This window comes from Melanostigma gelatinosum (genome assembly GCF_949748355.1).
Source record: "Melanostigma gelatinosum genome assembly, chromosome: 10".
NCBI lineage: Eukaryota > Metazoa > Chordata > Actinopteri > Perciformes > Zoarcidae > Melanostigma > Melanostigma gelatinosum.
The window spans coordinates 24,791,525-24,863,613 of NC_136643.1; the positions used below are offsets into that span (position 1 = coordinate 24,791,525).

General features: G+C 41.4%; 2 protein-coding genes across 3 annotated transcripts; both read left to right on the plus strand.

Moving 5' to 3' along the window:
• The first annotated feature begins 13,259 nt into the window (after positions 1-13,259).
• Positions 13,260-33,852, plus strand: parp4 (poly (ADP-ribose) polymerase family, member 4). 2 transcript variants are annotated; one of them, XM_079276892.1, is made up of 37 exons: positions 13,260-13,355; positions 13,918-14,045; positions 14,328-14,556; positions 15,607-15,760; positions 16,122-16,200; positions 16,294-16,398; positions 16,627-16,785; positions 16,982-17,119; positions 17,278-17,448; positions 17,994-18,145; positions 18,852-18,983; positions 19,369-19,467; positions 19,578-19,761; positions 20,226-20,367; positions 21,177-21,325; positions 21,473-21,604; positions 22,386-22,472; positions 22,714-22,878; positions 23,162-23,199; positions 23,294-23,375; positions 23,720-23,857; positions 24,023-24,212; positions 24,598-24,668; positions 25,015-25,202; positions 25,347-25,446; positions 25,592-25,762; positions 26,294-26,374; positions 26,449-26,529; positions 26,888-26,983; positions 27,104-27,304; positions 27,408-27,461; positions 27,979-27,994; positions 28,091-29,036; positions 29,241-29,307; positions 32,241-32,343; positions 32,563-32,695; positions 32,939-33,852. In XM_079276892.1, exons 2-37 carry the CDS (start codon positions 13,920-13,922, stop codon positions 33,144-33,146), a joined length of 5,367 nt encoding a protein of 1,788 aa, XP_079133018.1. In that variant the 5' UTR covers positions 13,260-13,355; positions 13,918-13,919; the 3' UTR covers positions 33,147-33,852. The 2 variants fall into 2 exon arrangements, with proteins under 2 accessions (XP_079133018.1, XP_079133017.1); XM_079276891.1 differs by having other exon boundaries at positions 27,979-29,036.
• A 7,570-nt stretch (positions 33,853-41,422) lies between these two features.
• On the plus strand, positions 41,423-46,187 carry LOC306783865 (C-type lectin domain family 4 member E-like). The gene is made up of 6 exons (XM_079277685.1): positions 41,423-41,513; positions 41,587-41,688; positions 43,582-43,695; positions 44,352-44,494; positions 45,053-45,156; positions 45,396-46,187. The coding sequence occupies exons 1-6, from the start codon at positions 41,441-41,443 to the stop codon at positions 45,556-45,558; spliced, it is 699 nt and encodes a 232-aa protein (XP_079133811.1). The 5' UTR covers positions 41,423-41,440; the 3' UTR covers positions 45,559-46,187.
• The last annotated feature ends 25,902 nt before the right edge of the window (positions 46,188-72,089 follow it).

Below are 72,089 nucleotides of genomic sequence, written 5' to 3' on the forward strand. Positions count from 1 at the left end.
TGAGTGCTGAACGCCGCTCTCCAACGAGTTGGATTCATCTCTCGAGCATCACATCAGCCTGCAGCGAGCTGAAAATAACATATTTTAATGTCGGCTACATTTAATTCCCATTTGCTGATTATACACGTTGGTATAGTGTGGTTCTTATCACCTTCGCTCTCATTGCTCTCATAATATATGCTGAGGTTTTAAATCAGTAAGGGATTGCCGATCCGTTTGGCCAATATTGACCTTGGAATTTGATATGAACACCACATCAGTGCTGTCTAAATGGGCCTAATGGGACCCAGTCTGATGATGAATGAGCACTTGCTGTTCCCTGGGCTGACCTATAAGGAATGGACACACAGGAACTAACCTTTCAGCTCATTTACTGTAGCTTCAGGGTGCTTTCACACCTCACCTCTTTGGTAAGCTCCAGCTGAACTCCGGGGCGGAGCCAAACGTTGGGAGCATTCGGGGCTCAGCCCAAACGTCTCTCGGCGGCGATACATATTTTTTTTTCCATTTACAGCATATGCATTGTGTAAAATAGTCCCTAAAATCTGTCCCGTATTTGGGAAAAACATCATAGTCGCCAAGGAAAAGAGCCCACATCCTATTTTGTTCTCCAACATCTTCATGCTTCTGAAATCAGAACACAACAAATGTGTCACCTAAGAAGAGGCAAACATTGTCTGATGTTACTATTTTCACGTTACATAACATAGGGAGGGTAGGAATTTAGCATAAACAGCATTAATAACATTGAAACCTATTTTTTTGTTCAACTAATACTGGATTGAAGTTAACAGAATGAGAGTCAGAGAGACTGAGAGGTTCTGACACAACGTTGAAGGTATTTATTCAGACTGGTCTCATTAATAGATACCCACAAAATCATGTCGTATGTTATTGACATAATGCAGGAGGGGTGGATGGATCTTCAGCCAGGAGATCGCTGTTCGTGCCGCGTGTAAAACGAGAAGTCAGTTGCTTTATTTGTCACGTAACGTTTGTACTTCAGTAGCAGCACTTTCGTAGTTATTTCAACCAAACAACTATCTTTTCCTAAACAAGTATTCCAAGATATTCTCTGAACTACGTGGTTTTGTTGCATGTTCCTTACTAAATAGTTCTCTGTGAAGACGTCCTTTTTTTCATAAAGATGGCAGCCAGTCCGATCACATGTCGGTCCATAATATTTACTGATGTTAAACTTAACAATAATCGTCATTGAATACATTGTACATATGAACTTTAACCTCTGCAGTCAACCCATCCCTAGCATCTTTGTTCGTGCATTCAAAATTGATCACTCCGAATTAAGTGGATCATGTTGTTGTGTTCTTGTATATTTACTTTTATTTGCCCGCTGATAATTTAAGCAAACAGAGGTTACTCTCTGATCACAAGCAGTAATAAACGATGTGTTACCTTTTAAACATTCCCCCAAAGTTAACTTTCAATCTGTGACATTTTGGGGCGCCACAAGGCTGACCCAACCTGTCTTAAATTGACTCTGAGTGAGAATGCTGTTTTTATGAAAGAAGGACGGACCTGCGAGTGTCTGCAGAGACTTTGGTTTGACAGAGAGAGAGGAAGAAAATAAATCAAAGTGCTGTAATGTGTTTTACAGAGAAATCCATGGAGAATCGATTGTTCTACACTAAAACGCCGGGCGGTTTTCACACCAAAGCTCTGGGTTGTTCTTGAGGGTCTGTTTGTACAGTTTGAGCTGTGAAAGAACAAAAAACAACCCTGGTCCAGAGTGCTGCTGTTATTTCAGCCCGAGTTAAGAGGATAGATGAGCTAAATATCTGAGTGGCAATCACTGGGTATCGATCAATCCCCTGAAATGCTTTCATTTCAAGCATAGTATGGACCGAATTGAAAAGTAGTTTGTCGTTAATGGAGAGAAAAGGGTACAGGGACTGGGAAACCGGGAACAGGACGAGCAAACCGGGCAGGCGGGTAGGAACCAAACAATGATCTGGCAGAGGGTGCGTGTGAGGCAGGGGTTTAAATAGTGAAGGCGGCAGAGTGAGCAGGTGAGCGTAATGAGCTGATGAGGTGCGTGTGACTGGCAGGTGCACTGAATGAACTGATCAGGTGAGTGAGGAGCGACAGAAAGAAACATAAAGACAGAGAACACACGGGGAAAAGCCTGATTGTGACAATTATGTTTGATACAAAATAGATTTATTTTCTGTCTCGTAACCGGGTTTAACCCTAAAGCTGTGTTCAGACTGCAGCTGTCTCTCAAAATAGCGCTCCAATACATTTAAACTACACTCCTAGTCATGTTACAAGGGAAACGCATGTTCATCCGGATTACCGTCGCATTTGGAGAGTTTGAAACACACGTTAATGTTGTCAATTGAAACAAAACATGAAAACACTGCAGACACCCAGTAAAGATAGCACATGGGTGACATATAGTAAAACCGTTTGTAACATTAATTATTCAATAATTGTTCAAAATGTCCATGAAAAAAAGACAAATCAGTTTCCGTTGATGTGTTCTATCTGAGGTTTATTTATATTTGTTTTTTAAATGAACATTTGGGGTAAATCTTTAAACTGTGTGCTGGATTGTAGTGTGTGCAGTACGGTGGTACAATATGTAATCAAGCCCAACCGGTCTACAACATTAGTGTAAAAAGCATGCAAGTTCGGTTTGTTACATGAACAGAGAAGCATTACGGAAAGAAGCTGAAGCAATTGTAAATCAATCTAACGGCTGAGATATTAGATCAGCAGCGTAACCAGTGGACGGTGCGCGGTGAGAGCAGCATGAAATTAGATTTCAGGGAGGCAGAAACCAGTCAAAGTGACTGGCTTCAGTCAGAATATCTGGCAGCAGAGAAATATGAGGAACATTCACCTTAGAGGACATCTTTGTGAGGCTTTTGCTTCATGGTCTGTCACAACGGGGGAAAGATGGAAAAACCTCCTTGGATAGGAAAAGGCCTGATGTCATTGACGTGAAAACATCTTTTTTTCAGTTGCATTCAAATTTGTGACTTTAATTATTATTTGTAAGCATCCCTTTAAATGTTGCTGCAAGGACCTGCTGGGACTCATTGATACGTTTCCTTCAGATTTTTGTAACTGAGCTTCTGACTTTTGCACTCAGGAACGTATCCTCGTCATGTGGCTCCTACTGTTGGAAGTATCATCCCTTTTGAAGCTTCCTCCTCCGCCTTAAAGGATGAACCCGCTCAACTCTACAGGAGCTGTGACCTCTGCTTTTAACACCACAAAAATCCCAAAGAAGGAAGTCAAGACGGCTAGAACTGGTCTGGAAAAAAGATCTGGAATTATGGATTGGTATGATGTTTGAGTGAAAAGTTGTATCAGGTAACTTTTCACTCCTGATTCCCTTTTTCTGGTCATTTTGTGTGTCTCTGTAGTCACTTTGTGTCTCTTTCTAGTCACTTTGTGTCTCTTTGTAGTCACTTTGTGTCTCTTTGTAGTCACTTTGTGTCTCTTTCTAGTCACGTTGTGTCTCTTTGTAGTCACTTTGTGTCTCTTTGTAGTCACTTTGTGTCTCTTTCTAGTCACTTTGTGTCTCTTTGTAGTCACTCTGTCTCTTTGTAGTCACTTTGTGTCTCTTTCTAGTCACGTTGTGTCTCTTTGTAGTCACTTTGTGTCTCTTTGTAGTCACTTTGTGTCTCTTTGTAGTCACTTTGTGTCTCTTTGTAGTCACTTTGTGTCTCTTTCTAGTCACGTTGTGTCTCTTTGTAGTCACTTTGTGTCTCTTTGTAGTCACTTTGTGTCTCTTTCTAGTCACTTTGTGTCTCTTTGTAGTCACTTTGTGTCTCTTTGTAGTCACTATGTGTCTCTTTGTAGTCACTTTGTGTCTCTTTGTAGTCACTATGTGTCTCTTTGTAGTCACTATGTGTCTCTTTTAGGTATTTTTGAGTCTCTTTAGTCATTTGGTTCGTCTGCCTATTTTCAGTCTCGCTGTATCCCTTTGCAGCTGTTTGCATCTATTTTTGGTAATTTTGTGTCACTTTGAAAACGTTTTTTTTGCAGTTATTTGTTCTCTGTGGGAGTCTCTTTGTAGTCCTATTGCGAGTCTTTGTTGTCGTTTTGTGTTTCTTTGTGGTCATGTTGACTCTCATCCCGGTAGGTTGGTGTCTCTTTGAGTGACGTATTGTCGATGAAGGCCGGGGGAGGCCCTGACACTTCGGGCCCATTCAGTAATCCATCCGTGGGTCCAGGACTCAGGTCTAACTCCAGCCGAGATCAATGGCGTGAAGTAAACAAACAATATACTTTTCCTCGAAATGATCTTATATTTTGCCAAACAGAAATGTGTAAACACTCATTACAGTTGGGTCGTATAACCTCTTTCCGGTTGTTCCTTGTTAACTACAGATATCGACCGTCTATTGCCAACATTTATGAAATTAACTGCTTTCACACCTGCAGGCGACGCAAACGCTATCGAGTTTTGTTTATTATGTCAGGAGCCATTAATTTGCTGCCAGCTTTATATTGAATATGTTATCAGAAACCTGGCAAGCGAGTGAGAGCGGAGACAAAATGAGCCAATTTAATAGTGTTTGGCAGGAGGAGTCAGATTTCACCGCTCGCTGGGCTTTTGTCTGACTGGGAATCTCCGAAATGAATTTGAGCGAACTCGTTCCCCAGGGGTGTTTGCACCTGTACCTTAATTTGATCTACAGGGCTTTCATTAGTGCTCCGTGATGCAGAACTGCAATGGCCGTTGGATAGTTTTCTGTCTTTCTGACAAGGAAGCTCATTATCTGTTAACATGCTTTGTATCCGAGTCAAATAGCGTTCAGCAATGAATAACATCCTTTATTTCAGAAGTCACCTGAAAACATTCTATTTATTTCATTCAGAGGCAAAGGTGGATGATGCTCAGCATTTTAAGAAATAGACGATAAAGCAATCTGCAACATGCTGCTCTTTGTTAAGTTATTTATGCTATTATTCCACACAAAAGACCTCCATCAAAAGCTTTAAATAGAACTGTACATGCTGTTTGATGTTGTTAACCACATGCAAAATCCTCGTTCAAACATGAATACTGCAGTGTTCCACTAAAGAATCCTAAGTGAGGCCTTTAACACCAAAGGCAAATGTTCTTAGCCGCACTTTTGAAAGGAAATGCTATTTAAAAATGTAGCTGAAATACAAAAAAAATGACTCACTGGAGGAAAATGATCAGACTGAGAAAGCGTCAAACAAAGTGCGGTACAAGATAATTCACGGCAGCTCTACCGAAAAGATGTGTTTCCTCTACAGATGATGAAGACCCACAACAAAAATAACCGAGAATGATGCATGCTATTGACGGTGAAGCCGTTTCCTTTTGTAATTCCCAGTGATCTACAATTCATGAGATTTTCATTCAGCGAGGTCACAGCTTCTGCAAAGTTGGAACTTGTGAAACATCCCGAGTGCTCCGTGGGATAGGACTCGCTTGAAGTCGAGAACAAGGAGAAATGGATGTGACAAAGAGCAGATCTCTGACTGGACTCACAACGTCGATAACAAACATGGAACGCGGTTGCAGATGTCACTTTGACGGATTAAGATGGCACTCTTTATACGCAAAAGCAGACACTGAATATGTGTGGCTTCAGATTGTGCTTTAGCCAAACAATAAGAGAGATATCGAAATATGAGAGAATCTGTAGGCATCGGTTGACGGCGTCTGTCTTGACTGGACACTGCTGTCTGTTCCAATTCAGCACTTGTGTTTGGAAATGGAAATGGATGTCAACAAGGATTTAAAACTGAACCTGCAGCACTTGTTCCCAGCTTCCACAACGACTCCCCCCCCCCCCCCCCCACACTTCATATCAAAGCTTTCCCTTTTAGTCTCTTCTGTCTCTAGCAGAGCTAGCACACAAATATTAACGCTGACTGTTATGATCATTGTACTGTGCAAAGCAATCTGCTGCAAGCACGGAGGCAGCAGAAACAAACACGGGGACTGTTTGTCTTTCTGTATCTGTCTGAACAGATCATGGCAGGATAAAACAGGGGGGGGGGGGCATGCTGCAGGAGGTGGAGGGCTGTGACCTTCTGCACCATGTGAGTGCACCAGAGAAGGAACAGTCCTCTGGAACGACCGTTTGTTATTCTGTAAACATGACTTATTGCATTACTTATGCATCATCTGAGCTCTGTATCATCTGACGTAATCAAAGTCATAATGACGCTCTGAGAATCACGGGTGCATTGTGGGACATACCACCACCTCTGCTTCATGGGGGCACGACACAGAGACTCTGTCCAGTTTGTGTCTCTTTGTAAATGATTTGGTATTCTTTGTGCTTTTATTTGTTTTGTCTGCAGTCGTTTTCCTGTTGCTTCTCTTTGTGGTGGTTTTATATTCACTGTAAATTATTTACAGAGTTTCATGAGATTTAACTGTAATATTTCACAATGAACTACGCGAGTTTCACTGCACAGGCTTTAACTGTGATATTACACAATACTGTGCTCTTGTATTGTGAAATCAATTACGGGCTGTTTGAACATACTAATTCAACAACAGCATGCTTCTATAATAACCTGCAGTAATATTACAGCCACATACTGCTAAATCACAGCAGTGTGATGCTGTAACTGACTGTGAAGTCAAAGTATATAGCTGTAATTTTACTGTAATTCACTCTAAAAATGTCACAGCAAACTGTAAAAGTAGTGCCACTAGTAGCCAGTAATCATCTGAAAACGTACAGGCAAATATTTTCCAGTGGTTTGTATTCTTCTTTGTAGTTGTTTGTTTCTCTTTCCAGTTGTTTTGCATCGATTTGAAAATGTTTCGGTCTCTTTGTGGCCATTTTGTGTCTGTTTGCAGTCATGTTGTGTCTCTTTGTGGTTGATTTGCCTCTATTTTAGTCTTTGTGAGTCTTTTTGTGTCTCTTTGTCATCGTTTTGTTTCGTTGTTGTAAATTTGAGTCTCTTCCTGGTTGGTACGTGTCTCCCTGAGTCTCATTTTGCAGGTGCAGGTTCCAACATTAGCTCATGGCCCTTCACACCAGAAACTGGCACAGCAACATGAGTGGCTCTGGTACATTGTCTATGGTCCACTACTGTAGCTGAAGAGCTGACATGCAAGCCAGGCGGGAAAATGCTAGCGCTGGTCAGCCACAGTAGCTCCAAAGGAATAAATGCAAATGATTAAAGCTCTCTGAGCTTCTTTACCGGGCTTGAACGAAGATTAAAGCTCAGCTCATGAACTCAGCCAGTAATGGAAAAGAAGTTCACACAATTGATTCAAAAGATGAATCTGTATCATCACCTCCTCTCCAATAAGTGCCTGAGAACATTCCACTTTGTGGAGCAGTTTATAGTCCAACAGAAGAGGTGAGATAAAGATGGATGGTGCAACGCAGCTAATACGCCACAGTAATAGCCTCCTCCATTTTGCACTACAACATCAGTGGAGGAGAGAAAGGGAGCAGACAGGTGGCATTGAACACAGGGTGCAGTAAAACAGGAGGCAGAGAACGGGGGAGGAAGAAAGGACAGATGAGGGAGGAGGAGCTCGAATGTGCTCTGCTTTCTCTGCATGAAGGGAATCAGTCGGGAGGACAAATGTCTGGTGTGTGAGGTGGTGACGAGTATTCAGGGAAATTATGACCATATGTGGCTCCCGAAAGAGGGAATGTGAGAGGGATGAAATCCTCTCACGAACCACCACCTCCTGTGTCTGTGGTCAGAGTGCTTTGGTGTCGACCACAGCAGCCAGAGCTCCTCCTAGTGGCCGCTGTGGGCACTGCAGGGCTAGATGCGTGGAAGGAAATATTGGGTTCTTGGCCAGATAAACACCAAGAGTGCAGTATTTGGTTGAGGGGGGGTTGGAAAAAATTCTGAGCAATAATTTTAATCAAACATTTTAAATGGAGCCCCTGCTCTCTGTCGATGTCTCTGAAAATATGAACTTTATTGTCATTAAATTACGACTTTATTATCATAATATTACAACTTCTTTCTTGAAACTGTCCACATTATATGACAAAATCAATCAAGTTTGCAATGAATTCTTGAGGAGCTGTGATTGATTTGTAATTGTGTCTGTTAAAACAATGACAATACTGTTTCTCTTCCGTACTCAGTTGAATAAGATGAGCTGTTTGGATGGTTGTGTTTATGTGGCTATACTGTATATAAGTGTGTGTGTGTGTGTGTGTGTGTGTGTGGACCCCAGGGAGAACGCTAGTGCTCATGGAGATCCTAATAAAGAAAGAGATATGAGCTATTTAAGTCCGGAGGTTTATAAACTAATTAAAATGAATTATTGCATCATTGGAGTAAATCTACGTGCACATTTAAAGAGGTTACGAACCCCCAAAAGAAACCAAAAGAGGAGGGAAGAGTGAATGATGACTGTGTGTGTGTGTGTGTGTGTGTGTGTGTGTGTGTGTGTGTGTGTGTGTGTGTGTGTGTGTGTGTGTGTGTGTGTGTGTGTTGACTCAGCAGAGATAACATTAAATGAGAAACGTTGATCTGCAGGAGAATTCATATTTGAAAGCAACACAGAATGCTGGAGAGTCTTACTGCAATGTGTTCCATTACATTCATCTCTATTTTGTGTTTTCCTTTACGTAAATAAAGACATTTCCACCATAAATCCGGTGCATACAAATTCACCAGAATGCTGGAAGAGTTTGCTGCTCGACTGTAGAAAGCATGCAGCGCATGTACACATGTAGCAGTGTGTAAACTCTATTCAAACTGTAAAAGCCGTATGAGGACCCAAATATACTAGAAATGTAGATGCAAATTTGAATAATGGAAAATCAAATGATCAAAACAATAAAATGCAGTAGTTAAAAGACAATAAAACATTTAAAAATCCTCCGCACTTATTCTGTAAATACTTACTATTAGTGATGGGATTCTACATCAACACACCAAATTACAACAGACATAGTCAATAGTATACGATTTCTATGGATTTTATTTGTATATAACTTTAGTGTTAAATCTTCAATAAATGAAACAAAGATTTATGGTTTATGATTCATAAAAAAAAAAATGTTTTATTGTTTATTTAGTCCAAATTGCTGATTCAATGTCACAGACTCGTGTGGTGTGAAGCATTCTGGGGCTTTAAAAAACTAAATAATAAAAGATTAAAAAGTCCTTTTGAAAAAGGTAAAAGCAAGACTAGAGGTAGCTTTTTTTTATTAACAAAAACATCACTTAAGTCACCAAAAAACAAACATAACAACACACAGTATTATACTAAAACAGACCAAAATCCAACCGATGCTTCATGGACTTCAGAGGCAGAAACAAGAAAGATCATTTTAAAAAGACAAAAAAGGAAAAGTTTGTTCGTATAAACATTGTCTCCGTGATTACAGAGAGCATTTACTTTAACTCGACACTTTCTACATTAAAAACAAACTTCTCACCGGCCTCCAACTTCAATTAACTTCTTCCACCTTTCCAAATGTGTTCAGTGTCATTTCTATTTGCAATACATCTTTCCAAATTAGAGTTCTGTTTCATAAAAAGTCTAAACAGTAGCTGATTGGGAGCTTTAAAGTGTATCTGTAGAGATATCAGCGCGTTCAGCTGCTCATAGACCCTACGCAACCTACGCTTTGCAACATGAGAGGATTTCCTCCCATCATACCGGTCAAAACTAATTCCATATTCAGGGTGATTATGCAGCAGTTCTGAAGTGCTTGCAAAAATAAAGAATGTCCACAGTTTGCAAGTGGCAATCGTTTGGGAAATGCAACTGAAATGTAAATTCATGGTTCATACTTTGCAAGCATGTCAGACCGGTTCAACTTATTTAAGAAGCAATGCAACAAAAAGACTTATAAAGACCTTTCTGAATAAAGTGGTCTGTGTCTCCGTCTCCCCCTCAGGCAGCAGAGTAGTGACTCAGTTGTTTCTGATTTATGACTCCGCAGCTCTACACGGTGCAGCCGGACAGTGAATGCAGCTTGTGTGTCCTTTGGTGAAATCCGTCCCGATAAGTGCTGTGCAGACTCAAAAGGAAGCGTACAGTAAGGAGAGAGCTGACTCACGGCTCCTGTTTGTGTCACAAGGATGCTCAGAGACCAGTGTGGATGGAGAAGGGGGTGCAGGGGCATCGAAGCAGATCTGCAATCAGCTTCCTCTGAAGTAACACTCCACGATAAACACACAGCATCTCAGACCGAGATTGCTGTCTGCGACTGCCGGAGTGGGAGAGGAAGTCTTGCTGCTATGATGGAGCGCTGAGGGCCGATTGGTACATGAAGAGATTGGATGTGTGGAGGCAAAACAGCCCCGGGTCGTACACGGGAAACGATTTAGGGTTGGGAGGATTCATAGAAAAGACACAAAGTGAAGGACAGAGCACGAGGATAGTTTCACCCTGAGTGGTCCAGAACATACTCTTGTTCTTCTGTCAGTGCTCCTCTCATCGCTCTGCAGCGTTTTAAAGAAAGATTTGGAGGTTTCAGGCACCTGATGATGCAAGAATGGAAGCTGTGAAAGTCCCCATTGGGATTTCGTTCTGTTCTTTCGAGAGTTTAGCAATCACAGGGCGGAAGGAGGCTCTGACTGCGATGAGCCGGCTTCCTGCTGCTCGCTCTGTCAATCCAAATCGTTGCGTCTTCTCTCCCGCGTGATCAACGCGGTCCGATTTGTCATCCAGAATATTTTGTTGTCATGTTTTTTTTCTTGGCCACAAATACACCATCAACATTTTGTTTGCCAAGCTGGTGGCGTCAAAATTTCTTTTGCCAAAATTCTGCAGTCCTGCAAGTGTTAGCGATGGCAGTGCTGCACGCGCCGGCATACATTAACACTCGTCACAGCTTCTGTGTTGTGCTTCACAGCTCAGGCCAAATGCAATTAGCTGACTCAACCGCGAGACGAGGGATTGTGTTGAGAAAAGGGACCACTGGGCTTTCTCCAGGCATCCAGCATGACTCTCCAGTGTTCACACGGGAGCGCTGTGGACATCAGTGAACATCACACTGTCCTCCGCAGAGCACTGCAGCGCTGGTACAACAACCCGGCAGGTCGTTTCTGTGCAGTCTGAAATCAGCGGTGAGTAATTCAATGTGGGGGAGGGGAATGTGTGGCGGTCTCCAAAACATCCCAAATCCCAAAACAGTAAAAAAGCCGATAGATGAACAGCAGCGACACACAGACATTCTTTCACTGTGTTTTCCTGGATGTGTCTTCTATCCAACAGGTATTGTTGGAATGCTGTTAAGCATTCCAACTATTGTCATCCTGTTTCTTTATTGTTGGAATGCTTAAACTTCTTCAACTTTCAAATCCTTCAACTTCCTCATACTTTCAGCTACAGACACCATTTCAACTTTCAAATGTTGAGAAAACTCTCAACTATTGCCAACATGATTCAGCTTTTTGATATCTTTTAAACTTTTTGAACTGCAGCAATTTAACTTTTATGATTTTTCAGCCCTTTTCTGACTTTATAATGGGTGTGTATTGCGCAGCTTAGAGTGCGTGATGTCACCGCTAGAGTGAAGAGCAGCTTGAGATTCTTGTGAAAAAAACATTTGTGTTTTGCCACTGTGTCCACAATCTTCACTCTTCATGCATAATTTATGGATGTAGAAGTAGCTAATATTGTCCTCGTCGTAGAAAAATGACTGTGGAATCCCACAGATTTCCACATTTGACACAGAAGCCGTTAATTGAGAGGAAAACCAACTTTCTGCTCCATAGAGACCAATGTTAAATTTTGCTTCAAAAACATCTTCCACAGAACACGGTACCCCATTTCTAGATCGCCAGTTAAGCCACATTTTTTACACGACAGACACCATTTTTACAGGATCTGTTTCTCAAGTCAAGCCTGTGAAGAGGAGGTCGTCTGATCATCACATCCTGGTTCTCACCTTTATATTTACAGAGAGGATGCTGTGGGAGAAAATGTAAGAATTCAAAGTTTTAGAAAATATACTGTGATGTATGTTTTTCAAATGTACAGCATGGAAACATCTTTTGTTCTGCAGTACGGAGCCATTTGAAGATTTTGGGATTCATAATAGCAGCTTCTTCTCCAAACAATGTTTTACATCTTCAGTCGTTTAAACAAACAAAGCCTAACAAACCAAATAACAACAGTGACTATATTTAGGTTAAAAATGTTAATACATCGATTAATAAGTATTCATCCGCTCCAAATATCACATATTTATGTGGAATGTTCAGATATATAAGCCCCAGTGTTAAAACCTGTGGTTGTTGGGTTCAAATAGTAAGAAACAACATCCTGAATTCCACACCAGACCACACACATGCACCTGCCACAGCAGCTCGGTGTCCTCCAGGAATCCTTCTGGGAAAACGTCTCACATTCAGCGTTTTTGTGTCATCTGTGTTTGCAGCACAGCTCTTCGTCCAGAGGAGGGCAGCACGGCCTTCTCTCTGTGCTGTAAATAGAGCAGCCCATGTGGATAACTGGAATTCATGTTTGAACCAGGAAGTCAGCAGCTGATTAACTCTGTCAAGTCACAGCACCGTCACCGTGAGACCACTTCCTTTTCTTTTCAACATAAAAGCCGAGACAGCAAAGGGTCCTCCTCCCTGCAAGGATGCAACCAAGACTATTCCCCAAAACATCAAACAATTGCTTTTAAAGTTATTTTGGGACATTCTCCTTCAATTGAATGCAAGTTATTTCTTGCTGAAACCTCCACGAGGACGTTATTTTCCACTCAGAAGTACAACTCGGTGTGTTATCAGAGGGAGATAAACACTGTTTCATTTGACAACAGAGAATTACGACACATGATGAAATCAACATGTCCTCACATTTAATTTAAGCTGGTTTTGTTATACAAACAGCTGCAGGATTTAAATGTTTAATTGTACAAGTGGTGGAATATACATTTACGAAGGTAGTTTAGTTCAGTACTATTTCCATTCTATGCTATTTTATTACGAACTAACTACAACATCAAAATACATGTATTTATTAGTGATATAAAACAGAATAATATTCACTGTATTATAAAATGCTAAAGCACTGAACGGAGCCATAATGATTTCTGTCACTTTTCATACTTTATAGGCGACATTTTTCTGTTGTTACTTTACACTTTTCTAATTCAGGCCTTTTATTTACAATTGATTGTATTCATATAATATGATTTCTACTTTTACTTAAGTAGAGATTTAATCTGTGTACTTCACTATTGCGTCACACGCCTTTATTTTGAAAACCCGAACACCGGAAGATAACACGGCTGTGCTGCCAGCTTTACGCTAAACTCATCGACGCAGCAGCAGTGACAGAGCTTTTATTCTTCAACACTTCCTCTGATACGAGGACGAAAAGTCAACCTGTACTCTCTGAAAACAGCCTCCGCAGTATTCTCTGGCTTTATACAGTTAAGTCAACCTCAATGTATTCATTGCTTACTTTGTTAATTGCTTTGTTTTGTGAAATGTATATCAAAAAATACATTTAAAAGATATTTAAAGTCATGTCAACACTGTTTCAGTGCATCCAGATGTGATTGTTACCTTTTAAATCAATGTGTTGCACCTTTTTTCACACCGTAGTTCTTTAGGATTTGCTTCCGCGTTTATTTCCCAGCAATCCACCTTTAGGTGTGTGTGTGTGTGTGTGTGTGTGTGTGTGTGTGTGTGTGTGTGTGTGTGTGTGTGTGTGTGTGTGTGTGTGTGAGTGTGTGCTTGTGTAGGTATGTGTAGTTATGTGTAGGTGTGTGTGTGTGTGTGCGCGCCATTGTAAATACTGTAAAAATGTGCTAAACGGTTGACAAGGTATACAAATGGTGACATTTAAACTATTCACACAGAGAGAGAGAGAGAGAGAGAGAGGGAGAGAAGGAGAGAGAGAGAGAGAGAGAGAGACAGCAAACAAAGCTGAAAACATTGTATGATATAAACATTTCCTGACATGGTCTTCTTGTGCGTCCTCTCCATCAGACATGTCTGTGTTTGAACACTGCTCCATTCTTCTGGAGCTGAAAACGTTGCCCTTCAAGGAGAAGAAGAAGCTGAAATCAGCAGTAACGGAGAACGGAGGCAACATCTGCTATGTGGTCAATAAACAGGTCCGAGGATCGGGATCATTACCCTCGTCTATTATTAAAAACTAAATATATATCCTCCTCCAGAATGCTTCCTGTAGATGCAGCTTACAGTATATATATATATATATATATATATATATATATATATACATATATACAGTACTGTATATCATCCCAGTGGTCGAGTGTTCATGCACAGTCACAAAAATCACATCTTGCACTCTGTTTTTCTTTTTTCCCCACAGTGCACTCTGATTTTCTTTTTTTCCCACAGTGCACTCTGATTTTCTTTTTTTCCCACAGTGCACTCTGATAGTGACCAGCGATGTGGCCGACCTGAGCTCCAACCGGCTGCGTGGCGTCCAGAGACACCGGACGCCCGTGGTCGGGGTGGACTACGTGTACGGCTGTCTGGAGAGAGGCGTTCTGCTGCCTGTGGACGGCTACAAGCTGGATGCATCCTCTCCTTCTGCCTCCTCTTCACCTCCTCTTCCTCCCTCCTCACCCACACCAGCGCCGATCACACGTCAAGGTTATTATCCTTGTACACAGTAATCGTCTCCTTAAAGCTCTTAGATATCGATGAATACTGAGCAGATGTTATAAGCAACAAATACAGAATCTACGCTTATAACAGGATAGAACGCTGCACACTGTTGCTCTTCTTTTATTATGTTTTCATGACATCAATAAACTCATCAGCCCACTTTCATCAGGTCCACGTGAAGTAAACAATCTAATCGTGTGCTCTGCTGTCTGTATTCAAAGCTGCGTGATGTTCTGTGTTCAATATCAAGTCTTCTAAACATGGTTTAAGAATAATCGGTATAATATGAATAATAACTTTATTTATAAAGCAGCAAATGTGAGGCAATGAAACAGGAAGCTAAACAAAGCGAGACTACGGTAAGAGTTAAACCGATAACACAGCACAATAGATGAAACATAATAACAATCAATACGATTAAAATAATAAAATAAACGAAATAGATCAAATAAATAAAATAAATACAATAAATAAATCAAATAAACCGCCCAATAAATGCCTTGCATCAGAGAAAAAAAAAGCAGATTTTGTGGATTCTTGCTTTGAAAGGAGACGCACTGCATATGTATTGATCCCTGTTGGACAATAACGTGTTATAACTGCTGCAGCGAAATGGAATGATGATGAGGGACTCCTAACTCTCTTCAGTGCAGACGTAACTCAATCAGAAGCAGGACTCCACCCAGTTCCAACACACAGTGACTCAGGACTCCTCTCAGTCTTTGATTGACACAGACAAGTCAGTTTATTGCTGTTTCGTCTTCCACGTCTGTTGACATGTGGACGTTCTGATACAGCGTAGACTCAGTCAGCAGGTTTGACGACATTGAGGTCAGATAAAGGGTGTGTTTGTGTCTTTGTTGCACATTCAGACTTTCTTCAGAGACAAATAAAAGCTGCAGCAGTGTTGTGTAACGAGCACCTCCACGTGTCACCTTGCTTCCATAGTGTGTGTACTCGGGTTTAAATGCATACCGGAGCTAATGCAGAACCAGTGGTGCGAGGTGTGTCTTTTTAATCTGTTCTGTCTTGTAGCGTTCAAAGTACCAGCTGCCGAGCCGACCAAAGGCCCGACCAAAGACCCGACCAAAGGCCCGACCAAAGACCCGGCCAAAGACCCGGCCAAGCCCGTGGACTCTGTCGGCCTGAGTCAGAGGGCAGAGAGTGGAAACGTCCTGGAGAAGTGCAGGTGTGAACAACGAAGGATCATTCTCATGTTAGCCTGGGGGGTTATTGACGAGGGGGACGATGGCATACAGTAGAATATGATCCGGCTGATTGGTAGCCCCGATATTATTTCGAAGTATCTGCTGCTTCAGTCAAACACTCATAAAGGATTACAGTCACAGTCAGGGACCGCTTTGTCCGCTGAGGGTGCAGCACATAAAGAATCACTTTGCTTCCTTTAAATCTCAATGTTGTACATTTGAAGCTGAGGTTGCCACTGATCACATACCTTTGTTGTAGAAACAGCAGAAGAAAACACCAGAAGAGTTTAAAAACGAAGCGAACATTTTATATAAAGTTACATTCATCTTTGCATTTCACAGAATCTACACAGAAACTGATTCTGATCTTCCAACGTATCCGGATCACTTCCAAGTGGCGAAGTATTCAATCTTTGAAAAGGTAACGCTGCTATTTATTTTGAGCATTGCTACCACTGCTACTCCAGTCGTGCTACAATTATTATTATTATTAATAATATGCATTTCTCTGAAGATAAACAGCAACACTTGGTGTGTGCTGGAGCTGCAGAGCCACAAAGGAGAGAAAGGATGGAAGTACCGAGTGGTGAAGGACTGGAAGGACGATATATCAACCACGGTATGAAGTCTTCTGTCTGATACTGCATGTCAGCGCTCTACAATAGAGGAACTACAAGTGTTCAGAAGTTCCTCATCATACATTTGAAAAAGCTTCTGCGTCTGCTAAATAGCATTTAGACCATACGACACCAAAGAGTTCTGTGTTGTAGCTCTTTGTTCTCCAGTTTAAGTAGAATAATAACTTCATGAAACCTTTAAGATGCCACGCCTGTGTTTGTGCCAACAGAAGGCGGCGGTGAGGGACACGCTGGTGTTTCTGTCCACCTCAGAAGAAGCTCTGGAGGTGTACAAGTCCCTGAGAGAGACCCTGCAGGCCACCGGTCTGCAGCTGAGGACCAGCACCCCTCCGCAAGCCCCCCACCTGGGCTCCACCCCCCTCCAGCAGGTCCGACACACTCGATGCACTGTTACTTAAAACAGCGTGACACATTTTCTAAATGACTCCTACAGGTGTTTCCCACACACACAGCATCTTATTTTGAGGCAGACTTTGTGTTGTGATGTCTGACGTCAGTAGGTCCGTTCAGCTGAGTCTGATCAGCTGATCGCTTGATTTCCATGTGCCGTGTTTTAACCGGCAGCTGCTGCTGGAGGAGAAGCTGAACACGGGAAGCTTATCACAAGAAGTGGGCGTGTTGGTGGAGCTGCTGTGGACCGAGGCTCTGGGTCTCCTCGGCAACGTCCTCCGAGTTCCGATCGACAAGCTCAGCCTCAACGACGTAATGTTTTCTCTTTTGATCCTTCCGCTAAATCTCAGTCTGCTGTCAATTTACTGAAAGCAACGTCTGCTGTTCCGTCAGCCTGTTTGAAAGACGGTGTAATCGTGTGTGTGTGTGTGTGTGTGTGTGTGTGTGTGTGTGTGTGTGTGTGTGTGTAGGTGAGCAGGGTGGAGGGCTTGTTGCTCCTGGCTCAGAGGAGGTTCAGGGAGAACGATCATGCTGCGGCTGGGTTTCTCCTTGACGAGGTTTACACGCTGCTGTTGCACGTCGTGCCCTTCCAGTCTCCTCCCACCGCCAAGCTCATCTCTCAGAAACTGGACCTCTGTCAGGTAACGCTGAACTTACACACGTGTGCCAACATGAACACACGCACACGCAGACATGAAGAACCAAACAGTCACGCTTTGAAAGGTCCTTTCACGTGCACACAACTCAGACATTATGACATCACCATATTGTTTGTGATATTCATCATGTTTTCTTCCATGTTCTATTCTTGGCCTTCTAAAGACATTTAGTTCGTCAACATTTGAAGTTTTTATTTAACAAAGACGTGAACATTTAAAAACTTAAAATATTCATTCATTGCATTTAATGTGCGGCAATTAAAACCTCTGTTATTATCAAATAATGAGACTTAATTTGTCTTTTCTTTTTGGTTTTAAACAGTTCTAGTATTTAGCACGCTTCCACATTTTTACAGTTTGATCACAAAATATCGATAAGACAACACAGTCAATGCAAGCAATTGATCCTTTGATCCTGCACATCCACTCTGGGAGACATGAGCTCACATCCATGAAGCCAACTCACCACCGGCCCCTGTGTATGTCCAGGCTAACACCAACACGATCAATCTCTCCTTTTTGTCCAGTTAATCCGAGATGTTCTGAACGTGAGCGAGACGACCCTGAGAAGCCCCGCCCCTTCCTCTCTAGGGAAGTACCGCGCTCTGAGGTGCAGCATCGAGACCGTTCCCCCCGATACCTCCGAGTTTCAGGCGGTGACCGCTCTGCTTCAGAGCAGGTAGCGTAGCGCCTCAGACGCTGCCTTGTGTCTAATGTCCTCACTGCAGTCATGCAGTGTTTCCACACCTCAAACGCATACAAAACCTGTTGTTTGTGTTCTTATTTAAGGCCAGTTATTGTCACAGATCAGACCAGAAAATATGAGCTTCATCACACAATCTAACAGTGAGTCTCATCCTCCTGGTTCTTCCATTTATTTGTATTAAACGTCCACTGCAGAGAGGAGTAACACAACAGAAAAGGGAGATGCTGGCATGCCACTTAAAATGTATTTATTTCAGTCAAAAGACAGACAGAACGTGCTATAATTGAACCATATCTCAGTTTACATTGTCTAACAGATAAATCGTTGTATAAGACACAAACAATCGTGCCAAAAACAAAATTAAACTCACCAAGCTGTCTGTATCAGCTTGGTACTTAGCAGCATGTGTACTGGTGGTTTTCCTTTATCTGTTGGCCAAACAAACCAGTCCAAAAGACTCCAGAGCAGTGGCTGGAGGTCGACGATGCACTCTGCTGTGTCATCACTATCGGCCCCGAGGTCAACAGCTTTCAAGTGTGTTTTTGTGCGTTTTTAAATTCCATCGAAGGCCGAGGTGTCCGTCCATAAACGCCTATAAATATTTTAAAAAGTATGAATGTGTTTTCAGGTGAGTGTGGCATCTCATTTCACACGTTCACGTCCTGTGCTTCCCGTGCAGGAGGGTGCAGGTCCGACAGGTTGTGCGTGTCAGCAGAGGGGTGGAGCTTCAGACGTTCAAGAGCGAGGTCGGGAACATTAAGCCCCTCCTCCATTGCTCCAGCCCCAGCAACTTTGTGGGAGTCCTGTCTCGGTGAGAACACACACACACACACACACACACACACACAAAATACTTTCATGATAAAAATAAGTTCTCATTTATACGTCAAATGCATCTTATTTTAACGAATTGAGCGTCCTCAGATTCTTGTTGTTGTAGACTTCTGGGGTCATGAGGTTCCCAACATCCTCCTTCAGCGTTTCTGGATAAATAAAGTTCAAGAGAAAAGTGCAAAGATACAAATCTGTTTATGAACTGTTGATATATGTATGCATATATTACTTAGTGATGTGATATATGATAATGCTTATAGGTACAGTATACTTCAGGTCTACTGTACATCTTCAACTGAACAATTAAGAAATCTGACTTGTCTTTTATTTTGAAACTCGTTATTTTTCACGCTCTCTTTTAGTGGTCTGCTGCTGCCCCGTGTTGCAGTGGAGCGTCATGGGATCGAGAGGACAGACGTCGGTAATCTGGGCAGTGGAATCTACTTTAGTGATGCCGTTAGGTTAGTAGAAAATCTGAAACTGACGAGGTTTATTCCGTTTGTTTTGACTTATAAACACGTTTAAGAAAGGTGCCCGTGTTCCTCGTCTCTCTTTTGTTCTCCGTCCACAGCACCTGTCTGAAATACTCCAAGCCCAGTGAGACGGACGGCTCCCGGCTGCTGTTGGTGTGCGATGTGGCGTTGGGACGCTGCAGTGACGTGCACAAGAGAGACGTCACGCTTACCCAGGCTCCCGAGGGACACCACAGCGCGCACGGGGTCCGCCGCACCCGCAACACTCCCTCTGAGTTTGAGGTAGGAGAGTTCGTGAATGTGGACAGAAAGACAAATAGATTGATGGACACATCTCCACATTAGGTCTCCCTCATCTGATTTTCATTGCTAATATATTCAGACACATATCAGTTATTTATTATGACGTCGAATGTTTTTAATTCAGATTTGGTTCACTTTGGATGCTCTCATGTGCACACAAAGTGAAGTAACAGCACGTCTGTACAGCTGAAATATATATATTTCTTGCTCCTAAAGGCTGTGTTCCTCAAAGTAGATTCTAGAAGCTCTTTCAAATGATCAATGAATGTCTTCATATGTTGATTGCTTGTGAAAACTATCTCGTGTGTAAGTTCCCTTACTTAATTCCTTAATACCGTCACTTTTGGGACTTTTCTGTCAAACTTATTGTGATAATATTTAACATTCCTGAGCCCTCACACATCTGTCCGTCCGTGCTCTTAACATGTCTAACTGCACTCCAGGACGATGAGTACGTGGTGTACAGTCCCGACCAGGTGAAGCTGAAGTACGTGGTCCGGTTCAGCATCGAGGGAGACCGGCTGAAGGAGTTCAGTCCTGCCGTCGACACCTCAGCTCAGCCGGCTCCGCCCCCTTCTGACCAAGGTGAGCACTGGATTACTGCACAATATGAAAAATGTACAAAACTATTCAGGGCTCATTAAAACACACTTCATCGTTTTGTGACGATTGTTGTGTTTTGTCACAAAAAATGTCTTCTTTGGGCTCCTGAAGCCATTTTAACCCACTTTGATAAAATCAATAAATTGTGTTGTTATGAAAAGAATATCAAACAATCTCCACAGTATTGGTTGGCATTGAAAGGATCTTCTGTTTCGATAATATTAGATATATATTGTATTATTTGCCTTTAAAACCAGGATGCGTAACAGTGTATTTAATATCTGTCATTTCAAACTGACATTTGTGAATAGTTGTAAACAAACTGCAGAGATTTTGCCGACAGATTTGAACGTCGTTGTCATGCAGTGTTAATTAATAACCATCATTTGGACTGTCATCACCAGAGATGGTGTTTCTACTTCATCACATTTCCATCCAGAAATAACTTGAGTGACAGTGTTCCTGTTAGTCTGCAGGTCTTTGTGTTCAGATCATGTAGATGTGAAGTCTTAGAGGATGTGGAGAAACATAAGGTTCACTTTATTGATTCCATAAAGCATCTATTATGTATCCAGTATTCATTGAGCGTAATAACATTGTGTCTGGTGGTCTATAAATCATTGTTATGTGTTTTATGAGGGAGAATTACTGCAGTTATAAAGAAATTGTTTTATTTAGTTGTAATTTGTTGAACTTCACTTTGGTGTGTGTGTGTGTGTGTGTGTGTGTGTGTGTGTGTGTGTGTGTGTGTGTGTGTGTGTGCGTGTGTGTGTGTGTGTGTGTGTGTGTAGGTCGGGGCTTGATGTTGGAGGATGACGAGGTTGAAAGCATTAGAAACCCGCTGGCGGACGTGAAGGCCGGCCTGTTGGACAGCTCGGGTCAGCAGCTCCCTCTGCAGGCCGTCCACGTGAAGTGCAAACTGATGGATCTGCTTTCACAGGTGACAACTCAGCTTTTCTTCAATGAGTTATCTGTCAGCTCGATGGCTGATTCGGGTCTTTAACTGACTGCTGAGTTCACTGGCTCATGTCTCAAACAAAGCACCGCCGTCTGCCCTTAAAGCCTGTTGTCCATTCTGTCCTTTTAGGTCATCGTCTTCCAAAAATACACCAACCTGAGCTCTGTGCCCATCGAGGCAAAGTATGTCTTCCCGTTGGACGATTCCGCAGCAGTCTGTGGATTTGAAGCTTTCATCAATGGGAAACATGTGGTGGGACAGGTAACCCATCTAAACTTATCACAGACTCTACTGTATGTCTTTAGTTATCGAACATGTAGTTTCATCAGAGTCTTATTTATATTATTGATCTTTATTTACAGCAGTTTGCTGAGGTTATAATGTAGATGCTGCTTCTGATGTAAAGTACAACACACAGTGATACTCCGGAGTTAACCCTCCATGCAATGTGATTTACGCCTGTAAAGGGTTAAAGTAACAGGGGTTAACCGGCAGGTCCTCAAGTCCCACGCACACGATTTAAGAGCCGAGGTGACCGAGCCTTTGAGGCAGTGGCCCCGAGGCTCTGGAATGCTCTGCCTGCAACTCTACGCCTCGCAGATACTGTGGATACTTTTAAGAACCAGCTCAAAACCCACCTGTTTAGGCTGGCGTTTGAGTAAAAACCCATGTCCTAGACCTGCTCTACCTGCTCTATTTTATTTTACTTTATTTTATTTTATTTTATTTTATTTTATTTTATTTTATTTTACTTTACTTTACTTTACTTTACTTTACTTTACTTTACTTTACTTTACTTTATTTTATTTTATTTTATTCTATTCTATTCTATTCTATTCTATTTTATTTTATTTTACTTTATTTTATTTTATTCTGTGTTTGTAATTTATTGACCCTAGGGTCACATTGTGGTTTTTTATGCTTTTAAATTTCTGCTGTTAAGCACTTTGTGATGTCATGTCTGTGAAAAGCGCTCTGTAAATACATTTCATTCATTCATTCATTCATGGATTCATTGCTTCTGTGTCTGTTTGGATCTCAGGTGAAGGAGAAAGAGGCGGCTCGCAGGGAGTACAAGCAGGCTGTTGAGAAAGGCCACGGCGCCTACCTCATGGACCAGGACGCCCCCGTATGTTTGCCCTCAAACCAAACACTCGTCTTCAGGCTGATCAAAGCTCTAACGCCAGCACTCAAACTCTGAAATATCACAACCAGCAGGCCTGAGAGGCCTTTTGTATCAAAGAACTAGATATGTTCTAATGCAGGACTTTTAATTCTGGAACCAGAAGGAGCCCAAAACTGCTCCTCCTCCCTCCTGTCGCGACTCTATTCCTCCGCTGGTTGTGATGTCATGTCTGTGCTCCCTGCAGGACGTGTTCACCATCAGCGTGGGCAACCTGCCGCCCGGTGCGACGGTCCTCATCAAGGTGACCTTTGTGTGCGAGCTGGTGGTGAGGGACGGGAGCGTTCTCTTCTCTCTGCCCGGGAGCGTGGCCCCGTGGCAGGAGAGCGCGGCGCTCAACCAGACCACGCAGGTGAGGAGAACCCGACAGAAAGCGCTGCTTCTGTCTGTAGCTTCTCGCCCTTTTTCCTTTTCCTTATTGTCCTTTTGGTGTTAAATATACAATATGAAATATATAGTATACTGCTCGTTTTATTCTTCAGTTTGCCTTCATCAAGATACCTGACTTGTGGGCCAAGTGTTGCTGTTTTTGTTGATTACCGTATTGATTCAGCTTCATTGGGTTTGTGTCGTTGTGTCGTTGTGTTCGGTTGTGTGAATATTCTCCTTCTTGTGTGTCTTCCATTGCTCAACAGGTCACTGTGGAGAAGGTGTGTGTGACCGATGAGGCGAGGTGAGCTGCGTTGTGTGTTTTGATTATTTAAGTGTGTGTGTGTGTGTGTGTGTGTGTGTGTGTCCTTTACTTATGTGTTGTTTCTCTCCCTCAGAGAGTTCACCCTGGACATGTCAGTCGAGATGCCCAATAAGATCACCAACCTGCAGTGCATCACGCACAAAGTCAAGATGAAGGTAATGAGGTGTTTCCACACTTTATTATTCATGTGTTTTAGATATCGTTACATGTTTGTCACATATTTCCTCGGTTTTGACGTTGAAGCTGTTTCTCTTTGAACAGCCTGCGTATCACATGCTGGAGCTGAAATGATGACGGATACATTCAGCAGATCATTTCCTTTAACAAAGAAACATAATCTTGTCATGATTTAGAGACTTTATACTGAAGATGCTGCTCGTTAGAGCTGCAATAAAGAAACCTGAATGTTCTGTGTTTCATCAGAAGTTGTCTGAAAAACACAGAAAATAGTTTTAAGTCTTCAGTGTGTGTGTGTGTGTGTGTGTGTGTGTTCACACAGAGGACGGACTGTAAGGCGGTGGTGAGTGTGCTGCCAGGAGAGGTCATGGGTCAAGATGGTTTCCAGCTGTCGATCACTCTGTCTGAGGTGCACCTGCCCAGGATGTGGGTGGAGAAACACCCTGACAAGGACAGCCAGGTCCGTCTCTCTTTCTTTTCATCATCTTTTCTTTCTTTGGGGGGTTTTATGTGCAACATACCAATCAGTGAGCGCCACACTAAAGTGCTAAAGGTCCAGGTCCAGTTCAGGTCCAGCTGTCTGAATGTGCTCCTCTCTTTCTCTAACTCCGGCTCTCTCCTTCAGGCCAGCATGTTGGTTTTCTATCCAGACTTTGAAGTCGACTCCGCTTCAGCGTCCGATGAAGTCGTCCTGTTGGTGGACACGTCCGAGTCCATGAAGGGAGAGTCTCTCCGCATGGCCCGGAGAATCGCCCGGCAGGTCCTCAAAACCCTCGGCCACAACCTCCGACTCAATGTCATCTTCTTCGGCACAGGTCAGTTTGAACCTTTAATGATTAAAAGACAGGAAGTACAAGTTGGAAAGGTGACACGATTGCACCATGAGGGAGGAAGCGAAGGTAGAAAACAGAGAAGTCTCAATACACGATGGAATAAAGGTGCAAGACGCCTCCATGAATAAAGGAGTTAAACCAGCACTTCTTTGGGTTTTGGCTTTAATGTTTGAGCACTTCATCTCACGTGGTCTTAATATTATTCCCACCAGTAAAATATATTTGCATATCGGAACGTTGAAGTCCTCTCTTGATGAACCAGTTAAATCAATGTCTCGTTGCTCATCGTCGTACCCAACATTTCACAAAAGTAGCGAATGCAACATTCGTCGCGATCTTCCTGACTGTCCGTGTTCTCGTCCGTCAGATCACTCGGAAGCTTTCCTGACAGCACGGCCGCTCGCTGAAGCTCGCCCGGCAGCAGAGCGCTTCGTCACGGTGAGTTGTGTCCCGTTCTCTCAGACTCGAGTTCAGCCTGGAACACAGTGGGCTGCATGTGGAATAATGAGCAGAGTTCTTAATATTCCATCTTCAGATGCTGTTATGATGATCCTGTGGTTGTTTCATTTGATTCCTAAGATGAACCTAAAGCTAAAGTTCAACTGCAGAGCAGGCTGTGAAACATTTTAAACTCTAAAATGTATCAGACCTCAGTTAATATGCTGTTATTTGTGGGCAATTAATTCAAAAGCTATATTTACAAGTCGGACGACTTGTTGAACGACTCATGATTTCAGTTGAAGCCTGTGTGTCCTGACAGCTGTGCTCCTCTCCCTCCCACCAGCTCTCCCCTCCAGCAGGGGGCAGCACTGAGCTGTGGCGGCCCCTGAGAGCCCTCAGCCTGCTGCCTCCGTCCCGCGGCGTCAGGAACCTGCTGCTGCTGTCGGACGGCCACGTCCAGAACGCAGCGCTCGCCTTGCGGCTGCTCCGAGACAACGCTCGGCACAGCCGCCTCTTCACCTGCGGCCTCGGGTGAGAACGGGTGCAGGGGGTCGTAGGTCACAGCTCTCTGAGCACGTTTACATTTTCAACACCAGCGTAATAGCAGCTACTATGGGCTCCTGTTGGATTACAGACATTTTAACGGTTGTGTTTGAACGTTTTTTGTGGTTTCAGCCCGACAGCCAATCGGCACATGCTGAGAGCCTTGGCCCAGGCGGGGGGCGGAGCCTTTGAATACTTTGACACAAAAACCAAACACAACTGGGCCGAGAAGGTGAGGCTGACTGCCTTTGATTCATCACAGATAATCACAGTATATGCATATTGTTGATGCACTGATTTGTTGATGGATGATAATGAAACAGGAGAAGTTATTCGTACTTAATGGAAACCTCCGTTGGTTCTTGTGTTGGCGGCAGGTGGCGTGTCAGGTGAAGCGTATGGCATCTCCCGGCTGCAGCTCGGTGTCGGTAAAGTGGCAGCAGTTCAACCCAACGGCGCCTCCTCCTGAACAAGCCCCCAAGCAGCTCCACGCTCTGTTCAATGACTGCCACACGCTGGTTTACGGCTTCGTGCCGCACTGCACTCAGGTACGCAGTGATGCCAAACCTCTGAATTGCCTTTTATTTTCATATTTTCTCGGTTAAAGCTGCAAATAACTGTTATTTTTTCAGTCAACTGTTGAGTCTAAAATACCCGAAACTAGCTCGAGGTGATCTCGACCAACAGTCAAAAACATAACAACATTAAATTCACAATGATATAAAACATATGTACGTCCACTCAGTGTTTTATTCTGCCGCTGAGAGGCTCAGATTGTTATTATAAGTGTCTGACAACATGATGGAAAGAACCCTTCAGAGAAATCAAACCCTTTTCTTCCATTCCATTTCTCTTGATCCGGTCTGTGTTATTTCATATCCAGTCATGACATGAAACGTCTTTTAGACAACACGAAGCTACACACTGTCTCACGCCGACTGTCCTCTCTCCAACTCTTCGTCACGTGACACAATAACAAAGGCTGCCTTTGAAAAAGCTGCAAACCAGGCAGCAGATATTTGGCTTTTTTTTAAATGTATTTTTTTAAGAACGACTCAAATGATTGTTACTTCCCACAGGCCACCCTGCTGGCAAATCTGAGCGGTCAGGAGCTCAAAACCATGGTGTCGACCAGCGAGCTGCAGAAGACCAGGGGCACCGTAAGAACACACACACACACACACACACACACACTCACTCTCTCAGCAGTCTCAACGCAGTTTTGTGTGTTCAGTTCCTTCACAAGCTGACAGCGAGGGCCCTCATCAGGGACTACGAAGACGGAAGCCTGGATAGCAATGAAGCTGAACATGAGGTGTGTGCACTGTTTCCCGTACATTGATTTTAAATGTCTTCTGGTGCGGCGCCTGTTCTGGAACGCGCGCCGGTCCGGATCAGGTCCCGGAAGTGCGAGAACTCGCTCATCGTTGAGCAGAAGTGAACTGCAGCTAGAGATGTGCTACAGAAATAATGAACAAATACGGTTGTTTGGTGGAAGATGACCCGTTTAACTTCCTAACAAGTGCATGTTGAAGTACCTGGGATTCATGGTTTTACTTTAGTTTTGTCTCTGCGTGAGTGTGTTGAGGCCAAAAGCAACCCACCGCGGTTTAGACGTCCAATCTGAGCTCCGCGTGCTGACCTGTCGTTTTCTTATTTATTTGCTCTTCCAGGGGAAGAAAGCGGAGTTAAAGCACTTCATCATCGAGTTAAGCAAAGAGTTCTCCATCCTGTCTCAGTTCACCAGCTTCGTGGCCATCGAGGAAAGGGTTCGTCACCTTCGTACTGTTATGTGCAGTGAGCACCACCCACTCGCCTCTCTTTACACCCTGGACCTCATTTGTAGCTCCCAAGTTACCAGAAACAAAACTCACCCACTTTGTTTTTAGGACTCCAAACAAACCGAGGAGGGCGTCACAGACATCCCCAAGTTGGTCTCAGAGGAAGACGTGGACTTCCTCCCCTACATAAGCTGGGTTTCTCCTCAGCATAGTGAAGAGGAAGGGTCCATGGAGGAGGATGAGGAGGAGTCTATGGAGGAGGATGAGGATGAGGAGGAGTCTATGGAGGAATGCCGACAGTCTATGCGGGTAACGTCACACAGTGTTCAGTGTAATCATGGAGGAAAGGAAAGCTCATGTCTTGTGATTTACTAATCGTCATGCTGATAATCTGCATTTGTCTCTGTTATAGGTGGAGGAAGATGATGACTGGGGACAATATGCTGACAGGTCTTTTTCCCTGCAGGTAACGTCACACTGTGTGTTGTGTAATCATCGGGGAAAGGATGCTTTGTTGTGCTGTGCTCGTCTCTTTGTTCTGTTTGACTCCTCCTTCCTCAGAGGAGGAATCAAACTCTCTCTCCAAGTTACTCACCCATGGTTAGTCACAAACTGCACTTGCACATTTTCTATTTGAGGGGGGGGGGGTGCAATAGAGCAGCTTTTTTTTTATTTTTTATGCTAAAATAAAACGGTAATTAACACATAATAGGTGAATACATCCTAAATTAGCATCACATATCCTCGTGTGGCATCATACACGTGTTATCGTTGACGCAGGACAGCGCTCTACTCATTTGCTACACTATGTTGAAGTTATTGATCACACTTCCTCAATCACGCATGTGCGTCACAAATGTATGCAAATGAATGTGACAGCAGAGTCGCACCAATGTATCTGTGTGGAAAAGCTCGTTATGTTTTTAATTTAGTGAGCAGAAGATAGACTCTTTTATGTTTTCTTTATTTCTCCTTTTTTGTAGAGTTCATCTTACTCAGGTATGACCACGTCATTTCTTGGAAAGTCGAAAAGCAGTCCGGAGCGTGACGAGGCCACGTGGTCTGACAGTATTTTCGAATTTCTTCCTGCAACAGTGAAAGATGACATGCCTCCCTCTGGGAGTGCTCTTCCTGCTCCTCCTCCTCCTCCTCCTCCATTCCAAGTTTTAAAAGGGCCACCCCAATTTTTATCCTCTCCAGTCCCTCCCCCTCCTTTACAACAAGCGTTAGGCCTCTCCTTCCATCCTCCTCCCCCTCCTCCTTCTCGCCCAGGTGGTCCTCCATCCATACCGCCCAAATATCTTCATCCTGCCAGGTCAGGTCTGGTCTTGAGTTCAGCAAGCTTAGGGCCACAACGATTCAATCCACCAGAACGCTCTGGTCCATTCAGTTCAGCAGGAGTGTCCCCTCTCTGCGGCACAATGGGAGATATTGGAACTTTCCGTAGTGCACCAATGTCTCTTAACAGAATGAGATTAGGGCGTTCATTGAGCCCTATGACACTGCTTGAAGCTGCTCCTCTCACAGTGCTGTCTGAACGTAAGGCCGGATCCTCTGCAAAAGAGAGAGAGTCTTCAGACTCGGTGCCCACAGATAATATCCTGACATCCGCACGCTCCACTTTCGGCTATCAACAACAACAACAACAGTCGGGTATTATTACAACCAAAAATCAGTTGTCTCATTCCATACAGCGTGGACAAGAAGCACCCCTGATCCTCGCTCAACAACAGTCAGGTTTTGGTTTCGGTGGCTCTCTGCTTCAAAGCCAATCCCTTAAACATCATTCAATGAGAATGAGGTATAAATGCGCTGCATTTACATCTCATCCAGAAAATCTTTCCTTATCAATGCCAGCAATGGCTTCAGAGAAGTCAAGACGAAAGCCCCAGAGTGACCGTCCACCTGTCAGAGGTGTGTGTTACTCTGGTCATCAGGAGGAGCTTTTACTTCGAGGTCCTCAACCTCCAGTCAGGCCGGACGCAGAACAACCGGCAGCTGCAGCACGTTTCAAACGTCGCTTTCACCAGCCGGCTTTGCTGTGAGTCCAAAGAATTTTACTCAAATGTGTGAAAACGTTAAAAAATATATATTTGGTTGAATGACAACAGGCTAAATCCTGTGCATGGTAACTGAAAGTTATTAGTGTAAAGCTTCTGTGTATTTGTATGTGCTTCTGTGTGTTCATGCTTACATGTCTGGATGCATGCGTGTGCTTTAACATGCTGTGAACATGTTGATTCAGGAGAAAGTCATCGGATCCTGAAGGGCCGCAGCTCAAATGGACAAAGATCTTCCAGATGCAACATTCAGTAAGATAACAAAATAACACCAAGATAACAAAATGACACCAAGATAACAAAATAACACCAAGATAACAAAGATTCAGTAAGAAAACAAAATAACACCAAGATAACAAAATAACACCAAGATAACAAAATAACACCAAGATAACAAAGATTCAGTAAGAAAACAAAATAACACCAAGATAACAAAATAACACCAAGAGAACAAAATAACACCAAGAGAACAAAATAACACCAAGATAACAAAATAACACCAAGATAACAAAATAACACCAAGATAACAAAATAACACCAAGATAACAAAATAACACCAAGATAACAAAATAACACCAAGATAACAAAATAACACCAAGATAACTAAATAAAACCAAGATAACAAAATAACACCAAGATAACTAAATAACACCAAGATAACAAAAGAACACCAAGATAACAAAATAACACCAAGATAACAAAATAACACCAAGATAACAAAATAACACCAAGATAACAAAATAACACCAAGATAACAAAATAACACCAAGATAACAAAATAACACCAAGATAACAAAATAACACCAAGATAACAAAAGAACACCAAGATAACAAAATAACACCACGATAACAAAATAACACCACGATAACAAAATAACACCAAGATAACAAAATAACACCAAGATAACAAAATAACACCAAGATAACAAAATAACACCAAGATAACAAAATAACACCAAGATAACAAAATGACACCAAGATAACAAAATAACACCAAGATAACAAAATAACACCAAGATAACAAAATAACACCAAGATAACAAAATGACACCAAGATAACAAAATAAAACCAAGATAACAAAATAACACCAAGATAACAAAATGACACCAAGATAACAAAATGACACCAAGATAACAAAATAACACCAAGATAACAAAATAACACCAAGAGAACAAAATAACACCAAGATAACAAAATAACACCAAGATAACAAAATAACACCAAGATAACAAAATAACACCAAGATAACAAAATAACACCAAGATAACAAAATAACACCAAGATAACAAAATAACACCAAGATAACAAAATAACACCAAGATAACAAAATAACACCAAGAGAACAAAATAACACCAAGAGAACAAAATAACACCAAGATAACAAAATAACACCAAGAGAACAAAATAACACCAAGAGAACAAAATAACACCAAGATAACAAAATAACACCAAGATAACAAAATAACACCAAGAGAACAAAATAACACCAAGAGAACAAAATAACACCAAGATAACAAAATAACACCAAGATAACAAAATAATACCAAGATAACAAAGATTCAGTAAGAGAACAAAATAACACCAAGATAACAAAATAACACCAAGATAATAAAATAACACCAAGAGAACAAAATAACACCAAGATAACAAAATAACACCAAGATAACAAAATAACACCAAGATAACAAAATAACACCAAGATAACAAAATAAAACCAAGATAACAAAATAACACCAAGATAACTAAATAACACCAAGATAACAAAAGAACACCAAGATAACAAAATAACACCAAGATAACAAAATAACACCAAGATAACAAAATAACACCAAGATAACAAAAGAACACCAAGATAACAAAAGAACACCAAGATAACAAAATAACACCACGATAACAAAATAACACCAAGATAACAAAATAACACCAAGATAACAAAATAACACCAAGATAACAAAATAACACCAAGATAACAAAATAACACCAAGATAACAAAATGACACCAAGATAACAAAATAACACCAAGATAACAAAATAACACCAAGAGAACAAAATAACACCAAGATAACAAAATAACACCAAGAGAACAAAATAACACCAAGAGAACAAAATAACACCAAGATAACAAAGATTCAGTAAGAAAACAAAATAACACCAAGATAACAAAATAACACCAAGATAACAAAATGACACCAAGATAACAAAATAACACCAAGATAACAAAATAACACCAAGATAACAAAATAACACCAAGATAACAAAATGACACCAAGATAACAAAATAACACCAAGATAACAAAATGACACCAAGATAACAAAATAACACCAAGATAACAAAATAACACCAAGAGAACAAAATAACACCAAGATAACAAAGATTCAGTAAGAGAACAAAGATTCAGTAAGAGAACAAAGATTCAGTAAGAGAACAAAGATTCAGTAAGAGAACAAAGATTCAGTAAGAGAACAAAGATTCTGTAAGAGAACAAAGATTCAGTAAGAGAACAAAGATTCAGTAAGAACAAAGATTCTGTAAGAGAACAAAGATTCAGTAAGAGAACAAAGATTTAGTAAGAGAACAAAATAAATGAGCGTGTGCTGCTGCACAACTTCAGCTTTTCCTGCAGCACAGTCGGCTACAAGTAAGGTTTATCACATACACAAGCAGTTGGTTTGCTTCTTCTATTAGCAACATTCAGTGCCATCATACTCAGTGGTGGAAGAAGTATTCAGATACTGTACTCAAGTAAAAGTACCAATACCACACTGTGAGAATACACTACAAGTAAAAGTCCTTTATTCAAAGCTAGGGCTGTCCAAAGACGTTCTAAGTCGATTAACGTTCATACGATTACTTGACTTAACTCACTTAACGAGAGAGTTGAATCAAAGGGAAATACTCAAGTACTAAACAGTACAGTAAATGTATCACTCATACTGTACAACACATGTTGCATTACAGTCATTTAGTAGATGCTTTTACTGTGTTTTTCTAGCTGTAATTCAGTAAAAACAACTTTTACGAGCAGTCATCGTTTTGGGCGTAAGTTCTAAACACTCTGCATAGAAAATGAAATATATAGTGTGTGTGTGTGTGTGTGTGTGTGTGTGTGTGTGTGTGTGTGTGTGTGTGTGTGTGTGTGTGTGTGTGTGTGTGTGTGTGTGTGTGTGTGTGTGTGTGTTGCAGGAGGGCTACTGGGAGTTAACCACAGAGCTGGGTGAACTCATGAATGTCAATGTGGACCTCTTTGCCAACGTGTTCCTGAAAAACAAGGGCATCCAGTCTCTCGGTGAGGACTCTCACAAACTGGTTTTGTCATTTCACATCATTTTGACCGATTCTGACGTCTTCCTGGGACTTTTAGATCGCAGTGCACATCAAGGCCCCCAAACTGCTTCAGGGTTCAGAGGGTTAAAAAGTCCCGTCACTGTGGCCAGTTTTCATTCTGCTCCGTCCTCCTCACTGTCCTTTATAACCGGTAGAGGTGTGTGTGTGTGTGTGTGTGTAGGTGTGAGGGCCCACGCTGACATCCTGAGGCTGGTGGCGACTCTTCTGGTCCTGCAGCTGATGAGGGTGGAGAAGCTGGAGGAGGGCAAACTGCTCCGCACCCTCTTCAGCCTGGACGAGTCCTCTCTGCCCAGGTCTGTCCAAAACCAAACAGACCAGCATGAAGATACCGACACCAATAAATAAAAACCCACTCTAGGCACACACTGCAAACAACGTTCACAACAGGACATGTAGGGACAAGAACAGGTGTGATGTCTCGTGTTCATGAAGCTGAATCCAGCATCGAGCAGAAAGACTTGTGTTCTCAGAAGAGGGACTCTTAAAGTAGACTCTCCTGGTTTAAATGTTCTCATTTGTTTTTTTTTTGCTTCCAGGCCCGCGCGGTGGGCGGAGCTGAAGCGGGCGGTGGACTGGGTTTGCTGGGCGGACCGTCAGTACCCGTGCGTCTGCAGCCGGCTGGAGTTCGGTCTGAGCTGGGAAACCTCCACCCGTCAGCTGCTGGGCTTCGAGGGCCTCCCTCCCTTCTCAGCTCTCACGGGGCTGCAGCTGCAGAAGACCGTTCGCCATCTGCTGGTCCTCTAAACAGGCGATGGTGTGAGAGATTCATACCGCTTTGAGGCGATGAGATTATCGTTGATTTTCACGTTGATATGTTTCTTTGGCTTACGTGAAGCACTTTGAGCTGTGTGTCAGTGTGTTTGCGTGCTCTTAAATAAGCAGACACAGTCGACTTTCTGCAGTAACACGAAAGTTTGCTCTGAACATTTGACTGTCAGACTGAGACACATTGAGCTGCAACATTATGGCCAACATGATGATCACGATTATTTCAATCAATATTGAGATCACGATTATTTATTGATTTTAGGGACAAAATATTGTCATCGCACTTTCACAATTAAATATATTGTGCTGCATTCCTGACAATGTTCACAAATCTGCATCAAAATAAGAGCTTCTTCTTGATGCTAATTTAAATTGGACCAAAACTTTTTACCCAAAATGTAATCTGCAGAGCTCTGCTTCCACTTCCCCTGATGCTACATGTCTGCTCATCAACAAATCTTTGCATTAGATACGACTTAAATCAGGGTTTTCTTCACCTGAATTCAGTGCATTTTTGTTTTGTTGATGTGATAATTTACCACAGAATATGATGTATAAACAAATTGAATATATTAACCGATCTGCTAGTTTCATGAAAGCCGAGTGTTGCAAACGAGCATCCGCTGTAAACACAGGATACTTGCATCAGGTAGCTTTTCAGTTTGTCTGTGTGTATCTGTCCATGAACCATGAATAAATAAGATGCAGCAGACTTTTCTTTTGAGCAGTCGATCATTGTAAGGGCCTAAGGGGCAGGGTAGTGGCTGGAATCTACATTCCAGCCAGAAGGCTCCACCCACTCCTTCAGGGGAGCGTTGAGATCAGGATCAGACAGCGGAGTGTCGTCAGGATCAGCAGGTGGACAAATGTCCAGCACATCCTCTCTGTTCTCACTTCAAACACCAAATTGCATATCACACGATTCAACTTCTTGGTGCTCATGCAGTGGAGAGAGTAATAGTTTCACCCCTTCATCTAATGCTCTCATGAACGAACACAACCCTGGTCACATCCTGCTTATCAATAGGTCTGACATGAGCCTCTCTCACCCAATTCAGTGGAGCAATGTTTTCCTACAGCAGCCATCTCTCTCAAAGCCCAATGAACGCATTACCTCTGTCGCACACAGAGCTGAAACAAGAGTAGAGCCGCTTCAGCCAGATGGCTCAGTAGGTCGCTTGAGCTTACAGGGTTTAGCCAAAACCTACACCACTGATGGAAAACATCCATAGATTTATAGTGTAAACATAGATATCTACAGTAATTGTGTACAATAAATGTTTTTGTTCGTAAAAATGAAAGTCCTGGTTTACACTTCATCATCATCCTTTAATCCATTTTTATTAAAGTTGCATGCTGTTGAACGACAATTCCAAATTTCAAATACAGAAGAAATGCAATAAATCCATAAAAAATACTCTCAATAAACTGAAAAAAATAAAAATGCCATTTTAGGTTTCAAAGTTTTTTCCCCCAACAACGAATCACATGACTTCTTGTGTGTGAAAAGGGTCCTTCATGGTGCTGAACCCAAAAAGAATGATGACACCGCTGTGCAGTCCTCTGCTCCACGGAGTGTTTTAGCATCTTCCAGCTCAGCGTTTTGGTTTTCCCAACTGGATACTTGACTTTTTTGGCTCAATCTAATTCTGTTTCACAAGTATTTTTCCACGTTTGCACTGTAGCATTGCAACTGGCTAAATATGCAGCTGTCTTACATCACACACACACACACACACCATACCACCCAGTACTCCACAGAGCCAAATACAACAAATGCATCTGCTCCCAGTGATGAGGTTGTGAGGGTTTTCCGATAGTGTGCTGCGTGAGAGATGAAGAGGACTATGCTCTTGAAAGCATCTGCTGTGGTTCCATCAGTGTAAAACTAGCTTTGATCAGCCGTGCACTAAAAGCGGAGATGCACCAGTTTGTTTGTATCGACTGGACAGCTGCTCTGACTTCAACCAAATGGCAAAGAATGATGAGCTGTAGTTGCATCAATCTTCAGCCATTCACAATGCTGTTATCAATTGTCCAATTATTCTGCCAAGCCGGAGAATATAGAACAAATAGTGAGTGAGAATATAGAACAAATAGTGAGTGAGAATATCGAACAAATAGAGAGTGAGAATATAGAACAAATAGAGAGTGAGAATATCGAACAAATAGAGAGTGAGAATATAGAACAAATAGAGAGTGAGAATATAGAACAAATAGAGTGAGAATATAGAACAAATAGAGAGTGAGAATATAGAACAAATAGTGAATGAGAATATCGAACAAATAGAGAATGAGAATATAGAACAAATAGAGAGAGAATATAGAACAAATAGAGAGTGAGAATATAGAACAAATAGAGAGTGAGAATATAGAACAAATAGTGAGTGAGAATATCGAACAAATAGAGAGTGAGAATATCGAACAAATAGAGAGTGAGAATATCGAACAAATAGTGAGTGAGAATATCGAACAAATAGAGAGTGAGAATATAGAACAAATAGAGAGTGAGAATATAGAACAAATAGAGAGTGAGAATATAGAACAAATAGAGAGTGAGAATATAGAACAAATTGTGAGTGAGAATATCGAACAAATAGAGAGTGAGAATATAGAACAAATAGAGAGTGAGAATATAGAACAAATAGAGAGTGAGACCGCCCTATGGGCCCACCGCTCGAAGGGATGTGCGGAGGGGTGATTGGCTAAAAGGGCTAAAGGGGATCCTGTCCTGTGTGAGTTTTCATGTGTACCTTTAGAGCTGCGTTGCACAAAAATCTTTTCTCACAAACTGAGCAGCTGTAAGGTTTCTCTCCTCAGTGGATTCTCATGTGAATCTTTAAACTGTGTTTCAGTGAAAACGATTTCTCACAAACTGAGCAGCTGTAAGGTTTCTCTCCTCTGTGGATTCTCATGTGTGTCTTTAAATTTGAACAACAGTTGAAAGATTTCTCACAAACTGAGCAGCTGTAAGGTTTCTCTCCTGTGTGGATTCTCATGTGTGTCTTTAAATTTGAACAACAGTTGAAAGATTTCTCACAAACTGAGCAGCTGTAAGGTTTCTCTCCTGTGTGGACTCTCATGTGAATCTTTAAATTTGAACAACAGTTGAAAGATTTCTCACAAACTGAGCAGCTGAAAGGTTTCTCTCCTCTGTGGATTCTCATGTGAATCTTTAAACTGTGTTTCCATGAAAACGATTTCTCACAAACTGAGCAGCTGTAAGGTTTCTCTCCTCTGTGGATTCTCATGTGAATCTTTAAACTGTGTTTCAGTGAAAACGATTTCTCACAAACTGAGCAGCTGAAAGGTTTCTCTCCTCTGTGGATTCTCATGTGAATCTTTAAACTGTCTTTCCGTGAAAACGATTTCTCACAAACTGAGCAGCTGAAAGGTTTCTCTCCTGTGTGGACTCTCATGTGTGTCTTTAAATTTGAACAACAGTTGAAAGATTTCTCACAAACTGAGCAGCTGTAAGGTTTCTCTCCTATGTGGATTCTCATGTGTGTCTTTAAACTGTCTTTCCGTGAAAACGATTTCTCACAAACTGAGCAGCTGAAAGGTTTCTCTCCTGTGTGGACTCTCATGTGTGTCTTCAGATCTCCACTTCTGCCAGTTGTTTTCCCACACTCAGAGCATGTTAATAGTTTCTCACCAGCACTACATCTTGAATCACTGACAGAAACTTCATCAGGTTTTAAAAAGTTTAAACCTGACTGAGGTTGTCTGTTCTCCTTCCAATCATCACTGTCATCAGTGTCAGAAGACTCTCCAGTCTTGTCATCAGTATCTGGTCCTTGATGTCTGTCTGAATCCAAGTTCCTGTCTGGTTCTGGTCCTCCACAGTCCTCTCCATCAGCTTCTGTTTCCATCTGTTCAGGCTCTGGGTCCTCCGGTTCCTCTTTAATGTGTGGGGGCTCTGGATCCTCCTGTTCCTCTTTAATGTGTGGGGGCTCTGGATCCTCCTGTTCCTCTTTAATGTGTGGGGGCTCTGGATCCTCCTGTTCCTCTTTAATGTGTGGGGGCTCTGGGTCCTCCTGTTCCTCTTTAATGTGTGGGGGCTCTGGGTCCTCCGGTTCCTCTTTAATGTGTGGGGGCTCTGGGTCCTCCGGTTCCTCTTTAATGTGTGGGGGTTCTGGATCCTCCTGTTCCTCTTTAATGTGTGGGGGCTCTGGGTCCTCCGGTTCCTCTTTAATGTGTGGGGGCTCTGGGTCCTCCTGGTCCAGACTGGAGCTCCACTCCTGCTGCTCAGGGGGAACCTCTTCTTCAACCACCAACAGCTGCTGGACGTCTGCAGGAAAACAGTAAACACACACAGAGACGTTACAAAGAAATATTAGTGTTGAGCAATGACACAATCTGAACAAACAAACTTTTTCTAGAGACTGCTCTCAGGAACCTATAGGTCAAGGTTGACCTCACTCCAAACTACATGATAAAGTTCTCAGCCGGAGCATGAACAGTGTTCGACAACAGAGAAGAAATACAGTGAACCAACCTGCTCTTTGTATCCGGACTGCAGGGTTGTAAACAGCGTCCAGTAGTCTCCGTTGTCGCTCGTTCTGCTCTTTTGAACGAGACAGTTCCTCCTCGAGCTCTGCTATCGTTCCTTCAAACAGACCAAACATCTCTTCCTCCGCCGCAGTTAGTCGCTGGTTGACTAAATATCTCAACATTCGGACTTTAGACATTGTCACTAAACCACAGCAACTCTCCCTCCAGACAAACTAACCGTTAACAACCGTTTGCTCGCTCTGACCTGCGCTGGGTTGCTAGGTTACGTTCAGCTCCGTCTACTTCCTGCTAGCATGCTAACGTCATTAGCTCCGTAGGACAACTGCGGTCACGTGAGCCGTCACCCGCGGATTAGTTCCACATGTAGATGGAAAAGTATGTGGTAACCGTTACAGTGGTACTTGTACAATATAATTGATGAAATATGTATTATTATAACGAAGCATAAGTACTATTTAAATATTAACAAACTGATTGTCTCTCCCATATCTAACGTTACACCCTTGTACATGTATTTAATGTTCAACACTATGATATTAAAATAATAGCGTACTATATATATATATATATATATATATATATATATATACACATATCCCAGACTATTTTATTATGTGCACAGAAGACAAGCTACATTTTTTCATTCCAAGTATAAATTAACTGAAACTACCGGTAAATGTCATCTTTATAAGAGCAGGGTGTATAAAACAAACAAAACTCCAAAACATCTCTATATACAGTAAATACACACAACTCTCACTTGGATGTACTGTGTCTATTTTAAAGTGTATGTTTATTGGTTGTTGACACCGGCTTTTGTTTTTTTCCCCCAGTACTTTTATTTCATTTTGGATATATACTTATATATATATTCTATTCATTTCATTAAAAACTGTTGCCTTTGGGTCAAAACTATAACTTTAATGCTGATGCAAGTGTTGTAACGTGACACAGTTCAGCACATTAATGATGGGGGATTATAAATGTGTTCCAGCAGGGGTTATCTCAAAGCTCTAAAATGTAAATCTGATTCAGAGGTAACAGCAAATAACTACGTTCTCTTCTGACATACGTTCAGCTAAACTGCAGTTCAACTGGACACACAACGATCCTTCCATCGTTCAGACAACTTCACACAATGCTGTGTGTTCATTCAGTTCATTTACTTTGGAAAACTGCAACCAAGCTTATTTTTTGTTTTGTTTTTACTCTGCAGTTCAGCCACCATTAACACTCATTCCTGAAAGGAACTATTCAGAAATGCCTCTAAAACAACACATCAATAGCTGCACTTTTGATCATCACAAGCATCAGGTTTATATTTTGATCTAAAAAAATTATATCACACCCACAACACTAAATCTATAGTTTCAATAATCTTACATTAGAACTGCAGCGGTAATCAGTCATACAATACAACGTTTTAATGATTTCAGTTTGCTTTTGTTCTCTGTGACCTGAATGAATCGACCGCTCCAGTTTGACAGATAGTCACTAACCCTCATCTTGGCACCAAACATCAACTGAAGCATGTGTCTTTTTATTTTATTTGAAGAATAATGAAATGATATTACATCAGTTGGACAATATAATATCTCGTCCTTTATTGGATGGTTAAAGATTGAAGTTGTGAATCTCCTCTGAAAACCAGCGTGCAGCAGGATCTGTTTCCACCTGCAGTGACATCTAGTGGCATCAGCTGATCTCTCCAGTGTTGATGCTAAACCACAGCTGCAGTTTGTAGCTGCAGCTTCTGGGGACACAGCAGTGGGGTTCAGGAGACCATGTGATGAGCCAGAATCGTGATTAATATTAGATTCATTGTGCAGCCCGAGTTCACGCTGCACTGAAAGAGCTGTCACACTAACACAGACATTACACACATACAAAACAAGAACAGGGAGCAGAGCCTTGTGTCATGACTTCATTCAAAGGAATGTATAAATACATGGGAGTGGAGAAATGTCGTGACTGACCTGCTGCATGTGTCAGTGTCGTACGATTACCTGAGTAACAGTTCCTCAGAGTGACCTCGTCTCTTGACTGCAGTGAGTTTGTGTGTTTTAAAGCTGCTGCACCAATGAACTGGCCTCGCTTTACACGTATAAATACCTTCTGATTGCTTTATTGTTGGATACAAAATAATGTAAATTAAGAAAATACACTGACAAAGATCAAAGACAGAATGTAAATACAGTTTACACATCATGTTGAATCCACACAATCTCTCTCTGTCGTTTCCGTGTTGGAGCGTTTAGCGCTGGTTGTGTTGAAGCGATGATGAAACACTGATGAGCTCTGACTGATGTCTGTCAGATAAAGAGTGCTGGAGGAAGTATTCACATCCTTCACTGAAGTAAAAGTACTGATATCACTCTCTCTTTGAAAAACCTCCACAACAAGGAAACGTCCTGCACTCACTGAAGTAAAAACATTTATGACATATAGTTATTATCATTAATGTGCATGACACAGTTTACTCAGAGTTGTTGAACGTGCAGAAGGTTTTAGTCGGCACACACATGTCCTCACAAAAACTCATGTACGATGTCACAGTGTCAGTGAGCCCATCCAGGTCTGTAGCAGCAGCCTCAAAAACACTCCAATCAGTGCAGGCAAAGCAGGACTGTAACTCCAGCTTTGCCTCGTTGGTCCATCTCTTCACCGTCTTCACCGCAGGCTTTGCAGATTTTAATTTCTGCCTGTAGGTCGGGAGAAGATGAATCAAACAGCGATCAGAGAGTCCCAAAGCTGCACGGGGGACTGAGCGATATGCGTCCTTTATTACAGTGTAGCAGTGGTCCAGTGTGTTTTTGTCCCTGGTGCTACACTTAATATGCTGTCTGTATTTAGGCAGTTCTTTGCTGAGGTTTGCTCTGTTGAAGTCCCCAAGAACAATGAGCAGGGCCCATTCTGGAATTAGCTGCACACAACTTGTTTCAACCATCGTGAAGAAAAACCAGATAAATACTGAGAGGATTTAGTTGTCACGCATGTTGCTTGAAGATAAAAAGCCTGCTTTACCACTTCTTCTCTTTTTCTTTACCACTTCTCTTTTCTTTCTGAGATACTGCTTAAGTTGTTTTTCCTAAAAACACGATGAAGTGAACAAGACCTTCCTGAAAATGATGTCAACTTTTGTGTGTTTATGATCAGCAGCAGACAGCTTCCGCATTTCAGGCAAGAAAAAGACAGATTTTGTATTTTTTAGGGAGTTTACTTTATCAGGTTTCATCCTTTCATTTATTGAAGCTCGACTTTAAAGGTGAAGCAACTTCAAAACTGTTTTTAAGTTCTTTGTTCTGGTCTGTATGTGTGTAATCATGAACAGAAATAAAATCTTCCTCAAGTGTTCTGTTTTATATATAGCTCTATATATCTATCGATATATATATATATATCTACATATATATATATAGACAGATGTAATCGATTTATTACAATGTTGCAATGCTACATAGCTCTGTTCACACATTTCTATATTCTGTTTTTTGTAGATTTGATACTTTTTTGTTTTTATTTGACACTTTCTTTGACAATATAAATGTATATTTCCCATGCCAATAAAGCCGCTTTTGAAATGAATTGAATAGAATAGAAGCATAGCAGACACATATATGAGAGTAGATATGATAATATTGTGGCAGAGGATTTTTAGCACCTCTGAAACTTGTGACTTCCTCAAAAGTGAAGACATTTGGAAGTTGAAACCAGCAACACGTTCATCATTTAACAGCTGGCCGTCGTTATGAGCGATGGAGGAAATCTACAACAACGTTGAATATGAGAAGCCTGAAGTTTCCTCAAGACCTTCAACAACTCACCCAGGTGAGAGTGATCAGTGTGTACTTCACCCTCTGATTACTGTTTGTGTGCTTTACTGTCTTTACTCTGTGTTCAGGTCCCAGGAGATCAGAGAGCAGATCTCATGGAGCTGTTGTTCTGTCTCTGGGGCTGCTGAGTGTTTTCCTGCTGGCTGGACTCATCGGCCTCGGTGTCCACTGTGAGTCTGATCTTCATCCAAGTTACAGCTGCTCTGAAAGATGCTTGACCTAAATGTCATCCTGGCTCCTCTGTGACGCTTTTCCTTTCTTGACTTGTGTCATTTTTTTCTTTTGCTTGTTGTCGTTGAAGCACTTTAAGGTTAAACTGAAATGAAACACTTACTTCTTGGGGTAATGGTTTTGTAGATGTATTTGTTATGAATATGAATTTCTCCATCATTCATGGAGATGAACCTTTCGCCAACTTTTAAATTGGCCCTAAACCATGTTTGTATTCAGGTTGCTGGTGGTCATTTCAACATTTGCTCAGTGTCTTTATATTAGCTGGAAAAGATGATTGGGATGTTGTTGTAAATATACCTCAACAGTGTTTGGATTTGTCTTTATCTTTTAAGACAATTATTTCTTGCATTTCATATTTTTTTTAAATGTTATGTTTAAATATGCAAATGAGGCATTATCTCCGAATGTTTTGTGAATTTAGGAGAAATCTACAGATTCAAATAGACAACGTAGTAAAATAAACACCTGAGTGTGTTTTTAATGTTTTCTCTCCACGAGTCTAAAAAGAAGCAAAATTGCTCAAAGGTTTTGCCCGTTCTGTTGCTTTAAAAGAGCACCAGTATGAACACATGAATACACCAGCATGAATACATGAATACACCAGCATGAATACATGAATACACCAGTATGATACATGAATACACCAGTATGATACATGAATACACCAGTATGAACACATGAATACACCAGTATGAACACATGAATACACCAGTATGCATACATGAATACACCAGTATGATACATGAATACACCAGTATGAATACATGAATACACCAGTATGATACATGAATACACCAGCATGATACATTAATACACCAGTATGAACACATGAATACACCAGCATGATACATGAATACACCAGCATGATACATGAATACACCAGTATGATACATGAATACACCAGCATGATACATGAATACACCAGTATGATACATGAATACACCAGCATGATACATTAATACACCAGTATGATACATGAATACACCAGTATGAACACATGAATACACCAGTATGATACATGAATACACCAGTATGAACACATGAATACACCAGTATGATACATGAATACACCAGTATGAATACATGAATACACCAGTATGATACATGAATACACCAGTATGATACATGAGTACACCAGTATGAACACATGAATACACCAGTATGAACACATGAATACACCAGTATGATACATGAATACACCAGTATGACACATGAATACACCAGTATGATACATGAATACACCAGTATGAACACATGAATACACCAGTATGAATACATGAATACACCAGTATGCTACATGAATACACCAGTATGATACATGAATACACCAGTATGAACACATGAATACACCAGTATGAACACATGAATACACCAGTATGATACATGAATACACCAGTATGATACATGAATACACCAGTATGAACACATGAATACACCAGTATGAACACATGAATACACCCGTATGAATCCATGAATACACCAGTATGAATACATGAATACACCAGTATGAACACATGAATACACCAGTATGATACATGAATACACCAGTATGAATACATGAATACACCAGTATGAACACATGAATACACCAGTATAAACACATGAATACACCAGTATGAATCCATGAATACACCAGTATGAATACATGAATACACCAGTATGAACACATGAATACACCAGTATGAATACATGAATACACCAGTATGAACACATGAATACACCAGTATGAATACATGAATACACCAGTATGAACACATGAATACACCAGTATGAACACATGAATACACCAGTATGAACACATGATGTGTTATTATCTTCATTTATTCCAGACCGGGCCAGTGAAGACAAGCTGTCCTCTGTGTCTGAAGAGAGAGACCTGCTGAACGCCAGCCTCACTAATCTGACGGAAGAGATGGACAGACGTCAGCGTTGGTGCAATCAGAGTGAGTCCTTGTCTCTGTAAACTATTTTAAAAATTTTTTAAATACATTGCCTACTTTTTGTTCAGATGTGATGAAGAAATAAATCTGTAAGTAATCAGTCATTTGATCCAATAAGTAGTTGTTCTGATAGTCGAGTGTGAGGAGTCACTACAGACCCTTCAGATGAGGCCGAGGGAGGAAAGTTTCAAGTTATTTATTGTTATGTGCACAACAACTACAGAGAAGCAATGTTTGCAATGAAAACCTTAATCTCAGTCTCCCGACAACAATTATCAATAAATATGTATTTAAAAAAATCACGCAAGCAAAAATGGATGTATGAGACATAAAATAGTTCAGAAGTTCCAATAAAGGGATAAAATATAACATCTATGAAATGAAATGATGTATTTGTGGAAGATAATAATTGCAAGATGCATAAACGTTTATGTAAACAGGTATTTAGTTTGTTTCTCTGTGTGATGAGAAGTAATGAATCTTATATACAGAGATGTAGAACAGTAAGTTAAAGTAAAGTGATGTGTGTCGTAGTGATGCGCTCCACAGCTCAACAGTTCAGAGGTCTCAGCAGGAAGTCAACAACAACACAACGGCTTCATTTTAAAGACGTGGGTCTCGTCTGATCTTTATTGGTTTATGTTTGCATCATTTTACAGAGGAAACGTGTCCTGAAGGATGGAGGAGGTTCAGTAGTTCCTGTTATCTTCTCTCTACACGGACTGGTTCCTGGGAGGTGAGCAGAAAGGACTGCAGAGACAAAGGAGCAGATCTGGTGATCATAGACTCGCTTCAAGAACAGGTAGTGTGAAATTATATATATATTTATCTTTAGTGTTTCCAGATGACAACCTCTGGGTTTGACAAGTGAAGCCAAAGCTTCATGTGTTAAAGCTGCATTCTCTCTAGTGTCCACCAGGGGGCGACTCCTCTGGTTGTATAGAAGTATTTGAGTAAAGATATGAGTACGTCTTCCACCACTGACCACGTCTGCTCCTTTTTCACCACGCTGCACTTTAATGGTGTTATTGTTCAGATACTTTTTATTCTGGAATATATTTTTGTTTTTATTTCATGGGTATTCATGCCCTCCAGTCTTTTCTTCTTCTCTTTTACTCTGCTTGTATTCTGTATATTAGTCGATACAGATGTGGACATAACATCCTGATGTATTATTTACTGTATATCAGCTATAATGATTACATTAAAATAACATGCCATCTTTGAGCTAGTACGATTTATAAGTGAATTATTATCAGAGTGTTCGGATGGATCACTCTAAACTGCATTAATAATATGTCTACAAATTAAATATATATATATATTTAAACAGACTTTCTGTCCTTTTAATCTTGAACAGGAATTCCTCTCAAGCATCGTCACAGATCGCACTTGGATTGGTTTGAGTGACGGAGACGACGAGGGCACCTGGAAATGGGTTGATGGAACTCCACTGACTGAAGCGTAAGACACACAACAATGTTCATACAACTATTGCTGCACCTACTATTGTTATTATTAGTGGTTAAACTCTCAATAAGTATTACCAAATTCAAACTTAACTGAAACATTGTTTTGCAAGTGTTGCTGCTCTGCACGGAGAATTAAAGTAATTTGGTCAGAAGATAAAAAATCCTCATTTTTATTTTACTCGAGAAACTTAAAAGCTGCATTATTAAATGTTTTGAATAATCACCTCCTAGGTACTGGGATGTCAACTTTAATCAACCTGATAACGGTGGAGGAGATCCACAGTTTGGTGAAGAGGACTGTGCTGAAATTAAAGTTAGCAGGAACACAGAAATAAACTGGAATGATCTGCGGTGTGATACATCTGTGCATTGGATCTGTGAAAATCTGGCTTAATATTTCAAGGTTCAAGGGTTCAAGGATCATTTATTGTCATTGTTAAACACAGAGATGCTCAATGAAATGAAGTTGTAGCACATTTATAACACAACAAACACAACAAAACACAAACAGCTGTACATTCCTGTCGTGCATTTATTGAATTGGCATCATAAGCAACAAAAACAATTCTCTGGTCAGATAATACGGCCGACATCTTCACATTAAAAATGCAACATGAGGAAAAAACATTGTCCATCAACTGTGACTGTGTTTGAGCAGCAAGCATCACGATGTGAACACAGAGTCCACCTCCTCTGGTCCCTCCAGAGTCCTGCTCTCTGTCCTGCTGTCCACCCGTCAAGTATTACATCTGTCAACATGTTATTATGATTCTGCAAAAGGCTTTAAATGGTGTGTGTGTGATATAAAGAGAGCATGTAAAGGGTTGGAGGTCAGGTATCAAGTTCTCCGTGTGACTGTTTTGTGTAAATCAGCTGCTTTGTACCAGGAAGATGAACCACAGGAAGCTGTGATCTTTATCTGTATACATGTGCTGATGACTGTAAAGAATTAAAGCTGCATATTATACTGAATAGATACTATAATGAAGCTTGAGCCTGAAATGCACTTATTAGGGTAATAAAGTTGACTTCAGCTGTTTTCTTCCACATTTAGAGGACGACTCATTTATTCTCACACTCACCAATGCACCGTACTCGTATGAACATCTCTCAAAGTCCCTTAAACCTACTATATTACAGTCCACTTCACAAATAACATCTACACAGCATATTTATTTCTATGCAATTGAAAATGACTTCATTATTGGACCATTTAAGGAATTGTTCTCAAACTGTTCCTGTTTGTGAGAGAAGATTGCCATCAAGTAGGGTGTTAGATATTAAGAGATTAAAGTTGTAAAAAGTGAAAATGTGTTTGTTCTCAGAGATAAAGTTGCAAATGTCATAAAATAACAGACTGAGCATTCAATAAAACATCTTCGTATCTCGCTTAGAGGCAACATTCAGATGACGGCTGGTGTTACTACGGTTTTGCGATCAACAATTTTGAAAAGGAGTCACTACAGACCCTTTACACTTATAAATACCTTCTGATTGCTTTATTGTTGGATACAAAATAATGTAAATAAAGAAAATACACTGACAAAGATCAAAGACAGAATGTAAATACAGTTTACACATCATGTTGAATCCACACAATCTCTCTCTGTCGTTTCCGTGTTGGAGCGTTTAGCGCTGGTTGTGTTGAAGCGATGATGAAACACTGATGAGCTCTGACTGATGTCTGTCAGATAAAGAGTGCTGGAGGAAGTATTCACATCCTTCACTGAAGTAAAAGTACTGATATCACTCTCTCTTTGAAAAACCTCCACAACAAGGAAACGTCCTGCACTCACTGAAGTAAAAACATTTATCACATATAATTATTATTATTAATGTGCATGACACAGTTTACAGCTGTCGGTGTTGAAGGTTGTGCTAAGAAATGTGTCACAAACATTCAAAATAGAGTAGAAGTATAAAGTTGCATTAAATGTGAATAATCTAGTAAAGTACAAGTCTTCAGGAAATGCACTCGCTCACACAACGGCGAATGTTTATTCTCATTATTTCATATTTTTCTTTGGGTCCATTCTGGAATTAGCTGCACACAACTTGTTTCAACCATCGTGAAGAAAACCAGATAAATACTGAGAGGATTTAGTTCTCACGCATGTTGTTTGAAGATAAAAAGTTTTCTTTACCACTTCTCTTTTCTTTCTGAGATACTGCTTCAGTTTTCTTCCCTAAAAATACGACGAAGTGAAGAACACCTTCTTTGTTCTGGTGTGTGTGTGTGTGTGTGTGTGTGTGTGTGTGTGTGTGTGTGTAATCATGAACATGAATAAAATCGTATAAAATGTTCCTCGAGTCTCTTACGATCTCTTCTTGTGTTTATCATCTTATTCAACGTATGTAATGTATCTCAGAGACTCTGCTAGGTGTTCCTGTAGTTTTATTATTCATGCATTTATTTGTTCGCTTTGATGTCATTAAGAGTCAGAAATGTATTTTTGAATCAAGATTAGAGGAGATCTTCAGCACGCAAGTGTTCATGTGACTGCTGTTAAACGGATGTTGAACTTAAAAAACAGTTGCAGTGGTGAATGATGAAGAAAAAGATAAATTATTTTGAAAGTCGTGACTTATAAGCAACAAGAGTTTCTTCATTTCATGCAGTGTGTGCTGCAGAGCTGACCTGCTATGAAATAGATGTTATCCTCGAGAGCGATGGAGGAATTACACGCCCATGAATATGATGAACCTGACGACTCGAGCCCTTCCACCAATGGGACAGGTGAGAATGTGAACAGATGAGTGCTGTTTATTGTATTGATGACTGTGTTCATGGTCTTCTCTGTGTTCAGGTCCCAGGAGCTCAAAGTTGAAGAGCAGATCTGATGGAGCTGTTTTTCTGTCTCTGGGGCTGCTGAGTGTTTTCCTGCTGGCTCGACTCATCAGCTTCTTTGTCTACTGTGAGTCTGATCTTCATCCAAGTCTTCACTTGAGATCTACAGCAGCGTTAATCTGCTCTGAAAGATGTTTTACCTAAATGTCTATCTGCATCCTGGCTCCTCTGTGACGCTTTTCTTTTTATTGACTTTTCATCTTTTGTTCTTTGTCCTTGAATCACTTTTTAAATATGTTTTTAAAAGCACCACAGAATAGAGTGAAACACTGACCTTGTGAAGCACTTCTTTTGTAATTATATTAGTTATGAATATTAATTTCTCTGTCCTACAGCATCATGTAGATACACTTCTCTGGTCGATGAAGAGCGTCGCCATTCACCAACTTTTAAATTGATACGAAACCATGTTTGAATTCAGGTTGTTTGTCATTTCAACATTTACTCAGTATTATTATGTTTACTGGGAAGATGATGGGATGTGATTGTAGATATAATATAACAGTGTTTAGATTTATTATATCTTTATCTTACAAGACAATTATTTCTTCCATTTCATATTTTCTGAAATGTTGTGTAAATATGCAAATGAGGCATTATCTAATATTTTTTAGTGAATTCAGGAGAAATCTACAGATTCAAATAGAGTGTTTTTATTTTTATGTTTTCTCTCCACGAGTCTAAAAAGAAGCAAAGTAGCTCAAAGGTTTTGCCCGTCGCGTCACCTTAAACTACCACCAGTATGAACACATGAATACACCAGTATGATACATGAATACACCAGTATGAATACATGAATACACCAGTATGAACACATGAATACACCAGTAGGATACATGAATACACCAGTATGAATACATGAATACACCAGTATGAATACATGAATACACCAGTATGAACACATGAATACACCAGTATGATACATGAATACACCAGTATGATACATGAATACACCAGTATGAATACATGAATACACCAGTATGAACACATGAATACACCAGTATGATACATGAATACACCAGTATGAATACATGAATACACCAGTATGAATACATGAATACACCAGTATGAACACATGAATACACCAGTATGATACATGAATACACCAGTATGATACATGAATACACCAGTATGAATACATGAATACACCAGTATGAACACATGAATACACCAGTATGATACATGAATACACCAGTATGATACATGAATACACCAGTATGATACATGAATACACCAGTATGAACACATGAATACACCAGTATGAAAACATGAATACACCAGTATGATGCATGAATACACCAGTATGATACATGAATACACCAGTATGATACATGAATACACCAGTATGATACATGAATACACCAGTATGAACACATGAATACACCAGTATGATACATGAATACACCAGTATGATACATGAATACACCAGCATGATACATGAATACACCAGTATGATACATGAATACACCAGTATGAACACATGAATACACCAGTATGATACATGAATACACCAGTATGAATACATGAATACACCAGTATGATACATGAATACACCAGCATGATACATGAATACACCAGTATGATACATGAATACACCAGTATGAACACATGAATACACCAGTATGATACATGAGGTGTTATGATCTTGATTTGTTCCAGACCATAACTCAGTGGGTGGATCAGCTGCAGATCTGTCCACTGTCAAAGCCAACCTGACTGAGTGTCTCCGGGCCAGTGAAGACAAGCTGTCCTCTGTGTCTGAAGAGAGAGACCTGCTGAACGCCAGCCTCACTAATCTGACGGAAGAGATGGACAGACGTCAGCGTTTGTGCAATCAGAGTGAGTGCTTGTCTCTGTAAACTGTATTTACAGTCTGTTCGTCCTGTCCAAATAACTTTATTTAAACATGAATTATGTACAAGGCATCTTTTCCAAGTGATGGTAGTATCTATTTTATAGCTAAAGCCAGAGTTTTAGTGTTAAATGTTTTAAATGTGTCCTCTGCATCTTCACTTCAACTTCTTCAAAAGTCCTAATTTTGAAAGACGTTCTGGTCCTTTCATGATTCTGATCATCTTCAGAACAAGTCGTACATGTGATAAACATTCAGTGCAATATTAAAGTCATAGAAAGGGTTAGGACCATGTTGGGGTCTGATATATGGCTTAAACATGTGCTGTGGACAAATAGAATCAGGCCTTCACTGTTTCAAGCACAGGTCTCATCCTGACTTGTAGTTTGAGGAGAACAAGCCTCCTCTGGGTGAAATTTCACACTCAGGGGTGAATTCCCCCTCCCCCCCAAAAAACCATGGTAACCGCTGCAGTCTCATTGGCCGAAGGCCAAGAGACCCCAGGACCCCTGTGGTTCAGCCGATGTTCTATAAAACTATCTGCTTCCCCCAACTCAAAGCTTTTTTCCAACTTTCCCTCCGGGGTTAACAGGAGGCACACCACGCTCTCTTCGCTCGGACACCCCCGTCCAGGCCACGAGGAAGCCCCTCAAACCCTCACCAAACCCTGTCAGGTCACGAGCCATTTCGCTGGACGAAACAGCCCGCGATAACGAATCTGCATCAGCGATCCGTGCTCCGCTTTTTGTTTCTTTTTCTTTTGGTGCACACAAACCGGCACAGAGGAGCCGACGAAGCCTCGCTCCTCTCCTGACCGATGATTACCGGGAGACCTACGGACCACGTCGTCTCAGCCGAAGTTAAACTGTCCTCCCTGCAGCGAGTACAGATCGGACCTGCGTTTGCTCCAGAGCCACGCCACGACGGATCGAAACAGCGCCAGCTCAAACGCCGCGCTGAGAAGCAGCCCCCCCCCCCCCCCTTCCTCTCGAAGAAAAAGGACAGCTTTGCCACGAACACTTCCACGTTGCAACGAAGCATCTACAAGTAAGGTTCTTGGCATTTGGGCATAGCTTAGCTTAAATTAACGTAAATTTAATTCAGGTCATTCATTTATATGTTGATATTCCCGTGTTTTTAAGTTACTGTCGCGTGATATTGAGGTATTGCGCAATCATTACGGCGCAGAGAAGCGCCGCTGTATTCGTGTATTAACTGCTATGACTGTTTCTTTGGGATTATTTTCATTCATTGTCTTCCACTCCGTGTGGAAGTTCTCTTTTCATTAACTCGACTCGGTGAGTGAGCTGAGGTGCGTGGTTTATCACGGCATAAGTTACCGGCAGTTCAAAGACGACAGCGGTATATTTATGCATGATAGAACCAGCAAGCAGGCTCCCTACCACATCGCACGCCGAAGCGTGATTCACTTCGAGTTCTCGCTCCTTTTTTCTCTTTCCTCCTCTCACGAAACACGCACACACACAGCTCCTAGCTCTACCCCTGGGGAACCTCGTTCAAACGAGCGCCTCACACACGTGCTGCATCGGCACACGTGAATTACGTACAGCAGCCCCATTCTGCCATTTTGTCCGGGTCACTCGACTCCGCCATCTTTGTAGTTTCTAGCTGTAGTTCTTAAGGCCCCTCCCCTTTGGCCAGCGTCACTCGACGCCGCCATCTTTGTAGTCTCTAGCTGTAGCGGTAAGACTCCCCCTTCCTTTTCACCCACAGACCCACACACACACATACACACACACACACACAGACATACACTCTCATCCATTTTATTCATTCTTTAGTTTAGGCATATAAAATTGTATGATAATGTTTGTTGGTTGCAATATTAATTGATTTGATCATTTATTATTTTGATTCAATAAACTCTGTTATACTTTCAGGAGCAGTCGTCTGTGATTACTTGTGCATATGTATTTGATAAGACTGTATGTAGTAGCCTGTGCTCGAACTTAAAAACCTTCACTGTCACTGAATGTATAGTCATACGCAGACTATTGACATTATGAGTGACCACTAATTATGAGACTTAGTTTTATCGTTTGGTTATTGGTCCCTGTTCGCAGGGTGGTGCCCCGTTTTTATTAATAATCATTAATAATTGTTACATACATCAATAATTCTATTGATGTCAAGAATTCAGTTTCTTAAATGCTGATAACCCAAACACGCTCCTTTAGATCCCAACATAATGGTGCCCCGTGTGAGGCTACGTTATTCCAGTTTTGTTACAGTATATATGCACATTAATCCATAATTATTTTTGAATAATTCATTTTCCAAAAAATATGTTTTTTCGAAAAATTATTTTTTTTCTTCTTTTGAATGATCCAAATTCCTGAAACTTATTTCCCAAAATAGGTAGGCTTTGATCTTCAAAATCTTGTCTTATTGTAATTAAATTTTTGATTTTAAAGTTTGATTTTTAATCTTAATCTTTAATTCCCTTCTCGAAATTTTATTTCGTTTCCAGGTTTAATTATTCGTTTCATTTCTTAAAACTAACAGCCAGCTGTGTAGTAGATTTGATCGTTTTCTTGTAATACCTTGCTTGTTTTCTTAAATCCCTCCAAAGAAGTTACACACAGCTGTCACAGGCCCAAAGAGCTAAACCACATTAGCATTTTCGCACCTCTGGCTGCAAAGCAGTAGTGATACCTCAGAGCAGCAACAGTAGAAACGTAAGTCACAGAGCTAGACATTTCACTGTGCGCCTGCATGAACCGTAACAGTAACAGTAATTAACATCTAACAGTAGAAATCGTAAGTCACAGAACTAGACATTTCACTGAGAACCGTAAACACTAACAGTTTCCGTTCTAACACTAGGGAATTAACAACCACTGGGAGTCGCGCTCATTAGAGAGAATGAGCAACGAGAAATCCCCCATTCCTGGAGCTGTAGCTCCAGAAGACACCGCATTACGAGATGCGGTGGCTGATGTCCTCGGACTCACAGCAAAGGAAAGAGAGTACTTTGCAAAATACACTGCTGTCCTATGCGACGAGCAATTAGAGCAGCTGGTGGCTTATGTAAATAACCCAGCAGGTAACAGAGAGCGCCTGATTCAGGACGTAATCGGCGAAATACTGCTCATCTACCATCAGAAAATGCAGCTGCAAGCTGCCCGAACCCGGGCACAGAGCGACGAGCAGCAACGCGAGATCTGGACACTCTGAACAGAGGTTCAGGAGTTGTCACGTGACTGTAGAGCCCTACAGTCAGAAAATAGTAGCCTGCGCAGTGACCTCAGAGAGGTCAACCTAGAACTCTCTAAAGCATCAGAGAGTGATGACAAACGGAAAGCGCTTCAAGGTGTTCCAGCAACCCCGGTAGGTACCGCTACCCCCTATCGAGCCTTTCAGCCCAGTCATTTCTTGGTCTCGGCTCCCTCATTCCCCGAGACCCGAACCACCTTGCATTTCTTGAAAGCGACATCCCCAACCAGGAGGAGAGAGGACCAACACCAGGTCCTAGTCGGCCCAGGTGGCTTCAAAACCACCTCAGCCGACCGCAACCCTCCACGCAGTTCACGTGCGCGACAAGAACTGACCCCATCCCCCTCAGGGAGGGAGGATGATAGTCGTTACCACCATCGCGAGTATGGAGACTCAGACGACTCGGACGGCCCAGGCCCCATCAACCTTGGAGGCCTGCGTACCCGGCAGATTGAGTCTCTGGTAAAAGACGTAGAGCGCTTTAACCCCGATAATCACGACTCGAGCATCGATGACTACCTAAGGGAGATCGATCGCTGCCTCCTCGACCTATCGCGCCCCTCATCGCGCGAAAAGCTAAAGCTAGTGTGGAAAACCACAGCGCGAAGCGTCCACGCTTTCGTGGAAACGCTCCAGCCGAGCATCCGCGACTGCTATTCATCCCTTTGTCACGCCCTTAGGGAGGAGTACTCCCTGTACACCGACCCAGCTTCTGCCACCCTCGGCGCCTTTGCTATTTCCCAGGAAAGGCTCGAGTCTCCGAGAGACTACTTCAGGCGCTTGAGATCTGCGTACTTCCAAGGACGTAACGCCCCAGGTCTAGAAGAAGACCATGCCTTCAAGTCGCTTTTCTTGCACAATCTCCACAACAACGTGAGATACGATGTTACTATGCACTGCAGAACGAGTAACCTCACCATGCCAGAGATTAGGAAATACGCGCAACTTGCATGGGAGACACGCGGACGGCCGACAAATCGGTACGAAGACACCGCCATAGTCTTAGGCATCCAACAGTCGAGCGACTCTGACCTAGCGTCGGAAGACGACGAGAGGACTTGGCCTAGCGAGCCCTGGTCACCCCCGAGGAACAAACAACCCTGGCGGTCGAAAGACCAACGGAACCAGGGGGGTGAAAGACGCCCTCAAGGGCAACACATCAGGTAACGCTGAGACGCAGCCCACCTGACTAAGCCAAGTGACCTTTCCCCCTGCTGCCAAGTCGACGTGGTAGGGGGGGGGAAGAGAACTCAGCACACTTCCGGAAACGACCACTCCCAATTTCGCACCTCGTTCTTCAACCTTCTTGGGCGACCTTGTTCGCAAAGGCAATGCCCGTTATGCATATATCTATACATATTCTTCAGTCTTACTGGGGGGTCATAACACTCTTGCTCTACCCGACTCCGGGTCAGAAACGAGCCTCATGTGTTCCCCCACTTTTTCGCATACACCTCTAGGGTGCCACAACCTTAGAGGCCCTTCGAGCACCCTAGCTCGTAAAACCTTTCGTCAACTAAGCCTTCTTCTCCTGCTCTGTCAGCATGAGCCACCTCCAGCTTGTTCAACGAAGCCACCGCCTTCTTTCAGCCGAGTCATCGCCCGGGCCTGTCAAGTCGCCAGTGCCGTAGGTAACTGAACTTGACCTGTGCGCCGGACCTGTCTCCATCTCTAATTAGGAGGGTGGGGGGAGGGAGATATCACCAGCCCGCCATGACACACTCCAGAGTGAAACTGTTCGCGACGTTTCCCTGAGTGCTGGCGGTAACGTGGGATATCTGCCCTCGCCACTCAAACAGCGCGAGGGGGGGTGGGATCTCTGACAACAGAAACTTAGAGAGATGTACTTCACAGGAAGTACACTCTAATCTCGCCAGTGCCGAAACCAACCGGCAGAATGGCAGCTTACTATTGACTACTAACGTTTAACTGCATGCTCCAACTCACCCTGTAGACATGCACTAATCGCTAACACAGCCAACTTCAACCAGAACAGTTGCATGACCTGAAACGTTCATTGCGACTGTAAACTGATGCTCCACTCTCATAGAGAACTCTTTGCATGCTTTATAGACTCTACCAGAAGTAACCAAAGAGGACATAACCTCTGCCGTAGCAGTCAGATTTAATCCAGGACCTCATCCGAGAAGGCTCAGCTGTCAACAGCTGGAGCAGCGAGAGACCAGCCTAGCTAGTCACACTAGCCGTGCTAAGAAATCTGTAAATCTGCTACCACTACTGTTATGCAACCCTCACAGGTACCTCTGGCCTATAGTCTTGGCAACGCAACTCCAATATCGATAGATTCCAAAACTTAGACACAGGACTCGCTCTAAATCTACCGATTAGAGAGAGAGATAGACGCACATATCATGTACCAATAGATCCAGAAGCGACAGACTAACTGGATTCCCTCCTATTCATAACAACACGTAGCCAACCTACGACTGCTCCGCCGACGGACTCCAGTCCTGTCTAGGAGTTGAACCAGTAACCACTGTTTGCCCCTCACCTGCTTCTTGTCTTTCTATTCTTTCCTTCTCTCTCTTTGTGTTTTGTTTTGTTTTATTTGGGTTGTTACTTTCTTTGACACTATGCCGCAATGCTAGATTATCACAACATCATAATAGCGATTGAATTATTTGGGAATAATGTTTTGCTCACCTATGATTTGAATTGTGTATGATAGTAGATGTAGGTAGAAGTAGTTAAAGTCATCTGCCCAGATGCCACCTTAGTCATCTGCCCAGATGCCAATGAACTCTGAACTTGAACACCATGAACTTGACCACTATGAAACTTGAACTCTATGAACAATGAACACTGCCTGTTTTAACCACTGCTTTTGGTCTCAGGAACACTTGGACTGTCTCACCTCTTCAGGTTTCCCCACCACATGGATGCACATGCCAGCCCTTGGTTTGCTCTAAAGACCGAAGCCAACATCTCGCTCTTCAGAACAAAGGGGGGATGTTGGGGTCTGATATATGGCTTAAACATGTGCTGTGGACAAATAGAATCAGGCCTTCACTGTTTCAAGCACAGGTCTCATCCTGACTTGTAGTTTGAGGAGAACAAGCCTCCTCTGGGTGAAATTTCACACTCAGGGGTGAATTCCCCCTCCCCCCCAAAAAACCATGGTAACCGCTGCAGTCTCATTGGCCGAAGGCCAAGAGACCCCAGGACCCCTGTGGTTCAGCCGATGTTCTATAAAACTATCTGCTTCCCCCAACTCAAAGCTTTTTTCCAACTTTCCCTCCGGGGTTAACAGGAGGCACACCACGCTCTCTTCGCTCGGACACCCCCGTCCAGGCCACGAGGAAGCCCCTCAAACCCTCACCAAACCCTGTCAGGTCACGAGCCATTTCGCTGGACGAAACAGCCCGCGATAACGAATCTGCATCAGCGATCCGTGCTCCGCTTTTTGTTTCTTTTTCTTTTGGTGCACACAAACCGGCACAGAGGAGCCGACGAAGCCTCGCTCCTCTCCTGACCGATGATTACCGGGAGACCTACGGACCACGTCGTCTCAGCCGAAGTTAAACTGTCCTCCCTGCAGCGAGTACAGATCGGACCTGCGTTTGCTCCAGAGCCACGCCACGACGGACCGAAACAGCGCCAGCTCAAACGCCGCGCTGAGAAGCAGCCCCCCCCCCCTTCCTCTCGAAGAAAAAGGACAGCTTTGCCACGAACACTTCCACGTTGCAACGAAGCATCTACAAGTAAGGTTCTTGGCATTTGGGCATAGCTTAGCTTAAATTAACGTAAGTTTAATTCAGGTCATTCATTTATATGTTGATATTCCCGTGTTTTTAAGTTACTGTCGCGTGATATTGAGGTATTGCGCAATCATTACGGCGCAGAGAAGCGCCGCTGTATTCGTGTATTAACTGCTATGACTGTTTCTTTGGGATTATTTTCATTCATTGTCTTCCACTCCGTGTGGAAGTTCTCTTTTCATTAACTCGACTCGGTGAGTGAGCTGAGGTGCGTGGTTTATCACGGCATAAGTTACCGGCAGTTCAAAGACGACAGCGGTATATTTATGTATGATAGAACCAGCAAGCAGGCTCCCTACAACATCGCACGCCGAAGCGTGATTCACTTCGAGTTCTCGCTCCTTTTTTCTCTTTCCTCCTCTCACGAAACACGCACACACACAGCTCCTAGCTCTACCCCTGGGGAACCTCGTTCAAACGAGCGCCTCACACACGTGCTGCATCGGCACACGTGAATTACGTACAGCAGCCCCATTCTGCCATTTTGTCCGGGTCACTCGACTCATCCATCTTTGTAGTTTCTAGCTGTAGTTCTTAAGGCCCCTCCCCTTTGGCCAGCGTCACTCGACGCCGCCATCTTTGTAGTCTCTAGCTGTAGCGGTAAGACTCCCCCTCCTTTTCACCCACAGACCCACACACACACATACACACACACACACACAGACATACACTCTCATCCATTTTATTCATTATTTAGTTTAGGCATATAAAATTGTATGATAACGTTTGTTGGTTGCAATATTAATTGATTTGATCATTTATTATTTTGATTCAATAAACTCTGTTATACTTTCAGGAGCAGTCGTCTGTGATTACTTGTGCATATGTATTTGATAAGAATGTATGTAGTAGCCTGTGCTCGAACTTAAAAACCTTCACTGTCACTGAATGTATAGTCATACGCAGACTATTGACATTATGAGTGACCACTAATTATGAGACTTAGTTTTATCGTTTGGTTATTGGTCCCTGTTCGCAGGGTGGTGCCCCGTTTTTATTAATAATCATTAATAATTGTTACATACATCAATAATTCTATTGATGTCAAGAATTCAGTTTCTTAAATGCTGATAACCCAAACACGCTCCTTTAGATCCCAACAACCATACAAGTGTTTCTGCCTCCTCCTTATTGTATGTATAACATCTATCATAATTACCATCATTAATAGTTTTGTTTTCTTATTGCTCATTTTATTGGTTGTTATTGTTTTGTTTTATTATTATTTGACACATGTACATCTAAATATTTACTTTTTGGGGAATTTCAGGTTACACATTACTTTTGCCACCAAGTATTTATTTTTCCTTCTTTTTCTTCTCTTTTTAAATACATTGCCTACTTTTTGTTCTGATGTGATGAAGAAATAAATCTGTAAGTAATCAGTCATTTGATCCAATAAGTAGTTGTTCTGATAGTCGAGTGTGAGGAGTCACTACAGACCCTTCAGATGAGGCCGAGGGAGGAAAGTTTCAAGTTATTTATTGTTATGTGCACAACAACTACAGAGAAGCAATGTTTGCAATGAAAACCTTAATCTCAGTCTCCCGACAACAATTATCAATAAATATGTATTTTAAAAAATCACGCAAGCAAAAATGGATGTATGAGACATAAAATAGTTCAGAAGTTCCAATAAAGGGATAAAATATAACATCTATGAAATTAAATGATGTATTTGTGACAGATAATAATTGCAAGATGCATAAACTTTTATGTAAACAGGTATTTAGTTCGTTTCTCTGTGTGATGAGAAGTAATGAATCTTATATACAGAGATGTAGAACAGTAAGTTAAAGTAAAGTGATGTGTGTCGTAGTGATGCGCTCCACAGCTCAACAGTTCAGAGGTCTCAGCAGGAAGTCAACAACAACACAACGGCTTCATTTTAAAGACGTGGGTCTCGTCTGATCTTTATTGGTTTATGTTTGCATCATTTTTACAGAGGAAACGTGTCCTAAAGGATGGTTGAGGTTCAGTAGTTCCTGTTATCTTCTCTCTACACGGACTGCTTCCTGGAAGGTGAGCAGAAAGGTCTGCAGAGACAAAGGAGCAGATCTGGTGATCATAGACTCGCTTCAAGAAGAGGTAGTGTGAAATTATATATATATTTATCTTTAGTGTTTCCAGATGACAACCTCTGGGTTTGACAAGCGAAGCCAAAGCTTCATGTGTTAAAGCTGCATTCTCTCTAGTGTCCACCAGGGGGCGACTCCACTGGTTGTATAGAAGTCTATGAGAAGATGACTCTACTTCTCTCTTGATTTATTACACATTTGTATCAACAAATAAACTATCATGTAGTATAATAACAATAATTATTATGATTATTATTATAATAATATATATTGTTTTATGTTTAAATGGGTCATTCTACACAATGAGTACCTATACTGTTGTTTTAAGTACATTTTGATTTTGATACTTTAGCACTTTTACTTAAATACAATTCTGAATGGAGTACTTTCACTGAGTATTGTAGTATTTCTACTTTTATTTGAGTAAAGATATGAGTACGTCTTCCACCACTGACCACGTCTGCTCCTTTTTCACCACGCTGCACTTTAATGGTTTTATTGTTCAAATACTTTTTATTCTGGAATATATTTTTGTTTTTATTTCATGGGTATTCATGCCCTCCTGTCTTTTCTTCTTCTCTTTTACTCTGCTTGTATTCTGTATATTACTCTATACAGATGTGGACATAACATCCTGATGTATTATTTACTGTATATCAGCTATAATGATTACATTAAAATAACATGCCATCTTTGAGCTAGTACGATTTATAAGTGAATTATTATCAGAGTGTTCGGATGGATCACTCTAAACTGCATTAATAATATGTCTACAAATTAAATATATATATATTTAAACAGACTTTCTGTCCTTTTAATCTTGAACAGGAATTCCTCTCAAGCATCGTCACACATCGCACTTGGATTGGTTTGAGTGACGGAGACGACGAGGGCACCTGGAAATGGGTTGATGGAACTCCACTGACTGAAGCGTAAGACACACAACAATGTTCATATTTGAAGATACACGCAACTATTGCTGCATAATAATAAGTTATTATTCGAGCAAAAGTCCCTCAATAATTATTACCAAAATCTGACTGAGCGGAAACATTGTTTTGCAAGTGTTGCTGCACTACACGGATAATTAAAGTAATTTGGTTAGAAGATAAAAAATCCTCGTTTTTATTTTACTCGAGAAACTTAAAAGCTGCATTATTAAATGTTTTGAATAATCACCTCCTAGGTACTGGGACCTTGATGAACCTAATAACGGTGGAGGAGATCCACAGTTTGGTGAAGAGGACTGTGCTGAAATTATAGTTGACAGGAACACAGAAAGAAACTGGAATGATCTGCGGTGTGATACATCTCTGCATTGGATCTGTGAAAATCTGGCTTAATATTTCAAGGTTCAAGGGTTCAAGGATCATTTATTGTCATTGTTAAACACAGAGATGCTCAATGAAATGAAGTTGTAGCACATTTATAACACAACAAACACAACAAAACACAAACAGCTGTACATTCCTGTCGTGCATTTATTGAATTTGCATCATAAGCAACAAAAACAATTCTCTGGTCAGATAATACGGCCGACATCTTCACATTAAAAATTCAACATGAGGAGAAAACATTGTCCATCAACTGTGACTGTGTTTGAGCAGCAAGCATCACGATGTGAACACAGAGTCCACCTCCTCTGGTCCCTCCAGAGTCCTGCTCTCTGTCCTGCTGTCCACCCGTCAAGTATTACATCTGTCAACGTGTTATTATGATTCTGCAAAAGGCTTTAAATGGTGTGTGTGTGATATAAAGAGAGCATGTAAAGGGTTGGAGGTCAGGTATCAAGTTCTCCGTGTGACTGTTTCGTGTAAATCAGCTGCTTTGTACCAGGAAGATGAACCACAGGAAGCTGTGATCTTTATCTGTATACATGTGCTGATGACTGTAAAGAATTAAAGCTGCATATTATACTGAATAGATACTATAATGAAGCTTGAGCATGAAATGCACTTATTAGGGTAATAAAGTTGACTTCAGCTGTTTTCTTCCACATTTAGAGGACGACTCATTTATTCTCACACTCACCAATGCACCGTACTCGTATGAACATCTCTCAAAGTCCCTTAAACCTACTATATTACAGTCCACTTCACAAATAACATCGACACAGCATATTTATTTCTATGCAATTGAAAATGACTTCATTATTGGACCATTTAAGGAATTGTTGTCAAACTGTTCCTGTTTGTGAGAGAAGATTGCCATCAAGTAGGGTGTGTTCACTTGTTACTTCCTCGAAAGTTAAACTTCAGAGAAAACTATTGAGACCAACAAGACTGGGTTTAGTCGTTTACATGTGTCGTAGTTCGTGCTGCAGGTTTGACCCTTCATGAAATAATTTCCATCATTGGAGGAAATCTATGCCAAAGTTCAACATGACAATCCTGTTGATACAGACAGGCAGTGTGTATATCTTCATCTGTCATAGTTACGGTTACTGACTTGTGTGATGGTGTGTTAGGGTCATAGGAGGTCAAATATATTCATTACGGAGCATGGGGAGAGGGTAATAATACAAAATGAACTGAAGAGATTAAAGTTGTAAAAAGTGAAAATGTGTTTGTTCTCAGAGATAAAGTTGCAAATTTCATAAAATAACAGACTGAGCATTCAATAAAACATCTTCGTATCTCGCTTAGAGGCAAAATTCAGATGACGGCTGGTGTTACTACGGTTTTGCGATGAACTTTTTTTTTTTTTTTTCTTGTAAATTGTTGACTTTATCATTTCAAAGAATATTCAAGGGGTCTTTTTGCAATGAAATTTTTTTTTTTCTCATAGATTTACGACTTTCATCCTGAAATTTCTGAGTTATTTCTCTGACTATTCGCCACTCCCCTGACTCTGTATTTATTTTTTACGTTGTTGTTTTTAACTACAATGGCTCGAATAGGTTGTCCTACATTTGTCTGTCTTGTTTCATTTTTCTCCTTTAAAGGAACAGTTTGTAGGATTTATTGCGATTTGGCAGAAATATAATATTTATAACTATGTTGTCACTCGTGTAAAATCACCTGAAACTAAGAATAGTTGTGTTTGTTAGCTTAGAATGAGTCCTTCATATCTACATAAGGAGCTTTGACTCTTCACAGAGTCCGCCATGTTTCTACGGCAGCCCAGAACGGACAAACCAAACCCTGACTCTAGAGAGACTTTCATGTTTTTAAGTTACTTGAAGTTGTTCCATGGCAGTGAAACGAGGCAGTAGTAAGGTACAGACGTTCTACGTAACTGTACTCAAACTGGGTGTTCGGGTTACATCCTACTGAGAGCGCCTAGGGCGTATTCGTACAAGGCTCTCAGAAAGACAAGAATTCCGAAATTAACGACTCAGCTACGGGGTGAGATAACAGGCCGAAGGTATTTTCCTGACACTTCTGTGGGACACTCATCCCCGAAGACTGGTCGGACTACTGACGGAGTTACCGCCGTGCTGGGTGCGATTCTGCCCTTTTTTCTGTTGGGCAGGACCCGCTCACGCTACACACTTCTTTACTCTTTACCACTTCTCTTTACCACTTCTCTTTTCTTCCGAAGACTGCTTAAGTTTATTCCAGAAAGATATGATGAAATGAAGAAGACCTTCCTGAAAATGGTTCTGAAATGTCAACTTTTGTGTGTTTATGATCAGCAGCGGACAGCTTCCACATTTCAGGCAAGAAAAAGACAGATTTTATGTATTTTAGGTGAGTTGACTTCATCAGGTTTCATCTTTTCATTTATTAAAGGATGACATTACAGGTGAAGCAACTTAAAAACACAGTTGTTCTGGTGTGTGTGTGTGTGTGTGTGTGTGTAATCATGAACATGAATAAAATCGTATAAAATGTTCCTCGAGTCTCGTAAGATCTCTTCTTGTGTTTATCATCTTATTCGATACATTCTTCAGTAAACCTTGGTCGTCTTTGATCTCCCTGAATTCCTCACAGCCGTCCTGCTGTCTTTGTCTTCAGGTTCAGACAGGATGTCACTTCACTGTCATGCTGTTAGGCCTCTTATTAAAGCTGCATAGAGAGAGCTTTACAGGATCAGTAAACTATCCATATTATTCTACTTCAGTAAGTTGATGTCTGAGATTGGCACGCTGCTTCCAGTCTTGAGATAATGATTTCAAAGATTTTCATATAAATAAATGTCTGTTGAGTCACTTTCTATCTCTGAAAGACTGTTTGATCTCTGGAATGTGAATACGCACCTGCAGTTACCAATTATGGCCACAGGTGTCAGCAGACTTTTCTTTTGAGCAGTCGATCATTGTAAGGGCCTAAGGGGCAGGGTAGTGGCTGGAATCTACATTCCAGCCAGAAGGCTCCACCCACTCCTTCAGGGGAGCGTTGAGATCAGGATCAGACAGCGGAGTGTCGTCAGGATCAGCAGGTGGACAAATGTCCAGCACATCCTCTCTGTTCTCACTTCAAACACCAAATTGCATATCACACGATTCAACTTCTTGGTGCTCATGCAGTGGAGAGAGTAATAGTTTCACCCCTTCATCTAATGCTCTCATGAACGAACACAACCCTGGTCACATCCTGCTTATCAATAGGTCTGACATGAGCCTCTCTCACCCAATTCAGTGGAGCAATGTTTTCCTACAGCAGCCATCTCTCTCAAAGCCCAATGAACGCATTACCTCTGTCGCACACAGAGCTGAAACAAGAGTAGAGCCGCTTCAGCCAGATGGCTCAGTAGGTCGCTTGAGCTTACAGGGTTTAGCCAAAACCTACACCACTGATGGAAAACATCCATAGATTTATAGTGTAAACATAGATATCTACAGTAATTGTGTACAATAAATGTTTTTGTTCGTAAAAATGAAAGTCCTGGTTTACACTTCATCATCATCCTTTAATCCATTTTTATTAAAGTTGCATGCTGTTTAACGACAATTCCAAATTTCAAATACAGAAGAAATGCAATAAATCCATAACAAATACTCTCAATAAACTGAAAAAAATTAAAATGCCATTTTAGGTTTCAAAGTTGTTTTCCCCAACAACGAATCACATGACTTCTTGTGTGTGAAAAGGGTCCTTCATGGTGCTGAACCCAAAAAGAATGATGACACCGCTGTGCAGTCCTCTGCTCCACGGAGTGTTTTAGCATCTTCCAGCTCAGCGTTTTGGTTTTCCCAACTGGATACTTGACTTTTTTGGCTCAATCTAATTCTGTTTCACAAGTATTTTTCCACGTTTGCACTGTAGCATTGCAACTGGCTAAATATGCAGCTGTCTTACATCACACACACACACACACACACACACACACACACACACACACACACACACACACACACACACACACACACACACACACACACACACACACACACACCATACCACCCAGTACTCCACAGAGCCAAATACAACAAATGCATCTGCTCCCAGTGATGAGGTTGTGAGGGTTTTCCGATAGTGTGCTGCGTGAGAGATGAAGAGGACTATGCTCTTGAAAGCATCTGCTGTGGTTCCATCAGTGTAAAACTAGCTTTGATCAGCCGTGCACTAAAAGCGGAGATGCACCAGTTTGTTTGTATCGACTGGACAGCTGCTCTGACTTCAACCAAATGGCAAAGAATGATGAGCTGTAGTTGCATCAATCTTCAGCCATTCACAATGCTGTTATCAATTGTCCAATTATTCTGCCAAGCCGGAGAATATAGAACAAATAGTGAGTGAGAATATAGAACAAATAGTGAGTGAGAATATCGAACAAATAGAGAGTGAGAATATAGAACAAATAGAGAGTGAGAATATCGAACAAATAGAGAGTGAGAATATAGAACAAATAGAGAGTGAGAATATAGAACAAATAGAGTGAGAATATAGAACAAATAGAGAGTGAGAATATAGAACAAATAGTGAATGAGAATATCGAACAAATAGAGAATGAGAATATAGAACAAATAGAGAGAGAATATAGAACAAATAGAGAGTGAGAATATAGAACAAATAGAGAGTGAGAATATAGAACAAATAGAGAGTGAGAATATCGAACAAATAGAGAGTGAGAATATCGAACAAATAGTGAGTGAGAATATCGAACAAATAGAGAGTGAGAATATAGAACAAATAGAGAGTGAGAATATAGAACAAATAGAGAGTGAGAATATAGAACAAATAGAGAGTGAGAATATAGAACAAATTGTGAGTGAGAATATCGAACAAATAGAGAGTGAGAATATAGAACAAATAGAGAGTGAGAATATAGAACAAATAGAGAGTGAGACCGCCCTATGGGCCCACCGCTCGAAGGGATGTGCGGAGGGGTGATTGGCTAAAAGGGCTAAAGGGGATCCTGTCCTGTGTGAGTTTTCATGTGTACCTTTAGAGCTGCGTTGCACAAACATCTTTTCTCACAAACTGAGCAGCTGTAAGGTTTCTCTCCTCAGTGGATTCTCATGTGAATCTTTAAACTGTGTTTCAGTGAAAACGATTTCTCACAAACTGAGCAGCTGTAAGGTTTCTCTCCTCTGTGGATTCTCATGTGTGTCTTTAAATTTGAACAACAGTTGAAAGATTTCTCACAAACTGAGCAGCTGTAAGGTTTCTCTCCTGTGTGGATTCTCATGTGTGTCTTTAAATTTGAACAACAGTTGAAAGATTTCTCACAAACTGAGCAGCTGTAAGGTTTCTCTCCTGTGTGGACTCTCATGTGAATCTTTAAATTTGAACAACAGTTGAAAGATTTCTCACAAACTGAGCAGCTGAAAGGTTTCTCTCCTCTGTGGATTCTCATGTGAATCTTTAAACTGTGTTTCCATGAAAACGATTTCTCACAAACTGAGCAGCTGTAAGGTTTCTCTCCTCTGTGGATTCTCATGTGAATCTTTAAACTGTGTTTCAGTGAAAACGATTTCTCACAAACTGAGCAGCTGAAAGGTTTCTCTCCTCTGTGGATTCTCATGTGAATCTTTAAACTGTCTTTCCGTGAAAACGATTTCTCACAAACTGAGCAGCTGAAAGGTTTCTCTCCTGTGTGGACTCTCATGTGTGTCTTTAAATTTGAACAACAGTTGAAAGATTTCTCACAAACTGAGCAGCTGTAAGGTTTCTCTCCTATGTGGATTCTCATGTGTGTCTTTAAACTGTCTTTCCGTGAAAACGATTTCTCACAAACTGAGCAGCTGAAAGGTTTCTCTCCTGTGTGGACTCTCATGTGTGTCTTCAGATCTCCACTTCTGCCAGTTGTTTTCCCACACTCAGAGCATGTTAATAGTTTCTCACCAGCACTACATCTTGAATCACTGACAGAAACTTCATCAGGTTTTAAAAAGTTTAAACCTGACTGAGGTTGTCTGTTCTCCTTCCAATCATCACTGTCATCAGTGTCAGAAGACTCTCCAGTCTTGTCATCAGTATCTGGTCCTTGATGTCTGTCTGAATCCAAGTTCCTGTCTGGTTCTGGTCCTCCACAGTCCTCTCCATCAGCTTCTGTTTCCATCTGTTCAGGCTCTGGGTCCTCCGGTTCCTCTTTAATGTGTGGGGGCTCTGGATCCTCCTGTTCCTCTTTAATGTGTGGGGGCTCTGGATCCTCCTGTTCCTCTTTAATGTGTGGGGGCTCTGGATCCTCCTGTTCCTCTTTAATGTGTGGGGGCTCTGGGTCCTCCTGTTCCTCTTTAATGTGTGGGGGCTCTGGGTCCTCCGGTTCCTCTTTAATGTGTGGGGGCTCTGGGTCCTCCGGTTCCTCTTTAATGTGTGGGGGTTCTTGATCCTCCTGTTCCTCTTTAATGTGTGGGGGCTCTGGGTCCTCCGGTTCCTCTTTAATGTGTGGGGGCTCTGGGTCCTCCTGGTCCAGACTGGAGCTCCACTCCTGCTGCTCAGGGGGAACCTCTTCTTCAACCACCAACAGCTGCTGGACGTCTGCAGGAAAACAGTAAACACACACAGAGACGTTACAAAGAAATATTAGTGTTGAGCAATGACACAATCTGAACAAACAAACTTTTTCTAGAGACTGCTCTCAGGAACCTATAGGTCAAGGTTGAACCCCCCCCCCCCCCCCCCCACCCCCCTCCTACACACACACACACGATTGTTTGTTGCTTTCAGGTAGTATGTCTTTTGGGCATTGATCTTCATGGACTCGTCTCATGAGGATGTAGCTCGACCTTACTACGGTTACAGAGGGGCATTGTTTGTGTTTTAACAATGTTTCGCTAAAGAGTTATTGATATGGAAAACCTGAATCTGTGAATATCTTTCCCACTCTGCCGAACTTTTAAAGAAAATCAATTATTATGTTGGATTACCAGCCGGCCCTCGCATAACCTGTTGGTGCATTTGGGTATCGTTGCAGCTGAGCGGCTGATTAGACTCAACAGACGGGAGGTTATGACGTCATGTTGCCTTAGTGGTATCGGGTGCGGTTGTATCGAAGTACATCACAAGTACATCACAAGTACATCACAAGTACATCACAAGTACATCAGCACAGCATCGGACCCGATACATGAATACTGGTATCGGTGCATCCCTGCATTAGAACACAAGTAAATCTGAGCTCTCAATGTGGTCTGATGTGATGAAATGTGTATACACAATATGTGGAACAAAAGACATGACTATGTATTATATTATCTGGTCCCAGTGTATCAATAGAACCAGATAATATAATAATGTCATCAACTCTTATGTGGCCATGAACATGAATTCAACAAGCTGCAAACGTGGTGTTATCAAAGAGAACAAACTTGTTGTATATACTAAATATTTTCTGTCATATAACGTGGTGAGAAAGCTGAGAGAACAGATCAGAAGAAGAAGAAAAAGATTCACTGCAACCGAGTCTCACTCCAAACTACATGATAAAGTTCTCAGCCGGAGCATGAACAGTGTTCGACAACAGAGAAGAAATACAGTGAACCAACCTGCTCTTTGTATCCGGACTGCAGGGTTGTAAACAGCGTCCAGTAGTCTCCGTTGTCGCTCGTTCTGCTCTTTTGAACGAGACAGTTCCTCCTCGAGCTCTGCTATCGTTCCTTCAAACAGACCAAACATCTCTTCCTCCGCCGCAGTTAGTCGCTGGTTGACTAAATATCTCAACATTCGGACTTTAGACATTGTCACTAAACCACAGCAACTCTCCCTCCAGACAAACTAACCGTTAACAACCGTTTGCTCGCTCTGACCTGCGCTGGGTTGCTAGGTTACGTTCAGCTCCGTCTACTTCCTGCTAGCATGCTAACGTCATTAGCTCCGTAGGACAACTGCGGTCACGTGAGCCGTCACCCGCGGATTAGTTCCACATGTAGATGGAAAAGTATGTGGTAACCGTTACAGTGGTACTTGTACAATATAATTGATGAAATATGTATTATTATAACGAAGCATAAGTACTATTTAAATATTAACAAACTGATTGTCTCTCCCATATCTAACGTTACACCCTTGTACATGTATTTAATGTTCAACACTATGATATTAAAATAATAGCGTACTATATATATATATATATATATATATATATATACACATATCCCAGACTATTTTATTATGTGCACAGAAGACAAGCTACATTTTTTCATTCCAAGTATAAATTAACTGAAACTACCGGTAAATGTCATCTTTATAAGAGCAGGGTGTATAAAACAAACAAAACTCCAAAACATCTCTATATACAGTAAATACACACAACTCTCACTTGGATGTACTGTGTCTATTTTAAAGTGTATGTTTATTGGTTGTTGACACCGGCTTTTGTTTTTTTTCCCCAGTACTTTTATTTCATTTTGGATATATACTTATATATATATTCTATTCATTTCATTAAAAACTGTTGCCTTTGGGTCAAAACTATAACTTTAATGCTGATGCAAGTGTTGTAACGTGACACAGTTCAGCACATTAATGATGGGGGATTATAAATGTGTTCCAGCAGGGGTTATCTCAAAGCTCTAAAATGTAAATCTGATTCAGAGGTAACAGCAAATAACTACGTTCTCTTCTGACATACGTTCAGCTAAACTGCAGTTCAACTGGACACACAACGATCCTTCCATCGTTCAGACAACTTCACACAATGCTGTGTGTTCATTCAGTTCATTTACTTTGGAAAACTGCAACCAAGCTTATTTTTTGTTTTGTTTTTACTCTGCAGTTCAGCCACCATTAACACTCATTCCTGAAAGGAACTATTCAGAAATGCCTCTAAAACAACACATCAATAGCTGCACTTTTGATCATCACAAGCATCAGGTTTATATTTTGATCTAAAAAAATTATATCACACCCACAACACTAAATCTATAGTTTCAATAATCTTACATTAGAACTGCAGCGATAATCAGTCATACAATACAACGTTTTAATGATTTCAGTTTGCTTTTGTTCTCTGTGACCTGAATGAATCGACCGCTCCAGTTTGACAGATAGTCACTAACCCTCATCTTGGCACCAAACATCAACTGAAGCATGTGTCTTTTTATTTTATTTGAAGAATAATGAAATGATATTACATCAGTTGGACAATATAATATCTCGTCCTTTATTGGATGGTTAAAGATTGAAGTTGTGAATCTCCTCTGAAAACCAGCGTGCAGCAGGATCTGTTTCCACCTGCAGTGACATCTAGTGGCATCAGCTGATCTCTCCAGTGTTGATGCTAAACCACAGCTGCAGTTTGTAGCTGCAGCTTCTGGGGACACAGCAGTGGGGTTCAGGAGACCATGTGATGAGCCAGAATCGTGATTAATATTAGATTCATTGTGCAGCCCGAGTTCACGCTGCACTGAAAGAGCTGTCACACTAACACAGACATTACACACATACAAAACAAGAACAGGGAGCAGAGCCTTGTGTCATGACTTCATTCAAAGGAATGTATAAATACATGGGAGTGGAGAAATGTCGTGACTGACCTGCTGCATGTGTCAGTGTCGTACGATTACCTGAGTAACAGTTCCTCAGAGTGACCTCGTCTCTTGACTGCAGTGAGTTTGTGTGTTTTAAAGCTGCTGCACCAATGAACTGGCCTCACTTTACACTTATAAATACCTTCTGATTGCTTTATTGTAGGATACAAAATAATGTAAATAAAGAAAATACACTGACAAAGATCAAAGACAGAATGTAAATACAGTTTACACATCATGTTGAATCCACACAATCTCTCTCTGTCGTTTCCGTGTTGGAGCGTTTAGCGCTGGTTGTGTTGAAGCGATGATGAAACACTGATGAGCTCTGACTGATGTCTGTCAGATAAAGAGTGCTGGAGGAAGTATTCACATCCTTCACTGAAGTAAAAGTACTGATATCACTCTCTCTTTGAAAAACCTCCACAACAAGGAAACGTCCTGCACTCACTGAAGTAAAAACATTTATGACATATAATTATTATCATTAATGTGCATGACACAGTTTACTCAGAGTTGTTGAACGTGCAGAAGGTTTTAGTCGGCACACACATGTCCTCACAAAAACTGATGTACGATGTCACAGTGTCAGTGAGCCCATCCAGGTCTGTAGCAGCAGCCTCAAAAACACTCCAATCAGTGCAGGCAAAGCAGGACTGTAACTCCAGCTTTGCCTCGTTGGTCCATCTCTTCACCGTCTTCACCGCAGGCTTTGCAGATTTTAATTTCTGCCTGTAGGTCGGGAGAAGATGAATCAAACAGTGATCAGAGAGTCCCAAAGCTGCACGGGGGACTGAGCGATATGCGTCCTTTATTACAGTGTAGCAGTGGTCCAGTGTGTTTTTGTCCCTGGTGCTACACTTAATATGCTGTCTGTATTTAGGCAGTTCTTTGCTGAGGTTTGCTCTGTTGAAGTCCCCAAGAACAATGAGCAGGGCCCATTCTGGAATTAGCTGCACACAACTTGTTTCAACCATCGTGAAGAAAAACCAGATAAATACTGAGAGGATTTAGTTGTCACGCATGTTGCTTGAAGATAAAAAGCCTGCTTTACCACTTCTTCTCTTTTTCTTTACCACTTCTCTTTTCTTTCTGAGATACTGCTTAAGTGGTTTTTCCTAAAAACACGATGAAGTGAAGAAGACCTTCCTGAAAATGATGTCAACTTTTGTGTGTTCATGATCAGCAGCAGACAGCTTCCGCATTTCAGGCAAGAAAAATACAGATTTTGTATTTTTTAGGGAGTTTACTTTATCAGGTTTCATCCTTTCATTTATTGAAGCTCGACTTTAAAGGTGAAGCAACTTCAAAACTGTTTTTAAGTTCTTTGTTCTGGTCTGTATGTGTGTAATCATGAACAGAAATAAAATCTTCCTCAAGTGTTCTGTTTTATATATAGCTCTATATATCTATCGATATATATATATATATCTACATATATATATATAGACAGATGTAATCGATTTATTACAATGTTGCAGTGCTACATAGCTCTGTTCACACATTTCTATATTCTGTTTTTTGTAGATTTGATACTTTTTTGTTTTTATTTGACACTTTCTTTGACAATATAAATGTATATTTCCCATGCCAATAAAGCCGCTTTTGAAATGAATTGAATAGAATAGAAGCATAGCAGACACATATATGAGAGTAGATATGATAATATTGTGGCAGAGGATTTTTAGCACCTCTGAAACTTGTGACTTCCTCAAAAGTGAAGACATTTGGAAGTTGAAACCAGCAACACGTTCATCATTTAACAGCTGGCCGTCGTTATGAGCGATGGAGGAAATCTACAACAACGTTGAATATGAGAAGCCTGAAGTTTCCTCAAGACCTTCAACAACTCACCCAGGTGAGAGTGATCAGTGTGTACTTCACCCTCTGATTACTGTTTGTGTGCTTTACTGTCTTTACTCTGTGTTCAGGTCCCAGGAGATCAGAGAGCAGATCTCATGGAGCTGTTGTTCTGTCTCTGGGGCTGCTGAGTGTTTTCCTGCTGGCTGGACTCATCGGCCTCGGTGTCCACTGTGAGTCTGATCTTCATCCAAGTTACAGCTGCTCTGAAAGATGCTTGACCTAAATGTCATCCTGGCTCCTCTGTGACGCTTTTCCTTTCTTGACTTGTGTCATTTTTTTCTTTTGCTTGTTGTCGTTGAAGCACTTTAAGGTTAAACTGAAATGAAACACTTACTTCTTGGGGTAATGGTTTTGTAGATGTATTTGTTATGAATATGAATTTCTCCATCATTCATGGAGATGAACCTTTC

Excerpts from the sequence above, each read along its gene's own strand:
- parp4 (XM_079276891.1), top strand. The coding sequence starts at position 13,920 with ATGTCTGTGTTTGAACACTGCTCCATTCTTCTGGAGCTGAAAACGTTG. Across the intron at positions 17,449-17,993 it reads AGAAACTGGACCTCTGTCAG|TTAATCCGAGATGTTCTGAA; the intron begins GTAACGCTGAAC and ends CTTTTTGTCCAG. Across the intron at positions 29,308-32,240 it reads TCTTCCAGATGCAACATTCA|GAGGGCTACTGGGAGTTAAC; the intron begins GTAAGATAACAA and ends TGTGTGTTGCAG.
- LOC306783865 (XM_079277685.1), top strand. The coding sequence starts at position 41,441 with ATGGAGGAAATCTACAACAACGTTGAATATGAGAAGCCTGAAGTTTCC. Across the intron at positions 43,696-44,351 it reads TCAGCGTTGGTGCAATCAGA|AGGAAACGTGTCCTGAAGGA; the intron begins GTGAGTCCTTGT and ends ATCATTTTACAG. Across the intron at positions 45,157-45,395 it reads GGAACTCCACTGACTGAAGC|GTACTGGGATGTCAACTTTA; the intron begins GTAAGACACACA and ends ATCACCTCCTAG.